The sequence below is a fragment of the Kogia breviceps genome, chromosome 6 (genome assembly GCF_026419965.1).
Source record: "Kogia breviceps isolate mKogBre1 chromosome 6, mKogBre1 haplotype 1, whole genome shotgun sequence".
NCBI classification, from domain to species: Eukaryota; Metazoa; Chordata; class Mammalia; order Artiodactyla; family Physeteridae; genus Kogia; species Kogia breviceps.
Window position 1 is genome coordinate 51719590 of NC_081315.1, and position 72089 is coordinate 51791678.

The following is a 72089-nucleotide window of genomic DNA, read 5'->3' on the forward strand; positions in this document are numbered from 1 at the left end:
TTCCTTAGGGGCTCTTACCACGTCCCACTTAGAACCGAGGGTACGCATTTCTTCACCACCCCGTCAGCATTTCTTGTTTGCAGTAGTTTTGCTGCTGGCCATGCTGAGTCGTGTGACATGATAGGTTTTTGTAACGTGTATTTTCGTGTCTAATAATTCCTAAGGTTCAGCATTTTTCCACGCCTTTTTTTATTCTGTTAAACAAAAACAGAAAAAAAAACCGTGAGTACAATAAACCTCTCGAAATTGTCTTCTTGGAAGGTTGCCCTCTTTCGACTTTTTTGGTCGATTTTCGGCCCCAGGATTTTGTTTTGGAGGGCAGGTGTCATTTACAAGCCTGCAATGGGTGTGAATATTGAGTGACCATTAGCACTGACTTTAAAGCTGCTGCTGTGGGAAACGGCCACAAGGCGTCAGCATTGCTACATTCCCACATCTGGTTACTAGGGCAGCAGAGCCTTTTGGAAGTCCTGTTCCCAGGTTGTCAATTAGAATGGAATGTGCCAGGAAAAAAACCCAGATGTGTATGTCACATTACTTCTTCTTCGCTCTTTTAATTTGTTTAAATCGGGGTAATGATTAGAATACTGTTGGTCCTATATGTACAGAATCTGGTTCATTTGTACGTTTTATATATATATATATATATATATATATATATATATATATATATTCTTGTACAGATCCTCTTCCCATGTAAATTATTGCAGAGTGTTCTGGTGACCTCCCTTGCTATATGGTCGGTCTGTTTGATATATATATTTAATACGTATTTGTACACATATGGTGACACTAATCTTAATTTATCCATTCCCCCCACCTTTCATTTTACTTAAGCTTAGTTTGTTTTCTAAGTCTGTGAGTGTCTTTCTTTGTGGAAATATGTTCATTTGTGTCAGCTGTTAGATAACGCCTATACGTGATGTCATACGGTATGCCTTTTGCTTTCCGACTTAACTCATGTTCTGTGATGATCTCTAGGCTCATCTCGGGTGCCTCAAAGAGCAGTGTTTCCTTGTTTTCCATGGCTAATAGTCCACTGTGTCCACGGACCAGCTCTTCTTATCCATTCATCTGTTGATGGACATTTGGGTTGCTTCGGTGTCTTGGCTACTGTGAAAACTCGTGGAGTGCAGCTCTTGCAGCCTGTCTTCTCAGGTGAGAGGCTCGGCTGTGGGTGTTCTGGATGGAAGGGTGGCTCAATTTTTAATTGAAAACGCAGCTCCTTTCTGTTCTCATTATTGGCTGTTACAACTAGACATGTCCTCCGCAGACAGAGGGAACAGAGTTCTCTAAAACCCCTTCAGCATTTATTGTTTGTAGTCTTTTGGCTGACGGTAGTTAACTTGGGTGAGTTGAAAGCTTTTTGTAGCTTAGAGGAGTCTGATCATTCCTGAGGTTGAGCTTTTCTCCATTTTGCTTTTTTTGATAAAGAGTGAGTAAAACTTACCTCTTCATACTATCTCTTTGACACATTTGCCTGCTTTGAATTTTTTTCACCACTGCCGAGCTCAGGACATTTTTTTTTTTTTTTGAGGGCAGGTGTCTTTTAGAGGCCTGAGTCCTTGTGAATGTTAAGTGACCCATAGCTATCCGTTTAAAGCCGCTCTTGCGGGAAACGGCCACAAGGCGGCAGCATTTCTCCATTTCCAACTCTGGGTTTTCCTGCAACAGAGGCTTCCTGGAAATTGTGTTAGTAGGCTGCAAATGAGAGTGCAGTGTGTCAGGGCAAACCCCCAAGAGCTTATATCTCCTTACTTCTTGTGTGTTTTTTAAAATTTAATTGTTATCTAGTATCACAGCCAATTGGATAAAAATGTGGTGTGTGTTCTAGGTGTACTGCATCTGGTTCATCATATGTATGTATCAATCTATTCATCTTTGGATCCTTTCCCGTGTAGGTTATTACAGAGTGTTGAGTCGACCTCTCTTGGTATTCCTTAGGTATTTTGTGATTATATATTTCATATGTATCAGTACATGTCTGTAAACCCCCATATCCAAATTCATACATTCCTTACACCTTTCCACTTGGTTAAGCATAGTTGGTTTTCTGCATCTATGCACGGCCTTCTCTTGGAAATGACTTCATGGGTATCAATGTTGAAGTAACAGCTATAAGTGATGTCATAGGATATTTCTATTTCGGTTTCTTTCGTACTTCCTTTTGGGTGGGTATCTCTAGATCCTTCTACGGTGGTGCCAGCGGCACTGTTGCATGCTCTTCCGTGGCTCATGTTCCATTGTGCGCATGGGCCCCCTTCTTCTTGGTGCATTGTTCTGTTGATGGACATTTGGGTTTCTTCCAAGTCTTGGCGATGGTACATGTTGCTGCAGCGCAGGATGGCCAGCCTGTGTCTTTTTGATTTTGGTCTACTCGGGAGATAGGCCCATCAGTGGGCCTACCCGATTACAGGTTAGCTCAATTTTTACCTTTCAACGCACCTCCACGGTGTCCTCACTACTAGCTGTTCCCAGGTTACGTCCCAGCGGCAGCTAGAGGGCACAGAGTTCTCTAAAACACCTTGAGCATTTATTCTTTGTAGACTCTGTGGCTGATGATCATTCTGATGACGGTGGGTGAACGTTTCTGTCGACCGGATTTGCATGGCTTTATTAATTCCTGATGTTGAGCATTTTTCCATGCCCTTTTATTTATCACAAGAGAAAGAAAGAAAGAGAAGACAAAATGTGCACAAAATATGCCTCTTGAAATTGTCGTTTTGAAATGTGCACGTCTTTTGAGTTTTTTTCCTCGATGGACGACCCAAGAATCGTTTTTGAGGGCAGGTGTCATTTATAGGCCTGCAATGATTTTGAATATCAAGTGACCATTAGCACTGGGTTTAAAGCTGCTGTTTTGAGAAACGGCCACAAGGCGGCAGCAGGTCTCCTTTACCAAAACTGGTTACTCGGGCAACAGAGCCTCCGTGGAAGTCGTATTCTCGGTTGTCAATTAGAATGGACTGTGCCAGGAAAAAGCCCCTTATGTTTGTGCCTCACGACTGACTTGTTCGTTTTTTAATTCAATGTTTATTGTTTCTCACAGCAAGTTTGATTACAATGTTTTGCTTGTTGTAGGTTTGAAAGATGTGGCTCTTTTACACATAAACATGTATCTAGTCTTCTTTGGATCCTTTTCCCATGTAGCTTATGACACAATGTTGAGTACTCTTCTCTTGGTATTCCGTAGGCCTTTGGTGATTTTGTATTTCACCTGTGTTGGTATCTCTCTCTTAAACCCAATTTCCTAATGTACACAATTCTCACACCTGTCCATGGGTGAACCATAAATCTGTTTATTGCATCTGTGATTGCCTTTCTCTGTGGAAATATCTTCAGTGATATCAATTTTTAGGGAACACCTATAACTGATATCGTAGGCTATGTATCTTTCGCTCTGTGACTTACTGCAAGGTGCGTGATGAACTCTAGCCTCACCGATGGTGCTGTTGATGGCATTGTTTCCTTTTGTTCCTTGGCTAATATTCCATCTGTTCAGGTCCCTGTTCTTCTTTGTCCACTCATCTGTTGATGGACTTTCTGCTTGCTTCCATGTCCTGGCTATTGTAATACTCCTGCAATGCAGATTTGCCTGCCTGTGTCTTTCCACTTCTGTCTTCTTTCTTAGGTTATAGGCCCACGAGTGTGCCTGCTGGATCATATCGTAACTCAGTGTTTACCATGTAAAGGCACCTCCATTCTGTTCCCATTAGTGCCTCTTACCTGGTGAAGTCCTGTGGCGAGCATTGCCCTCTGAGGAAGGCGCCACTAAGACCCTCCTAAGCCTCAGGGCCCGACTGTACTCTCCTTGGTATGCATCCTGGACTTTATGGTATGAACATACAAAAGGAGATGGTCTTTGGCCAAATCGCTCCAGGGACCTGCTCAGTTACTGGGAGTCCCTGGTTGTTCCCTAAAGCTAGGAAAAGCAACCCTGGAGGGGAAATTGGTGCCTTTGAGGGAGAAGCCGAGCAGCCAACCAACCAGCTGATGCTGATAAGGTGTGACTAAGCCGAGAAGCCAACCAACCAGCTGATGCCGATAAGGCGTGACGAAGCAAATTCCCTGCTTTAGGGGTATATATACGGCTAGGCTTTGTTATTAAACTTGCCTTGCAAGCGTCAGTTGCTTGTGCCCTTCTGATCCCATACCTTGGTGCGTTCAGTTCCCTACCCCCTCTCGTCGGTTGTTGCTACACTTTGAGGACCCGCCGCGGCTGGCGGCAAAGTCCCACTTAACCTAGAGGGTATGCACTTCTCCACAACCCCTTCAGCATGAATTGTTGGTAGTTTTGTTGCTGATGGTTCTTCTGACTGGTGTGAGCTCATACCTCTGTGGTTGGATTTGCATGCGTCTCATAAAGCCTTGAAATTGAGCTTTCAGGGATGTCCTTTTTTCTTCAAACTGTGTGTGTAGCTTACCTCATCACATTCTTTTCTTGAAGGATGTGCCACCTTTTGAAATATTTTGGCCACTACCTCCCTCAAGACATTTTGAGGGCAGGTTTCATTGACAGCCCTCCAGGACTTGTGCACATGAAGTGACCATTAGCACGGGTTTTCAAGCTGCCGTTGCACGTAACGGCCAGAGGGCTGCAGCATTTCTGCGTTTCCCACTCTGGTAACTGGTGAAGCAGACCTTCCTGCCAGTGGTGTTCCTCGGTTATCAATGACGGTGGGATGTGTCTGGAGAAACCCCCCAAAGCTGATGTCTCCTTACTTATATCTGTTTTTAAAATGGAATTTCTACTTTTCACTGGAGCACTCTTCCATTGTGTCCATGGACCACTGCTCCTTTCTGCATTCCTCTGCGGCTGGGCATTTTCATTGCTTCCAAGTGTTGGCTACGGTAAACATTGCTGGATTGCAGGATTGCCAGCCCGTGTCTTTTTTGATTCTCATCCTCTCAGGTGATAGACCCAGCAGTGGGTATGCTTGATTGAACGGTCGCTCAATGTTGACCCTTTCCAGGCAACTCCACTGTGTTTTCCTTAGGGGCTCTTACCACGTCCCACTTAGAACCGAGGGTACGCATTTCTTCACCACCCCGTCAGCATTTCTTGTTTGCAGTAGTTTTGCTGCTGGCCATGCTGAGTCGTGTGACATGATAGGTTTTTGTAACGTGTATTTTCGTGTCTAATAATTCCTAAGGTTCAGCATTTTTCCACGCCTTTTTTTATTCTGTTAAACAAAAACAGAAAAAAAAACCGTGAGTACAATAAACCTCTCGAAATTGTCTTCTTGGAAGGTTGCCCTCTTTCGACTTTTTTGGTCGATTTTCGGCCCCAGGATTTTGTTTTGGAGGGCAGGTGTCATTTACAAGCCTGCAATGGGTGTGAATATTGAGTGACCATTAGCACTGACTTTAAAGCTGCTGCTGTGGGAAACGGCCACAAGGCGTCAGCATTGCTACATTCCCACATCTGGTTACTAGGGCAGCAGAGCCTTTTGGAAGTCCTGTTCCCAGGTTGTCAATTAGAATGGAATGTGCCAGGAAAAAAACCCAGATGTGTATGTCACATTACTTCTTCTTCGCTCTTTTAATTTGTTTAAATCGGGGTAATGATTAGAATACTGTTGGTCCTATATGTACAGAATCTGGTTCATTTGTACGTTTTATATATATATATATATATATATATATATATATTCTTGTACAGATCCTCTTCCCATGTAAATTATTGCAGAGTGTTCTGGTGACCTCCCTTGCTATATGGTCGGTCTGTTTGATATATATATTTAATACGTATTTGTACACATATGGTGACACTAATCTTAATTTATCCATTCCCCCCACCTTTCATTTTACTTAAGCTTAGTTTGTTTTCTAAGTCTGTGAGTGTCTTTCTTTGTGGAAATATGTTCATTTGTGTCAGCTGTTAGATAACGCCTATACGTGATGTCATACGGTATGCCTTTTGCTTTCCGACTTAACTCATGTTCTGTGATGATCTCTAGGCTCATCTCGGGTGCCTCAAAGAGCAGTGTTTCCTTGTTTTCCATGGCTAATAGTCCACTGTGTCCACGGACCAGCTCTTCTTATCCATTCATCTGTTGATGGACATTTGGGTTGCTTCGGTGTCTTGGCTACTGTGAAAACTCGTGGAGTGCAGCTCTTGCAGCCTGTCTTCTCAGGTGAGAGGCTCGGCTGTGGGTGTTCTGGATGGAAGGGTGGCTCAATTTTTAATTGAAAACGCAGCTCCTTTCTGTTCTCATTATTGGCTGTTACAACTAGACATGTCCTCCGCAGACAGAGGGAACAGAGTTCTCTAAAACCCCTTCAGCATTTATTGTTTGTAGTCTTTTGGCTGACGGTAGTTAACTTGGGTGAGTTGAAAGCTTTTTGTAGCTTAGAGGAGTCTGATCATTCCTGAGGTTGAGCTTTTCTCCATTTTGCTTTTTTTGATAAAGAGTGAGTAAAACTTACCTCTTCATACTATCTCTTTGACACATTTGCCTGCTTTGAATTTTTTTCACCACTGCCGAGCTCAGGACATTTTTTTTTTTTTTTGAGGGCAGGTGTCTTTTAGAGGCCTGAGTCCTTGTGAATGTTAAGTGACCCATAGCTATCCGTTTAAAGCCGCTCTTGCGGGAAACGGCCACAAGGCGGCAGCATTTCTCCATTTCCAACTCTGGGTTTTCCTGCAACAGAGGCTTCCTGGAAATTGTGTTAGTAGGCTGCAAATGAGAGTGCAGTGTGTCAGGGCAAACCCCCAAGAGCTTATATCTCCTTACTTCTTGTGTGTTTTTTAAAATTTAATTGTTATCTCGTATCACAGCCAATTGGATAAAAATGTGGTGTGTGTTCTAGGTGTACTGCATCTGGTTCATCATATGTATGTATCAATCTATTCATCTTTGGATCCTTTCCCGTGTAGGTTATTACAGAGTGTTGAGTCGACCTCTCTTGGTATTCCTTAGGTATTTTGTGATTATATATTTCATATGTATCAGTACATGTCTGTAAACCCCCATATCCAAATTCATACATTCCTTACACCTTTCCACTTGGTTAAGCATAGTTGGTTTTCTGCATCTATGCACGGCCTTCTCTTGGAAATGACTTCATGGGTATCAATGTTGAAGTAACAGCTATAAGTGATGTCATAGGATATTTCTATTTCGGTTTCTTTCGTACTTCCTTTTGGGTGGGTATCTCTAGATCCTTCTACGGTGGTGCCAGCGGCACTGTTGCATGCTCTTCCGTGGCTCATGTTCCATTGTGCGCATGGGCCCCCTTCTTCTTGGTGCATTGTTCTGTTGATGGACATTTGGGTTTCTTCCAAGTCTTGGCGATGGTACATGTTGCTGCAGCGCAGGATGGCCAGCCTGTGTCTTTTTGATTTTGGTCTACTCGGGAGATAGGCCCATCAGTGGGCCTACCCGATTACAGGTTAGCTCAATTTTTACCTTTCAACGCACCTCCACGGTGTCCTCACTACTAGCTGTTCCCAGGTTACGTCCCAGCGGCAGCTAGAGGGCACAGAGTTCTCTAAAACACCTTGAGCATTTATTCTTTGTAGACTCTGTGGCTGATGATCATTCTGATGACGGTGGGTGAACGTTTCTGTCGACCGGATTTGCATGGCTTTATTAATTCCTGATGTTGAGCATTTTTCCATGCCCTTTTATTTATCACAAGAGAAAGAAAGAAAGAGAAGACAAAATGTGCACAAAATATGCCTCTTGAAATTGTCGTTTTGAAATGTGCACGTCTTTTGAGTTTTTTTCCTCGATGGACGACCCAAGAATCGTTTTTGAGGGCAGGTGTCATTTATAGGCCTGCAATGATTTTGAATATCAAGTGACCATTAGCACTGGGTTTAAAGCTGCTGTTTTGAGAAACGGCCACAAGGCGGCAGCAGGTCTCCTTTACCAAAACTGGTTACTCGGGCAACAGAGCCTCCGTGGAAGTCGTATTCTCGGTTGTCAATTAGAATGGACTGTGCCAGGAAAAAGCCCCTTATGTTTGTGCCTCACGACTGACTTGTTCGTTTTTTAATTCAATGTTTATTGTTTCTCACAGCAAGTTTGATTACAATGTTTTGCTTGTTGTAGGTTTGAAAGATGTGGCTCTTTTACACATAAACATGTATCTAGTCTTCTTTGGATCCTTTTCCCATGTAGCTTATGACACAATGTTGAGTACTCTTCTCTTGGTATTCCGTAGGCCTTTGGTGATTTTGTATTTCACCTGTGTTGGTATCTCTCTCTTAAACCCAATTTCCTAATGTACACAATTCTCACACCTGTCCATGGGTGAACCATAAATCTGTTTATTGCATCTGTGATTGCCTTTCTCTGTGGAAATATCTTCAGTGATATCAATTTTTAGGGAACACCTATAACTGATATCGTAGGCTATGTATCTTTCGCTCTGTGACTTACTGCAAGGTGCGTGATGAACTCTAGCCTCACCGATGGTGCTGTTGATGGCATTGTTTCCTTTTGTTCCTTGGCTAATATTCCATCTGTTCAGGTCCCTGTTCTTCTTTGTCCACTCATCTGTTGATGGACTTTCTGCTTGCTTCCATGTCCTGGCTATTGTAATACTCCTGCAATGCAGATTTGCCTGCCTGTGTCTTTCCACTTCTGTCTTCTTTCTTAGGTTATAGGCCCACGAGTGTGCCTGCTGGATCATATCGTAACTCAGTGTTTACCATGTAAAGGCACCTCCATTCTGTTCCCATTAGTGCCTCTTACCTGGTGAAGTCCTGTGGCGAGCATTGCCCTCTGAGGAAGGCGCCACTAAGACCCTCCTAAGCCTCAGGGCCCGACTGTACTCTCCTTGGTATGCATCCTGGACTTTATGGTATGAACATACAAAAGGAGATGGTCTTTGGCCAAATCGCTCCAGGGACCTGCTCAGTTACTGGGAGTCCCTGGTTGTTCCCTAAAGCTAGGAAAAGCAACCCTGGAGGGGAAATTGGTGCCTTTGAGGGAGAAGCCGAGCAGCCAACCAACCAGCTGATGCTGATAAGGTGTGACTAAGCCGAGAAGCCAACCAACCAGCTGATGCCGATAAGGCGTGACGAAGCAAATTCCCTGCTTTAGGGGTATATATACGGCTAGGCTTTGTTATTAAACTTGCCTTGCAAGCGTCAGTTGCTTGTGCCCTTCTGATCCCATACCTTGGTGCGTTCAGTTCCCTACCCCCTCTCGTCGGTTGTTGCTACACTTTGAGGACCCGCCGCGGCTGGCGGCAAAGTCCCACTTAACCTAGAGGGTATGCACTTCTCCACAACCCCTTCAGCATGAATTGTTGGTAGTTTTGTTGCTGATGGTTCTTCTGACTGGTGTGAGCTCATACCTCTGTGGTTGGATTTGCATGCGTCTCATAAAGCCTTGAAATTGAGCTTTCAGGGATGTCCTTTTTTCTTCAAACTGTGTGTGTAGCTTACCTCATCACATTCTTTTCTTGAAGGATGTGCCACCTTTTGAAATATTTTGGCCACTACCTCCCTCAAGACATTTTGAGGGCAGGTTTCATTGACAGCCCTCCAGGACTTGTGCACATGAAGTGACCATTAGCACGGGTTTTCAAGCTGCCGTTGCACGTAACGGCCAGAGGGCTGCAGCATTTCTGCGTTTCCCACTCTGGTAACTGGTGAAGCAGACCTTCCTGCCAGTGGTGTTCCTCGGTTATCAATGACGGTGGGATGTGTCTGGAGAAACCCCCCAAAGCTGATGTCTCCTTACTTATATCTGTTTTTAAAATGGAATTTCTACTTTTCACTGGAGCACTCTTCCATTGTGTCCATGGACCACTGCTCCTTTCTGCATTCCTCTGCGGCTGGGCATTTTCATTGCTTCCAAGTGTTGGCTACGGTAAACATTGCTGGATTGCAGGATTGCCAGCCCGTGTCTTTTTTGATTCTCATCCTCTCAGGTGATAGACCCAGCAGTGGGTATGCTTGATTGAACGGTCGCTCAATGTTGACCCTTTCCAGGCAACTCCACTGTGTTTTCCTTAGGGGCTCTTACCACGTCCCACTTAGAACCGAGGGTACGCATTTCTTCACCACCCCGTCAGCATTTCTTGTTTGCAGTAGTTTTGCTGCTGGCCATGCTGAGTCGTGTGACATGATAGGTTTTTGTAACGTGTATTTTCGTGTCTAATAATTCCTAAGGTTCAGCATTTTTCCACGCCTTTTTTTATTCTGTTAAACAAAAACAGAAAAAAAAACCGTGAGTACAATAAACCTCTCGAAATTGTCTTCTTGGAAGGTTGCCCTCTTTCGACTTTTTTGGTCGATTTTCGGCCCCAGGATTTTGTTTTGGAGGGCAGGTGTCATTTACAAGCCTGCAATGGGTGTGAATATTGAGTGACCATTAGCACTGACTTTAAAGCTGCTGCTGTGGGAAACGGCCACAAGGCGTCAGCATTGCTACATTCCCACATCTGGTTACTAGGGCAGCAGAGCCTTTTGGAAGTCCTGTTCCCAGGTTGTCAATTAGAATGGAATGTGCCAGGAAAAAAACCCAGATGTGTATGTCACATTACTTCTTCTTCGCTCTTTTAATTTGTTTAAATCGGGGTAATGATTAGAATACTGTTGGTCCTATATGTACAGAATCTGGTTCATTTGTACGTTTTATATATATATATATATATATATATATATATATTCTTGTACAGATCCTCTTCCCATGTAAATTATTGCAGAGTGTTCTGGTGACCTCCCTTGCTATATGGTCGGTCTGTTTGATATATATATTTAATACGTATTTGTACACATATGGTGACACTAATCTTAATTTATCCATTCCCCCCACCTTTCATTTTACTTAAGCTTAGTTTGTTTTCTAAGTCTGTGAGTGTCTTTCTTTGTGGAAATATGTTCATTTGTGTCAGCTGTTAGATAACGCCTATACGTGATGTCATACGGTATGCCTTTTGCTTTCCGACTTAACTCATGTTCTGTGATGATCTCTAGGCTCATCTCGGGTGCCTCAAAGAGCAGTGTTTCCTTGTTTTCCATGGCTAATAGTCCACTGTGTCCACGGACCAGCTCTTCTTATCCATTCATCTGTTGATGGACATTTGGGTTGCTTCGGTGTCTTGGCTACTGTGAAAACTCGTGGAGTGCAGCTCTTGCAGCCTGTCTTCTCAGGTGAGAGGCTCGGCTGTGGGTGTTCTGGATGGAAGGGTGGCTCAATTTTTAATTGAAAACGCAGCTCCTTTCTGTTCTCATTATTGGCTGTTACAACTAGACATGTCCTCCGCAGACAGAGGGAACAGAGTTCTCTAAAACCCCTTCAGCATTTATTGTTTGTAGTCTTTTGGCTGACGGTAGTTAACTTGGGTGAGTTGAAAGCTTTTTGTAGCTTAGAGGAGTCTGATCATTCCTGAGGTTGAGCTTTTCTCCATTTTGCTTTTTTTGATAAAGAGTGAGTAAAACTTACCTCTTCATACTATCTCTTTGACACATTTGCCTGCTTTGAATTTTTTTCACCACTGCCGAGCTCAGGACATTTTTTTTTTTTTTTGAGGGCAGGTGTCTTTTAGAGGCCTGAGTCCTTGTGAATGTTAAGTGACCCATAGCTATCCGTTTAAAGCCGCTCTTGCGGGAAACGGCCACAAGGCGGCAGCATTTCTCCATTTCCAACTCTGGGTTTTCCTGCAACAGAGGCTTCCTGGAAATTGTGTTAGTAGGCTGCAAATGAGAGTGCAGTGTGTCAGGGCAAACCCCCAAGAGCTTATATCTCCTTACTTCTTGTGTGTTTTTTAAAATTTAATTGTTATCTCGTATCACAGCCAATTGGATAAAAATGTGGTGTGTGTTCTAGGTGTACTGCATCTGGTTCATCATATGTATGTATCAATCTATTCATCTTTGGATCCTTTCCCGTGTAGGTTATTACAGAGTGTTGAGTCGACCTCTCTTGGTATTCCTTAGGTATTTTGTGATTATATATTTCATATGTATCAGTACATGTCTGTAAACCCCCATATCCAAATTCATACATTCCTTACACCTTTCCACTTGGTTAAGCATAGTTGGTTTTCTGCATCTATGCACGGCCTTCTCTTGGAAATGACTTCATGGGTATCAATGTTGAAGTAACAGCTATAAGTGATGTCATAGGATATTTCTATTTCGGTTTCTTTCGTACTTCCTTTTGGGTGGGTATCTCTAGATCCTTCTACGGTGGTGCCAGCGGCACTGTTGCATGCTCTTCCGTGGCTCATGTTCCATTGTGCGCATGGGCCCCCTTCTTCTTGGTGCATTGTTCTGTTGATGGACATTTGGGTTTCTTCCAAGTCTTGGCGATGGTACATGTTGCTGCAGCGCAGGATGGCCAGCCTGTGTCTTTTTGATTTTGGTCTACTCGGGAGATAGGCCCATCAGTGGGCCTACCCGATTACAGGTTAGCTCAATTTTTACCTTTCAACGCACCTCCACGGTGTCCTCACTACTAGCTGTTCCCAGGTTACGTCCCAGCGGCAGCTAGAGGGCACAGAGTTCTCTAAAACACCTTGAGCATTTATTCTTTGTAGACTCTGTGGCTGATGATCATTCTGACGACGGTGGGTGAACGTTTCTGTCGACTGGATTTGCATGGCTTTATTAATTCCTGATGCTGAGCATTTTTCCATGCCCTTTTATTTATCACAAGAGAAAGAAAGAAAGAGAAGACAAAATGTGCACAAAATATGCCTCTTGAAATTGTCGTTTTGAAATGTGCACGTCTTTTGAGTTTTTTTCCTCGATGGACGACCCAAGAATCGTTTTTGAGGGCAGGTGTCATTTATAGGCCTGCAATGATTTTGAATATCAAGTGACCATTAGCACTGGGTTTAAAGCTGCTGTTTTGAGAAACGGCCACAAGGCGGCAGCAGGTCTCCTTTACCAAACCTGGTTACTCGGGCAACAGAGCCTCCGTGGAAGTCGTATTCTCGGTTGTCAATTAGAATGGACTGTGCCAGGAAAAAGCCCCTTATGTTTGTGCCTCACGACTGACTTGTTCGTTTTTTAATTCAATGTTTATTGTTTCTCACAGCAAGTTTGATTACAATGTTTTGCTTGTTGTAGGTGTGAAAGATGTGGCTCTTTTACACATAAACATGTATCTAGTCTTCTTTGGATCCTTTTCCCATGTAGCTTATGACACAATGTTGAGTACTCTTCTCTTGGTATTCCGTAGGCCTTTGGTGATTTTGTATTTCACCTGTGTTGGTATCTCTCTCTTAAACCCAATTTCCTAATGTACACAATTCTCACACCTGTCCATGGGTGAACCATAAATCTGTTTATTGCATCTGTGATTGCCTTTCTCTGTGGAAATATCTTCAGTGATATCAATTTTTAGGGAACACCTATAACTGATATCGTAGGCTATGTATCTTTCGCTCTGTGACTTACTGCAAGGTGCGTGATGAACTCTAGCCTCACCGATGGTGCTGTTGATGGCATTGTTTCCTTTTGTTCCTTGGCTAATATTCCATCTGTTCAGGTCCCTGTTCTTCTTTGTCCACTCATCTGTTGATGGACTTTCTGCTTGCTTCCATGTCCTGGCTATTGTAATACTCCTGCAATGCAGATTTGCCTGCCTGTGTCTTTCCACTTCTGTCTTCTTTCTTAGGTTATAGGCCCACGAGTGTGCCTGCTGGATCATATCGTAACTCAGTGTTTACCATGTAAAGGCACCTCCATTCTGTTCCCATTAGTGCCTCTTACCTGGTGAAGTCCTGTGGCGAGCATTGCCCTCTGAGGAAGGCGCCACTAAGACCCTCCTAAGCCTCAGGGCCCGACTGTACTCTCCTTGGTATGCATCCTGGACTTTATGGTATGAACATACAAAAGGAGATGGTCTTTGGCCAAATCGCTCCAGGGACCTGCTCAGTTACTGGGAGTCCCTGGTTGTTCCCTAAAGCTAGGAAAAGCAACCCTGGAGGGGAAATTGGTGCCTTTGAGGGAGAAGCCGAGCAGCCAACCAACCAGCTGATGCTGATAAGGTGTGACTAAGCCGAGAAGCCAACCAACCAGCTGATGCCGATAAGGCGTGACGAAGCAAATTCCCTGCTTTAGGGGTATATATACGGCTAGGCTTTGTTATTAAACTTGCCTTGCAAGCGTCAGTTGCTTGTGCCCTTCTGATCCCATACCTTGGTGCGTTCAGTTCCCTACCCCCTCTCGTCGGTTGTTGCTACACTTTGAGGACCCGCCGCGGCTGGCGGCAAAGTCCCACTTAACCTAGAGGGTATGCACTTCTCCACAACCCCTTCAGCATGAATTGTTGGTAGTTTTGTTGCTGATGGTTCTTCTGACTGGTGTGAGCTCATACCTCTGTGGTTGGATTTGCATGCGTCTCATAAAGCCTTGAAATTGAGCTTTCAGGGATGTCCTTTTTTCTTCAAACTGTGTGTGTAGCTTACCTCATCACATTCTTTTCTTGAAGTATGTGCCACCTTTTGAAATATTTTGGCCACTACCTCCCTCAAGACATTTTGAGGGCAGGTTTCATTGACAGCCCTCCAGGACTTGTGCACATGAAGTGACCATTAGCACGGGTTTTCAAGCTGCCGTTGCACGTAACGGCCAGAGGGCTGCAGCATTTCTGCGTTTCCCACTCTGGTAACTGGTGAAGCAGACCTTCCTGCCAGTGGTGTTCCTCGGTTATCAATGACGGTGGGATGTGTCTGGAGAAACCCCCCAAAGCTGATGTCTCCTTACTTATATCTGTTTTTAAAATGGAATTTCTACTTTTCACTGGAGCACTCTTCCATTGTGTCCATGGACCACTGCTCCTTTCTGCATTCCTCTGCGGCTGGGCATTTTCATTGCTTCCAAGTGTTGGCTACGGTAAACATTGCTGGATTGCAGGATTGCCAGCCCGTGTCTTTTTTGATTCTCATCCTCTCAGGTGATAGACCCAGCAGTGGGTATGCTTGATTGAACGGTCGCTCAATGTTGACCCTTTCCAGGCAACTCCACTGTGTTTTCCTTAGGGGCTCTTACCACGTCCCACTTAGAACCGAGGGTACGCATTTCTTCACCACCCCGTCAGCATTTCTTGTTTGCAGTAGTTTTGCTGCTGGCCATGCTGAGTCGTGTGACATGATAGGTTTTTGTAACGTGTATTTTCGTGTCTAATAATTCCTAAGGTTCAGCATTTTTCCACGCCTTTTTTTATTCTGTTAAACAAAAACAGAAAAAAAAACCGTGAGTACAATAAACCTCTCGAAATTGTCTTCTTGGAAGGTTGCCCTCTTTCGACTTTTTTGGTCGATTTTCGGCCCCAGGATTTTGTTTTGGAGGGCAGGTGTCATTTACAAGCCTGCAATGGGTGTGAATATTGAGTGACCATTAGCACTGACTTTAAAGCTGCTGCTGTGGGAAACGGCCACAAGGCGTCAGCATTGCTACATTCCCACATCTGGTTACTAGGGCAGCAGAGCCTTTTGGAAGTCCTGTTCCCAGGTTGTCAATTAGAATGGAATGTGCCAGGAAAAAAACCCAGATGTGTATGTCACATTACTTCTTCTTCGCTCTTTTAATTTGTTTAAATCGGGGTAATGATTAGAATACTGTTGGTCCTATATGTACAGAATCTGGTTCATTTGTACGTTTTATATATATATATATATATATATATATATATATATATATATATATATATATATATTCTTGTACAGATCCTCTTCCCATGTAAATTATTGCAGAGTGTTCTGGTGACCTCCCTTGCTATATGGTCGGTCTGTTTGATATATATATTTAATACGTATTTGTACACATATGGTGACACTAATCTTAATTTATCCATTCCCCCCACCTTTCATTTTACTTAAGCTTAGTTTGTTTTCTAAGTGTGTGAGTGTCTTTCTTTGTGGAAATATGTTCATTTGTGTCAGCTGTTAGATAACGCCTATACGTGATGTCATACGGTATGCCTTTTGCTTTCCGACTTAACTCATGTTCTGTGATGATCTCTAGGCTCATCTCGGGTGCCTCAAAGAGCAGTGTTTCCTTGTTTTCCATGGCTAATAGTCCACTGTGTCCACGGACCAGCTCTTCTTATCCATTCATCTGTTGATGGACATTTGGGTTGCTTCGGTGTCTTGGCTACTGTGAAAACTCGTGGAGTGCAGCTCTTGCAGCCTGTCTTCTCAGGTGAGAGGCTCGGCTGTGGGTGTTCTGGATGGAAGGGTGGCTCAATTTTTAATTGAAAATGCAGCTCCTTTCTGTTCTCATTATTGGCTGTTACAACTAGACATGTCCTCCGCAGACAGAGGGAACAGAGTTCTCTAAAACCCCTTCAGCATTTATTGTTTGTAGTCTTTTGGCTGACGGTAGTTAACTTGGGTGAGTTGAAAGCTTTTTGTAGCTTAGAGGAGTCTGATCATTCCTGAGGTTGAGCTTTTCTCCATTTTGCTTTTTTTGATAAAGAGTGAGTAAAACTTACCTCTTCATACTATCTCTTTGACACATTTGCCTGCTTTGAATTTTTTTCACCACTGCCGAGCTCAGGACTTTTTTTTTTTTTTTTGAGGGCAGGTGTCTTTTAGAGGCCTGAGTCCTTGTGAATGTTAAGTGACCCATAGCTATCCGTTTAAAGCCGCTCTTGCGGGAAACGGCCACAAGGCGGCAGCATTTCTCCATTTCCAACTCTGGGTTTTCCTGCAACAGAGGCTTCCTGGAAATTGTGTTAGTAGGCTGCAAATGAGAGTGCAGTGTGTCAGGGCAAACCCCCAAGAGCTTATATCTCCTTACTTCTTGTGTGTTTTTTAAAATTTAATTGTTATCTAGTATCACAGCCAATTGGATAAAAATGTGGTGTGTGTTCTAGGTGTACTGCATCTGGTTCATCATATGTATGTATCAATCTATTCATCTTTGGATCCTTTCCCGTGTAGGTTATTACAGAGTGTTGAGTCGACCTCTCTTGGTATTCCTTAGGTATTTTGTGATTATATATTTCATATGTATCAGTACATGTCTGTAAACCCCCATATCCAAATTCATACATTCCTTACACCTTTCCACTTGGTTAAGCATAGTTGGTTTTCTGCATCTATGCACGGCCTTCTCTTGGAAATGACTTCATGGGTATCAATGTTGAAGTAACAGCTATAAGTGATGTCATAGGATATTTCTATTTCGGTTTCTTTCGTACTTCCTTTTGGGTGGGTATCTCTAGATCCTTCTACGGTGGTGCCAGCGGCACTGTTGCATGCTCTTCCGTGGCTCATGTTCCATTGTGCGCATGGGCCCCCTTCTTCTTGGTGCATTGTTCTGTTGATGGACATTTGGGTTTCTTCCAAGTCTTGGCGATGGTACATGTTGCTGCAGCGCAGGATGGCCAGCCTGTGTCTTTTTGATTTTGGTCTACTCGGGAGATAGGCCCATCAGTGGGCCTACCCGATTACAGGTTAGCTCAATTTTTACCTTTCAACGCACCTCCACGGTGTCCTCACTACTAGCTGTTCCCAGGTTACGTCCCAGCGGCAGCTAGAGGGCACAGAGTTCTCTAAAACACCTTGAGCATTTATTCTTTGTAGACTCTGTGGCTGATGATCATTCTGACGACGGTGGGTGAACGTTTCTGTCGACTGGATTTGCATGGCTTTATTAATTCCTGATGTTGAGCATTTTTCCATGCCCTTTTATTTATCACAAGAGAAAGAAAGAAAGAGAAGACAAAATGTGCACAAAATATGCCTCTTGAAATTGTCGTTTTGAAATGTGCACGTCTTTTGAGTTTTTTTCCTCGATGGACGACCCAAGAATCGTTTTTGAGGGCAGGTGTCATTTATAGGCCTGCAATGATTTTGAATATCAAGTGACCATTAGCACTGGGTTTAAAGCTGCTGTTTTGAGAAACGGCCACAAGGCGGCAGCAGGTCTCCTTTACCAAACCTGGTTACTCGGGCAACAGAGCCTCCGTGGAAGTCGTATTCTCGGTTGTCAATTAGAATGGACTGTGCCAGGAAAAAGCCCCTTATGTTTGTGCCTCACGACTGACTTGTTCGTTTTTTAATTCAATGTTTATTGTTTCTCACAGCAAGTTTGATTACAATGTTTTGCTTGTTGTAGGTGTGAAAGATGTGGCTCTTTTACACATAAACATGTATCTAGTCTTCTTTGGATCCTTTTCCCATGTAGCTTATGACACAATGTTGAGTACTCTTCTCTTGGTATTCCGTAGGCCTTTGGTGATTTTGTATTTCACCTGTGTTGGTATCTCTCTCTTAAACCCAATTTCCTAATGTACACAATTCTCACACCTGTCCATGGGTGAACCATAAATCTGTTTATTGCATCTGTGATTGCCTTTCTCTGTGGAAATATCTTCAGTGATATCAATTTTTAGGGAACACCTATAACTGATATCGTAGGCTATGTATCTTTCGCTCTGTGACTTACTGCAAGGTGCGTGATGAACTCTAGCCTCACCGATGGTGCTGTTGATGGCATTGTTTCCTTTTGTTCCTTGGCTAATATTCCATCTGTTCAGGTCCCTGTTCTTCTTTGTCCACTCATCTGTTGATGGACTTTCTGCTTGCTTCCATGTCCTGGCTATTGTAATACTCCTGCAATGCAGATTTGCCTGCCTGTGTCTTTCCACTTCTGTCTTCTTTCTTAGGTTATAGGCCCACGAGTGTGCCTGCTGGATCATATCGTAACTCAGTGTTTACCATGTAAAGGCACCTCCATTCTGTTCCCATTAGTGCCTCTTACCTGGTGAAGTCCTGTGGCGAGCATTGCCCTCTGAGGAAGGCGCCACTAAGACCCTCCTAAGCCTCAGGGCCCGACTGTACTCTCCTTGGTATGCATCCTGGACTTTATGGTATGAACATACAAAAGGAGATGGTCTTTGGCCAAATCGCTCCAGGGACCTGCTCAGTTACTGGGAGTCCCTGGTTGTTCCCTAAAGCTAGGAAAAGCAACCCTGGAGGGGAAATTGGTGCCTTTGAGGGAGAAGCCGAGCAGCCAACCAACCAGCTGATGCTGATAAGGTGTGACTAAGCCGAGAAGCCAACCAACCAGCTGATGCCGATAAGGCGTGACGAAGCAAATTCCCTGCTTTAGGGGTATATATACGGCTAGGCTTTGTTATTAAACTTGCCTTGCAAGCGTCAGTTGCTTGTGCCCTTCTGATCCCATACCTTGGTGCGTTCAGTTCCCTACCCCCTCTCGTCGGTTGTTGCTACACTTTGAGGACCCGCCGCGGCTGGCGGCAAAGTCCCACTTAACCTAGAGGGTATGCACTTCTCCACAACCCCTTCAGCATGAATTGTTGGTAGTTTTGTTGCTGATGGTTCTTCTGACTGGTGTGAGCTCATACCTCTGTGGTTGGATTTGCATGCGTCTCATAAAGCCTTGAAATTGAGCTTTCAGGGATGTCCTTTTTTCTTCAAACTGTGTGTGTAGCTTACCTCATCACATTCTTTTCTTGAAGTATGTGCCACCTTTTGAAATATTTTGGCCACTACCTCCCTCAAGACATTTTGAGGGCAGGTTTCATTGACAGCCCTCCAGGACTTGTGCACATGAAGTGACCATTAGCACGGGTTTTCAAGCTGCCGTTGCACGTAACGGCCAGAGGGCTGCAGCATTTCTGCGTTTCCCACTCTGGTAACTGGTGAAGCAGACCTTCCTGCCAGTGGTGTTCCTCGGTTATCAATGACGGTGGGATGTGTCTGGAGAAACCCCCCAAAGCTGATGTCTCCTTACTTATATCTGTTTTTAAAATGGAATTTCTACTTTTCACTGGAGCACTCTTCCATTGTGTCCATGGACCACTGCTCCTTTCTGCATTCCTCTGCGGCTGGGCATTTTCATTGCTTCCAAGTGTTGGCTACGGTAAACATTGCTGGATTGCAGGATTGCCAGCCCGTGTCTTTTTTGATTCTCATCCTCTCAGGTGATAGACCCAGCAGTGGGTATGCTTGATTGAACGGTCGCTCAATGTTGACCCTTTCCAGGCAACTCCACTGTGTTTTCCTTAGGGGCTCTTACCACGTCCCACTTAGAACCGAGGGTACGCATTTCTTCACCACCCCGTCAGCATTTCTTGTTTGCAGTAGTTTTGCTGCTGGCCATGCTGAGTCGTGTGACATGATAGGTTTTTGTAACGTGTATTTTCGTGTCTAATAATTCCTAAGGTTCAGCATTTTTCCACGCCTTTTTTTATTCTGTTAAACAAAAACAGAAAAAAAAACCGTGAGTACAATAAACCTCTCGAAATTGTCTTCTTGGAAGGTTGCCCTCTTTCGACTTTTTTGGTCGATTTTCGGCCCCAGGATTTTGTTTTGGAGGGCAGGTGTCATTTACAAGCCTGCAATGGGTGTGAATATTGAGTGACCATTAGCACTGACTTTAAAGCTGCTGCTGTGGGAAACGGCCACAAGGCGTCAGCATTGCTACATTCCCACATCTGGTTACTAGGGCAGCAGAGCCTTTTGGAAGTCCTGTTCCCAGGTTGTCAATTAGAATGGAATGTGCCAGGAAAAAAACCCAGATGTGTATGTCACATTACTTCTTCTTCGCTCTTTTAATTTGTTTAAATCGGGGTAATGATTAGAATACTGTTGGTCCTATATGTACAGAATCTGGTTCATTTGTACGTTATATATATATATATATATATATATATATATATATATATATATATATATATTCTTGTACAGATCCTCTTCCCATGTAAATTATTGCAGAGTGTTCTGGTGACCTCCCTTGCTATATGGTCGGTCTGTTTGATATATATATTTAATACGTATTTGTACACATATGGTGACACTAATCTTAATTTATCCATTCCCCCCACCTTTCATTTTACTTAAGCTTAGTTTGTTTTCTAAGTCTGTGAGTGTCTTTCTTTGTGGAAATATGTTCATTTGTGTCAGCTGTTAGATAACGCCTATACGTGATGTCATACGGTATGCCTTTTGCTTTCCGACTTAACTCATGTTCTGTGATGATCTCTAGGCTCATCTCGGGTGCCTCAAAGAGCAGTGTTTCCTTGTTTTCCATGGCTAATAGTCCACTGTGTCCACGGACCAGCTCTTCTTATCCATTCATCTGTTGATGGACATTTGGGTTGCTTCGGTGTCTTGGCTACTGTGAAAACTCGTGGAGTGCAGCTCTTGCAGCCTGTCTTCTCAGGTGAGAGGCTCGGCTGTGGGTGTTCTGGATGGAAGGGTGGCTCAATTTTTAATTGAAAACGCAGCTCCTTTCTGTTCTCATTATTGGCTGTTACAACTAGACATGTCCTCCGCAGACAGAGGGAACAGAGTTCTCTAAAACCCCTTCAGCATTTATTGTTTGTAGTCTTTTGGCTGACGGTAGTTAACTTGGGTGAGTTGAAAGCTTTTTGTAGCTTAGAGGAGTCTGATCATTCCTGAGGTTGAGCTTTTCTCCATTTTGCTTTTTTTGATAAAGAGTGAGTAAAACTTACCTCTTCATACTATCTCTTTGACACATTTGCCTGCTTTGAATTTTTTTCACCACTGCCGAGCTCAGGACATTTTTTTTTTTTTTTGAGGGCAGGTGTCTTTTAGAGGCCTGAGTCCTTGTGAATGTTAAGTGACCCATAGCTATCCGTTTAAAGCCGCTCTTGCGGGAAACGGCCACAAGGCGGCAGCATTTCTCCATTTCCAACTCTGGGTTTTCCTGCAACAGAGGCTTCCTGGAAATTGTGTTAGTAGGCTGCAAATGAGAGTGCAGTGTGTCAGGGCAAACCCCCAAGAGCTTATATCTCCTTACTTCTTGTGTGTTTTTTAAAATTTAATTGTTATCTAGTATCACAGCCAATTGGATAAAAATGTGGTGTGTGTTCTAGGTGTACTGCATCTGGTTCATCATATGTATGTATCAATCTATTCATCTTTGGATCCTTTCCCGTGTAGGTTATTACAGAGTGTTGAGTCGACCTCTCTTGGTATTCCTTAGGTATTTTGTGATTATATATTTCATATGTATCAGTACATGTCTGTAAACCCCCATATCCAAATTCATACATTCCTTACACCTTTCCACTTGGTTAAGCATAGTTGGTTTTCTGCATCTATGCACGGCCTTCTCTTGGAAATGACTTCATGGGTATCAATGTTGAAGTAACAGCTATAAGTGATGTCATAGGATATTTCTATTTCGGTTTCTTTCGTACTTCCTTTTGGGTGGGTATCTCTAGATCCTTCTACGGTGGTGCCAGCAGCACTGTTGCATGCTCTTCCGTGGCTCATGTTCCATTGTGCGCATGGGCCCCCTTCTTCTTGGTGCATTGTTCTGTTGATGGACATTTGGGTTTCTTCCAAGTCTTGGCGATGGTACATGTTGCTGCAGCGCAGGATGGCCAGCCTGTGTCTTTTTGATTTTGGTCTACTCGGGAGATAGGCCCATCAGTGGGCCTACCCGATTACAGGTTAGCTCAATTTTTACCTTTCAACGCACCTCCACGGTGTCCTCACTACTAGCTGTTCCCAGGTTACGTCCCAGCGGCAGCTAGAGGGCACAGAGTTCTCTAAAACACCTTGAGCATTTATTCTTTGTAGACTCTGTGGCTGATGATCATTCTGATGACGGTGGGTGAACGTTTCTGTCGACCGGATTTGCATGGCTTTATTAATTCCTGATGTTGAGCATTTTTCCATGCCCTTTTATTTATCACAAGAGAAAGAAAGAAAGAGAAGACAAAATGTGCACAAAATATGCCTCTTGAAATTGTCGTTTTGAAATGTGCACGTCTTTTGAGTTTTTTTCCTCGATGGACGACCCAAGAATCGTTTTTGAGGGCAGGTGTCATTTATAGGCCTGCAATGATTTTGAATATCAAGTGACCATTAGCACTGGGTTTAAAGCTGCTGTTTTGAGAAACGGCCACAAGGCGGCAGCAGGTCTCCTTTACCAAACCTGGTTACTCGGGCAACAGAGCCTCCGTGGAAGTCGTATTCTCGGTTGTCAATTAGAATGGACTGTGCCAGGAAAAAGCCCCTTATGTTTGTGCCTCACGACTGACTTGTTCGTTTTTTAATTCAATGTTTATTGTTTCTCACAGCAAGTTTGATTACAATGTTTTGCTTGTTGTAGGTTTGAAAGATGTGGCTCTTTTACACATAAACATGTATCTAGTCTTCTTTGGATCCTTTTCCCATGTAGCTTATGACACAATGTTGAGTACTCTTCTCTTGGTATTCCGTAGGCCTTTGGTGATTTTGTATTTCACCTGTGTTGGTATCTCTCTCTTAAACCCAATTTCCTAATGTACACAATTCTCACACCTGTCCATGGGTGAACCATAAATCTGTTTATTGCATCTGTGATTGCCTTTCTCTGTGGAAATATCTTCAGTGATATCAATTTTTAGGGAACACCTATAACTGATATCGTAGGCTATGTATCTTTCGCTCTGTGACTTACTGCAAGGTGCGTGATGAACTCTAGCCTCACCGATGGTGCTGTTGATGGCATTGTTTCCTTTTGTTCCTTGGCTAATATTCCATCTGTTCAGGTCCCTGTTCTTCTTTGTCCACTCATCTGTTGATGGACTTTCTGCTTGCTTCCATGTCCTGGCTATTGTAATACTCCTGCAATGCAGATTTGCCTGCCTGTGTCTTTCCACTTCTGTCTTCTTTCTTAGGTTATAGGCCCACGAGTGTGCCTGCTGGATCATATCGTAACTCAGTGTTTACCATGTAAAGGCACCTCCATTCTGTTCCCATTAGTGCCTCTTACCTGGTGAAGTCCTGTGGCGAGCATTGCCCTCTGAGGAAGGCGCCACTAAGACCCTCCTAAGCCTCAGGGCCCGACTGTACTCTCCTTGGTATGCATCCTGGACTTTATGGTATGAACATACAAAAGGAGATGGTCTTTGGCCAAATCGCTCCAGGGACCTGCTCAGTTACTGGGAGTCCCTGGTTGTTCCCTAAAGCTAGGAAAAGCAACCCTGGAGGGGAAATTGGTGCCTTTGAGGGAGAAGCCGAGCAGCCAACCAACCAGCTGATGCTGATAAGGTGTGACTAAGCCGAGAAGCCAACCAACCAGCTGATGCCGATAAGGCGTGACGAAGCAAATTCCCTGCTTTAGGGGTATATATACGGCTAGGCTTTGTTATTAAACTTGCCTTGCAAGCGTCAGTTGCTTGTGCCCTTCTGATCCCATACCTTGGTGCGTTCAGTTCCCTACCCCCTCTCGTCGGTTGTTGCTACACTTTGAGGACCCGCCGCGGCTGGCGGCAAAGTCCCACTTAACCTAGAGGGTATGCACTTCTCCACAACCCCTTCAGCATGAATTGTTGGTAGTTTTGTTGCTGATGGTTCTTCTGACTGGTGTGAGCTCATACCTCTGTGGTTGGATTTGCATGCGTCTCATAAAGCCTTGAAATTGAGCTTTCAGGGATGTCCTTTTTTCTTCAAACTGTGTGTGTAGCTTACCTCATCACATTCTTTTCTTGAAGGATGTGCCACCTTTTGAAATATTTTGGCCACTACCTCCCTCAAGACATTTTGAGGGCAGGTTTCATTGACAGCCCTCCAGGACTTGTGCACATGAAGTGACCATTAGCACGGGTTTTCAAGCTGCCGTTGCACGTAACGGCCAGAGGGCTGCAGCATTTCTGCGTTTCCCACTCTGGTAACTGGTGAAGCAGACCTTCCTGCCAGTGGTGTTCCTCGGTTATCAATGACGGTGGGATGTGTCTGGAGAAACCCCCCAAAGCTGATGTCTCCTTACTTATATCTGTTTTTAAAATGGAATTTCTACTTTTCACTGGAGCACTCTTCCATTGTGTCCATGGACCACTGCTCCTTTCTGCATTCCTCTGCGGCTGGGCATTTTCATTGCTTCCAAGTGTTGGCTACGGTAAACATTGCTGGATTGCAGGATTGCCAGCCCGTGTCTTTTTTGATTCTCATCCTCTCAGGTGATAGACCCAGCAGTGGGTATGCTTGATTGAACGGTCGCTCAATGTTGACCCTTTCCAGGCAACTCCACTGTGTTTTCCTTAGGGGCTCTTACCACGTCCCACTTAGAACCGAGGGTACGCATTTCTTCACCACCCCGTCAGCATTTCTTGTTTGCAGTAGTTTTGCTGCTGGCCATGCTGAGTCGTGTGACATGATAGGTTTTTGTAACGTGTATTTTCGTGTCTAATAATTCCTAAGGTTCAGCATTTTTCCACGCCTTTTTTTATTCTGTTAAACAAAAACAGAAAAAAAAACCGTGAGTACAATAAACCTCTCGAAATTGTCTTCTTGGAAGGTTGCCCTCTTTCGACTTTTTTGGTCGATTTTCGGCCCCAGGATTTTGTTTTGGAGGGCAGGTGTCATTTACAAGCCTGCAATGGGTGTGAATATTGAGTGACCATTAGCACTGACTTTAAAGCTGCTGCTGTGGGAAACGGCCACAAGGCGTCAGCATTGCTACATTCCCACATCTGGTTACTAGGGCAGCAGAGCCTTTTGGAAGTCCTGTTCCCAGGTTGTCAATTAGAATGGAATGTGCCAGGAAAAAAACCCAGATGTGTATGTCACATTACTTCTTCTTCGCTCTTTTAATTTGTTTAAATCGGGGTAATGATTAGAATACTGTTGGTCCTATATGTACAGAATCTGGTTCATTTGTACGTTTTATATATATATATATATATATATATATATATATATATATATATTCTTGTACAGATCCTCTTCCCATGTAAATTATTGCAGAGTGTTCTGGTGACCTCCCTTGCTATATGGTCGGTCTGTTTGATATATATATTTAATACGTATTTGTACACATATGGTGACACTAATCTTAATTTATCCATTCCCCCCACCTTTCATTTTACTTAAGCTTAGTTTGTTTTCTAAGTGTGTGAGTGTCTTTCTTTGTGGAAATATGTTCATTTGTGTCAGCTGTTAGATAACGCCTATACGTGATGTCATACGGTATGCCTTTTGCTTTCCGACTTAACTCATGTTCTGTGATGATCTCTAGGCTCATCTCGGGTGCCTCAAAGAGCAGTGTTTCCTTGTTTTCCATGGCTAATAGTCCACTGTGTCCACGGACCAGCTCTTCTTATCCATTCATCTGTTGATGGACATTTGGGTTGCTTCGGTGTCTTGGCTACTGTGAAAACTCGTGGAGTGCAGCTCTTGCAGCCTGTCTTCTCAGGTGAGAGGCTCGGCTGTGGGTGTTCTGGATGGAAGGGTGGCTCAATTTTTAATTGAAAACGCAGCTCCTTTCTGTTCTCATTATTGGCTGTTACAACTAGACATGTCCTCCGCAGACAGAGGGAACAGAGTTCTCTAAAACCCCTTCAGCATTTATTGTTTGTAGTCTTTTGGCTGACGGTAGTTAACTTGGGTGAGTTGAAAGCTTTTTGTAGCTTAGAGGAGTCTGATCATTCCTGAGGTTGAGCTTTTCTCCATTTTGCTTTTTTTGATAAAGAGTGAGTAAAACTTACCTCTTCATACTATCTCTTTGACACATTTGCCTGCTTTGAATTTTTTTCACCACTGCCGAGCTCAGGACTTTTTTTTTTTTTTTTGAGGGCAGGTGTCTTTTAGAGGCCTGAGTCCTTGTGAATGTTAAGTGACCCATAGCTATCCGTTTAAAGCCGCTCTTGCGGGAAACGGCCACAAGGCGGCAGCATTTCTCCATTTCCAACTCTGGGTTTTCCTGCAACAGAGGCTTCCTGGAAATTGTGTTAGTAGGCTGCAAATGAGAGTGCAGTGTGTCAGGGCAAACCCCCAAGAGCTTATATCTCCTTACTTCTTGTGTGTTTTTTAAAATTTAATTGTTATCTAGTATCACAGCCAATTGGATAAAAATGTGGTGTGTGTTCTAGGTGTACTGCATCTGGTTCATCAAATGTATGTATCAATCTATTCATCTTTGGATCCTTTCCCGTGTAGGTTATTACAGAGTGTTGAGTCGACCTCTCTTGGTATTCCTTAGGTATTTTGTGATTATATATTTCATATGTATCAGTACATGTCTGTAAACCCCCATATCCAAATTCATACATTCCTTACACCTTTCCACTTGGTTAAGCATAGTTGGTTTTCTGCATCTATGCACGGCCTTCTCTTGGAAATGACTTCATGGGTATCAATGTTGAAGTAACAGCTATAAGTGATGTCATAGGATATTTCTATTTCGGTTTCTTTCGTACTTCCTTTTGGGTGGGTATCTCTAGATCCTTCTACGGTGGTGCCAGCGGCACTGTTGCATGCTCTTCCGTGGCTCATGTTCCATTGTGCGCATGGGCCCCCTTCTTCTTGGTGCATTGTTCTGTTGATGGACATTTGGGTTTCTTCCAAGTCTTGGCGATGGTACATGTTGCTGCAGCGCAGGATGGCCAGCCTGTGTCTTTTTGATTTTGGTCTACTCGGGAGATAGGCCCATCAGTGGGCCTACCCGATTACAGGTTAGCTCAATTTTTACCTTTCAACGCACCTCCACGGTGTCCTCACTACTAGCTGTTCCCAGGTTACGTCCCAGCGGCAGCTAGAGGGCACAGAGTTCTCTAAAACACCTTGAGCATTTATTCTTTGTAGACTCTGTGGCTGATGATCATTCTGATGACGGTGGGTGAACGTTTCTGTCGACCGGATTTGCATGGCTTTATTAATTCCTGATGTTGAGCATTTTTCCATGCCCTTTTATTTATCACAAGAGAAAGAAAGAAAGAGAAGACAAAATGTGCACAAAATATGCCTCTTGAAATTGTCGTTTTGAAATGTGCACGTCTTTTGAGTTTTTTTCCTCGATGGACGACCCAAGAATCGTTTTTGAGGGCAGGTGTCATTTATAGGCCTGCAATGATTTTGAATATCAAGTGACCATTAGCACTGGGTTTAAAGCTGCTGTTTTGAGAAACGGCCACAAGGCGGCAGCAGGTCTCCTTTACCAAACCTGGTTACTCGGGCAACAGAGCCTCCGTGGAAGTCGTATTCTCGGTTGTCAATTAGAATGGACTGTGCCAGGAAAAAGCCCCTTATGTTTGTGCCTCACGACTGACTTGTTCGTTTTTTAATTCAATGTTTATTGTTTCTCACAGCAAGTTTGATTACAATGTTTTGCTTGTTGTAGGTTTGAAAGATGTGGCTCTTTTACACATAAACATGTATCTAGTCTTCTTTGGATCCTTTTCCCATGTAGCTTATGACACAATGTTGAGTACTCTTCTCTTGGTATTCCGTAGGCCTTTGGTGATTTTGTATTTCACCTGTGTTGGTATCTCTCTCTTAAACCCAATTTCCTAATGTACACAATTCTCACACCTGTCCATGGGTGAACCATAAATCTGTTTATTGCATCTGTGATTGCCTTTCTCTGTGGAAATATCTTCAGTGATATCAATTTTTAGGGAACACCTATAACTGATATCGTAGGCTATGTATCTTTCGCTCTGTGACTTACTGCAAGGTGCGTGATGAACTCTAGCCTCACCGATGGTGCTGTTGATGGCATTGTTTCCTTTTGTTCCTTGGCTAATATTCCATCTGTTCAGGTCCCTGTTCTTCTTTGTCCACTCATCTGTTGATGGACTTTCTGCTTGCTTCCATGTCCTGGCTATTGTAATACTCCTGCAATGCAGATTTGCCTGCCTGTGTCTTTCCACTTCTGTCTTCTTTCTTAGGTTATAGGCCCACGAGTGTGCCTGCTGGATCATATCGTAACTCAGTGTTTACCATGTAAAGGCACCTCCATTCTGTTCCCATTAGTGCCTCTTACCTGGTGAAGTCCTGTGGCGAGCATTGCCCTCTGAGGAAGGCGCCACTAAGACCCTCCTAAGCCTCAGGGCCCGACTGTACTCTCCTTGGTATGCATCCTGGACTTTATGGTATGAACATACAAAAGGAGATGGTCTTTGGCCAAATCGCTCCAGGGACCTGCTCAGTTACTGGGAGTCCCTGGTTGTTCCCTAAAGCTAGGAAAAGCAACCCTGGAGGGGAAATTGGTGCCTTTGAGGGAGAAGCCGAGCAGCCAACCAACCAGCTGATGCTGATAAGGTGTGACTAAGCCGAGAAGCCAACCACCCAGCTGATGCCGATAAGGCGTGACGAAGCAAATTCCCTGCTTTAGGGGTATATATACGGCTAGGCTTTGTTATTAAACTTGCCTTGCAAGCGTCAGTTGCTTGTGCCCTTCTGATCCCATACCTTGGTGCGTTCAGTTCCCTACCCCCTCTCGTCGGTTGTTGCTACACTTTGAGGACCCGCCGCGGCTGGCGGCAAAGTCCCACTTAACCTAGAGGGTATGCACTTCTCCACAACCCCTTCAGCATGAATTGTTGGTAGTTTTGTTGCTGATGGTTCTTCTGACTGGTGTGAGCTCATACCTCTGTGGTTGGATTTGCATGCGTCTCATAAAGCCTTGAAATTGAGCTTTCAGGGATGTCCTTTTTTCTTCAAACTGTGTGTGTAGCTTACCTCATCACATTCTTTTCTTGAAGGATGTGCCACCTTTTGAAATATTTTGGCCACTACCTCCCTCAAGACATTTTGAGGGCAGGTTTCATTGACAGCCCTCCAGGACTTGTGCACATGAAGTGACCATTAGCACGGGTTTTCAAGCTGCCGTTGCACGTAACGGCCAGAGGGCTGCAGCATTTCTGCGTTTCCCACTCTGGTAACTGGTGAAGCAGACCTTCCTGCCAGTGGTGTTCCTCGGTTATCAATGACGGTGGGATGTGTCTGGAGAAACCCCCCAAAGCTGATGTCTCCTTACTTATATCTGTTTTTAAAATGGAATTTCTACTTTTCACTGGAGCACTCTTCCATTGTGTCCATGGACCACTGCTCCTTTCTGCATTCCTCTGCGGCTGGGCATTTTCATTGCTTCCAAGTGTTGGCTACGGTAAACATTGCTGGATTGCAGGATTGCCAGCCCGTGTCTTTTTTGATTCTCATCCTCTCAGGTGATAGACCCAGCAGTGGGTATGCTTGATTGAACGGTCGCTCAATGTTGACCCTTTCCAGGCAACTCCACTGTGTTTTCCTTAGGGGCTCTTACCACGTCCCACTTAGAACCGAGGGTACGCATTTCTTCACCACCCCGTCAGCATTTCTTGTTTGCAGTAGTTTTGCTGCTGGCCATGCTGAGTCGTGTGACATGATAGGTTTTTGTAACGTGTATTTTCGTGTCTAATAATTCCTAAGGTTCAGCATTTTTCCACGCCTTTTTTTATTCTGTTAAACAAAAACAGAAAAAAAAACCGTGAGTACAATAAACCTCTCGAAATTGTCTTCTTGGAAGGTTGCCCTCTTTCGACTTTTTTGGTCGATTTTCGGCCCCAGGATTTTGTTTTGGAGGGCAGGTGTCATTTACAAGCCTGCAATGGGTGTGAATATTGAGTGACCATTAGCACTGACTTTAAAGCTGCTGCTGTGGGAAACGGCCACAAGGCGTCAGCATTGCTACATTCCCACATCTGGTTACTAGGGCAGCAGAGCCTTTTGGAAGTCCTGTTCCCAGGTTGTCAATTAGAATGGAATGTGCCAGGAAAAAAACCCAGATGTGTATGTCACATTACTTCTTCTTCGCTCTTTTAATTTGTTTAAATCGGGGTAATGATTAGAATACTGTTGGTCCTATATGTACAGAATCTGGTTCATTTGTACGTTTTATATATATATATATATATATATATATATATATATATATATATATATTCTTGTACAGATCCTCTTCCCATGTAAATTATTGCAGAGTGTTCTGGTGACCTCCCTTGCTATATGGTCGGTCTGTTTGATATATATATTTAATACGTATTTGTACACATATGGTGACACTAATCTTAATTTATCCATTCCCCCCACCTTTCATTTTACTTAAGCTTAGTTTGTTTTCTAAGTGTGTGAGTGTCTTTCTTTGTGGAAATATGTTCATTTGTGTCAGCTGTTAGATAACGCCTATACGTGATGTCATACGGTATGCCTTTTGCTTTCCGACTTAACTCATGTTCTGTGATGATCTCTAGGCTCATCTCGGGTGCCTCAAAGAGCAGTGTTTCCTTGTTTTCCATGGCTAATAGTCCACTGTGTCCACGGACCAGCTCTTCTTATCCATTCATCTGTTGATGGACATTTGGGTTGCTTCGGTGTCTTGGCTACTGTGAAAACTCGTGGAGTGCAGCTCTTGCAGCCTGTCTTCTCAGGTGAGAGGCTCGGCTGTGGGTGTTCTGGATGGAAGGGTGGCTCAATTTTTAATTGAAAACGCAGCTCCTTTCTGTTCTCATTATTGGCTGTTACAACTAGACATGTCCTCCGCAGACAGAGGGAACAGAGTTCTCTAAAACCCCTTCAGCATTTATTGTTTGTAGTCTTTTGGCTGACGGTAGTTAACTTGGGTGAGTTGAAAGCTTTTTGTAGCTTAGAGGAGTCTGATCATTCCTGAGGTTGAGCTTTTCTCCATTTTGCTTTTTTTGATAAAGAGTGAGTAAAACTTACCTCTTCATACTATCTCTTTGACACATTTGCCTGCTTTGAATTTTTTTCACCACTGCCGAGCTCAGGACTTTTTTTTTTTTTTTTGAGGGCAGGTGTCTTTTAGAGGCCTGAGTCCTTGTGAATGTTAAGTGACCCATAGCTATCCGTTTAAAGCCGCTCTTGCGGGAAACGGCCACAAGGCGGCAGCATTTCTCCATTTCCAACTCTGGGTTTTCCTGCAACAGAGGCTTCCTGGAAATTGTGTTAGTAGGCTGCAAATGAGAGTGCAGTGTGTCAGGGCAAACCCCCAAGAGCTTATATCTCCTTACTTCTTGTGTGTTTTTTAAAATTTAATTGTTATCTAGTATCACAGCCAATTGGATAAAAATGTGGTGTGTGTTCTAGGTGTACTGCATCTGGTTCATCAAATGTATGTATCAATCTATTCATCTTTGGATCCTTTCCCGTGTAGGTTATTACAGAGTGTTGAGTCGACCTCTCTTGGTATTCCTTAGGTATTTTGTGATTATATATTTCATATGTATCAGTACATGTCTGTAAACCCCCATATCCAAATTCATACATTCCTTACACCTTTCCACTTGGTTAAGCATAGTTGGTTTTCTGCATCTATGCACGGCCTTCTCTTGGAAATGACTTCATGGGTATCAATGTTGAAGTAACAGCTATAAGTGATGTCATAGGATATTTCTATTTCGGTTTCTTTCGTACTTCCTTTTGGGTGGGTATCTCTAGATCCTTCTACGGTGGTGCCAGCGGCACTGTTGCATGCTCTTCCGTGGCTCATGTTCCATTGTGCGCATGGGCCCCCTTCTTCTTGGTGCATTGTTCTGTTGATGGACATTTGGGTTTCCCAAGTCTTGGCGATGGTACATGTTGCTGCAGCGCAGGATGGCCAGCCTGTGTCTTTTTGATTTTGGTCTACTCGGGAGATAGGCCCATCAGTGGGCCTACCCGATTACAGGTTAGCTCAATTTTTACCTTTCAACGCACCTCCACGGTGTCCTCACTACTAGCTGTTCCCAGGTTACGTCCCAGCGGCAGCTAGAGGGCACAGAGTTCTCTAAAACACCTTGAGCATTTATTCTTTGTAGACTCTGTGGCTGATGATCATTCTGACGACGGTGGGTGAACGTTTCTGTCGACTGGATTTGCATGGCTTTATTAATTCCTGATGTTGAGCATTTTTCCATGCCCTTTTATTTATCACAAGAGAAAGAAAGAAAGAGAAGACAAAATGTGCACAAAATATGCCTCTTGAAATTGTCGTTTTGAAATGTGCACGTCTTTTGAGTTTTTTTCCTCGATGGACGACCCAAGAATCGTTTTTGAGGGCAGGTGTCATTTATAGGCCTGCAATGATTTTGAATATCAAGTGACCATTAGCACTGGGTTTAAAGCTGCTGTTTTGAGAAACGGCCACAAGGCGGCAGCAGGTCTCCTTTACCAAACCTGGTTACTCGGGCAACAGAGCCTCCGTGGAAGTCGTATTCTCGGTTGTCAATTAGAATGGACTGTGCCAGGAAAAAGCCCCTTATGTTTGTGCCTCACGACTGACTTGTTCGTTTTTTAATTCAATGTTTATTGTTTCTCACAGCAAGTTTGATTACAATGTTTTGCTTGTTGTAGGTGTGAAAGATGTGGCTCTTTTACACATAAACATGTATCTAGTCTTCTTTGGATCCTTTTCCCATGTAGCTTATGACACAATGTTGAGTACTCTTCTCTTGGTATTCCGTAGGCCTTTGGTGATTTTGTATTTCACCTGTGTTGGTATCTCTCTCTTAAACCCAATTTCCTAATGTACACAATTCTCACACCTGTCCATGGGTGAACCATAAATCTGTTTATTGCATCTGTGATTGCCTTTCTCTGTGGAAATATCTTCAGTGATATCAATTTTTAGGGAACACCTATAACTGATATCGTAGGCTATGTATCTTTCGCTCTGTGACTTACTGCAAGGTGCGTGATGAACTCTAGCCTCACCGATGGTGCTGTTGATGGCATTGTTTCCTTTTGTTCCTTGGCTAATATTCCATCTGTTCAGGTCCCTGTTCTTCTTTGTCCACTCATCTGTTGATGGACTTTCTGCTTGCTTCCATGTCCTGGCTATTGTAATACTCCTGCAATGCAGATTTGCCTGCCTGTGTCTTTCCACTTCTGTCTTCTTTCTTAGGTTATAGGCCCACGAGTGTGCCTGCTGGATCATATCGTAACTCAGTGTTTACCATGTAAAGGCACCTCCATTCTGTTCCCATTAGTGCCTCTTACCTGGTGAAGTCCTGTGGCGAGCATTGCCCTCTGAGGAAGGCGCCACTAAGACCCTCCTAAGCCTCAGGGCCCGACTGTACTCTCCTTGGTATGCATCCTGGACTTTATGGTATGAACATACAAAAGGAGATGGTCTTTGGCCAAATCGCTCCAGGGACCTGCTCAGTTACTGGGAGTCCCTGGTTGTTCCCTAAAGCTAGGAAAAGCAACCCTGGAGGGGAAATTGGTGCCTTTGAGGGAGAAGCCGAGCAGCCAACCAACCAGCTGATGCTGATAAGGTGTGACTAAGCCGAGAAGCCAACCAACCAGCTGATGCCGATAAGGCGTGACGAAGCAAATTCCCTGCTTTAGGGGTATATATACGGCTAGGCTTTGTTATTAAACTTGCCTTGCAAGCGTCAGTTGCTTGTGCCCTTCTGATCCCATACCTTGGTGCGTTCAGTTCCCTACCCCCTCTCGTCGGTTGTTGCTACACTTTGAGGACCCGCCGCGGCTGGCGGCAAAGTCCCACTTAACCTAGAGGGTATGCACTTCTCCACAACCCCTTCAGCATGAATTGTTGGTAGTTTTGTTGCTGATGGTTCTTCTGACTGGTGTGAGCTCATACCTCTGTGGTTGGATTTGCATGCGTCTCATAAAGCCTTGAAATTGAGCTTTCAGGGATGTCCTTTTTTCTTCAAACTGTGTGTGTAGCTTACCTCATCACATTCTTTTCTTGAAGTATGTGCCACCTTTTGAAATATTTTGGCCACTACCTCCCTCAAGACATTTTGAGGGCAGGTTTCATTGACAGCCCTCCAGGACTTGTGCACATGAAGTGACCATTAGCACGGGTTTTCAAGCTGCCGTTGCACGTAACGGCCAGAGGGCTGCAGCATTTCTGCGTTTCCCACTCTGGTAACTGGTGAAGCAGACCTTCCTGCCAGTGGTGTTCCTCGGTTATCAATGACGGTGGGATGTGTCTGGAGAAACCCCCCAAAGCTGATGTCTCCTTACTTATATCTGTTTTTAAAATGGAATTTCTACTTTTCACTGGAGCACTCTTCCATTGTGTCCATGGACCACTGCTCCTTTCTGCATTCCTCTGCGGCTGGGCATTTTCATTGCTTCCAAGTGTTGGCTACGGTAAACATTGCTGGATTGCAGGATTGCCAGCCCGTGTCTTTTTTGATTCTCATCCTCTCAGGTGATAGACCCAGCAGTGGGTATGCTTGATTGAACGGTCGCTCAATGTTGACCCTTTCCAGGCAACTCCACTGTGTTTTCCTTAGGGGCTCTTACCACGTCCCACTTAGAACCGAGGGTACGCATTTCTTCACCACCCCGTCAGCATTTCTTGTTTGCAGTAGTTTTGCTGCTGGCCATGCTGAGTCGTGTGACATGATAGGTTTTTGTAACGTGTATTTTCGTGTCTAATAATTCCTAAGGTTCAGCATTTTTCCACGCCTTTTTTTATTCTGTTAAACAAAAACAGAAAAAAAAACCGTGAGTACAATAAACCTCTCGAAATTGTCTTCTTGGAAGGTTGCCCTCTTTCGACTTTTTTGGTCGATTTTCGGCCCCAGGATTTTGTTTTGGAGGGCAGGTGTCATTTACAAGCCTGCAATGGGTGTGAATATTGAGTGACCATTAGCACTGACTTTAAAGCTGCTGCTGTGGGAAACGGCCACAAGGCGTCAGCATTGCTACATTCCCACATCTGGTTACTAGGGCAGCAGAGCCTTTTGGAAGTCCTGTTCCCAGGTTGTCAATTAGAATGGAATGTGCCAGGAAAAAAACCCAGATGTGTATGTCACATTACTTCTTCTTCGCTCTTTTAATTTGTTTAAATCGGGGTAATGATTAGAATACTGTTGGTCCTATATGTACAGAATCTGGTTCATTTGTACGTTTTATATATATATATATATATATATATATATATATATATATATATATATATATATATATTCTTGTACAGATCCTCTTCCCATGTAAATTATTGCAGAGTGTTCTGGTGACCTCCCTTGCTATATGGTCGGTCTGTTTGATATATATATTTAATACGTATTTGTACACATATGGTGACACTAATCTTAATTTATCCATTCCCCCCACCTTTCATTTTACTTAAGCTTAGTTTGTTTTCTAAGTGTGTGAGTGTCTTTCTTTGTGGAAATATGTTCATTTGTGTCAGCTGTTAGATAACGCCTATACGTGATGTCATACGGTATGCCTTTTGCTTTCCGACTTAACTCATGTTCTGTGATGATCTCTAGGCTCATCTCGGGTGCCTCAAAGAGCAGTGTTTCCTTGTTTTCCATGGCTAATAGTCCACTGTGTCCACGGACCAGCTCTTCTTATCCATTCATCTGTTGATGGACATTTGGGTTGCTTCGGTGTCTTGGCTACTGTGAAAACTCGTGGAGTGCAGCTCTTGCAGCCTGTCTTCTCAGGTGAGAGGCTCGGCTGTGGGTGTTCTGGATGGAAGGGTGGCTCAATTTTTAATTGAAAATGCAGCTCCTTTCTGTTCTCATTATTGGCTGTTACAACTAGACATGTCCTCCGCAGACAGAGGGAACAGAGTTCTCTAAAACCCCTTCAGCATTTATTGTTTGTAGTCTTTTGGCTGACGGTAGTTAACTTGGGTGAGTTGAAAGCTTTTTGTAGCTTAGAGGAGTCTGATCATTCCTGAGGTTGAGCTTTTCTCCATTTTGCTTTTTTTGATAAAGAGTGAGTAAAACTTACCTCTTCATACTATCTCTTTGACACATTTGCCTGCTTTGAATTTTTTTCACCACTGCCGAGCTCAGGACTTTTTTTTTTTTTTTTGAGGGCAGGTGTCTTTTAGAGGCCTGAGTCCTTGTGAATGTTAAGTGACCCATAGCTATCCGTTTAAAGCCGCTCTTGCGGGAAACGGCCACAAGGCGGCAGCATTTCTCCATTTCCAACTCTGGGTTTTCCTGCAACAGAGGCTTCCTGGAAATTGTGTTAGTAGGCTGCAAATGAGAGTGCAGTGTGTCAGGGCAAACCCCCAAGAGCTTATATCTCCTTACTTCTTGTGTGTTTTTTAAAATTTAATTGTTATCTAGTATCACAGCCAATTGGATAAAAATGTGGTGTGTGTTCTAGGTGTACTGCATCTGGTTCATCATATGTATGTATCAATCTATTCATCTTTGGATCCTTTCCCGTGTAGGTTATTACAGAGTGTTGAGTCGACCTCTCTTGGTATTCCTTAGGTATTTTGTGATTATATATTTCATATGTATCAGTACATGTCTGTAAACCCCCATATCCAAATTCATACATTCCTTACACCTTTCCACTTGGTTAAGCATAGTTGGTTTTCTGCATCTATGCACGGCCTTCTCTTGGAAATGACTTCATGGGTATCAATGTTGAAGTAACAGCTATAAGTGATGTCATAGGATATTTCTATTTCGGTTTCTTTCGTACTTCCTTTTGGGTGGGTATCTCTAGATCCTTCTACGGTGGTGCCAGCGGCACTGTTGCATGCTCTTCCGTGGCTCATGTTCCATTGTGCGCATGGGCCCCCTTCTTCTTGGTGCATTGTTCTGTTGATGGACATTTGGGTTTCTTCCAAGTCTTGGCGATGGTACATGTTGCTGCAGCGCAGGATGGCCAGCCTGTGTCTTTTTGATTTTGGTCTACTCGGTAGATAGGCCCATCAGTGGGCCTACCCGATTACAGGTTAGCTCAATTTTTACCTTTCAACGCACCTCCACGGTGTCCTCACTACTAGCTGTTCCCAGGTTACGTCCCAGCGGCAGCTAGAGGGCACAGAGTTCTCTAAAACACCTTGAGCATTTATTCTTTGTAGACTCTGTGGCTGATGATCATTCTGACGACGGTGGGTGAACGTTTCTGTCGACTGGATTTGCATGGCTTTATTAATTCCTGATGTTGAGCATTTTTCCATGCCCTTTTATTTATCACAAGAGAAAGAAAGAAAGAGAAGACAAAATGTGCACAAAATATGCCTCTTGAAATTGTCGTTTTGAAATGTGCACGTCTTTTGAGTTTTTTTCCTCGATGGACGACCCAAGAATCGTTTTTGAGGGCAGGTGTCATTTATAGGCCTGCAATGATTTTGAATATCAAGTGACCATTAGCACTGGGTTTAAAGCTGCTGTTTTGAGAAACGGCCACAAGGCGGCAGCAGGTCTCCTTTACCAAACCTGGTTACTCGGGCAACAGAGCCTCCGTGGAAGTCGTATTCTCGGTTGTCAATTAGAATGGACTGTGCCAGGAAAAAGCCCCTTATGTTTGTGCCTCAGGACTGACTTGTTCGTTTTTTAATTCAATGTTTATTGTTTCTCACAGCAAGTTTGATTACAATGTTTTGCTTGTTGTAGGTGTGAAAGATGTGGCTCTTTTACACATAAACATGTATCTAGTCTTCTTTGGATCCTTTTCCCATGTAGCTTATGACACAATGTTGAGTACTCTTCTCTTGGTATTCCGTAGGCCTTTGGTGATTTTGTATTTCACCTGTGTTGGTATCTCTCTCTTAAACCCAATTTCCTAATGTACACAATTCTCACACCTGTCCATGGGTGAACCATAAATCTGTTTATTGCATCTGTGATTGCCTTTCTCTGTGGAAATATCTTCAGTGATATCAATTTTTAGGGAACACCTATAACTGATATCGTAGGCTATGTATCTTTCACTCTGTGACTTACTGCAAGGTGCGTGATGAACTCTAGCCTCACCGATGGTGCTGTTGATGGCATTGTTTCCTTTTGTTCCTTGGCTAATATTCCATCTGTTCAGGTCCCTGTTCTTCTTTGTCCACTCATCTGTTGATGGACTTTCTGCTTGCTTCCATGTCCTGGCTATTGTAATACTCCTGCAATGCAGATTTGCCTGCCTGTGTCTTTCCACTTCTGTCTTCTTTCTTAGGTTATAGGCCCACGAGTGTGCCTGCTGGATCATATCGTAACTCAGTGTTTACCATGTAAAGGCACCTCCATTCTGTTGCCATTAGTGCCTCTTACCTGGTGAAGTCCTGTGGCGAGCATTGCCCTCTGAGGAAGGCGCCACTAAGACCCTCCTAAGCCTCAGGGCCCGACTGTACTCTCCTTGGTATGCATCCTGGACTTTATGGTATGAGCATACAAAAGGAGATGGTCTTTGGCCAAATCGCTCCAGGGACCTGCTCAGTTACTGGGAGTCCCTGGTTGTTCCCTAAAGCTAGGAAAAGCAACCCTGGAGGGGAAATTGGTGCCTTTGAGGGAGAAGCCGAGCAGCCAACCAACCAGCTGATGCTGATAAGGTGTGACTAAGCCGAGAAGCCAACCAACCAGCTGATGCCGATAAGGCGTGACGAAGCAAATTCCCTGCTTTAGGGGTATATATACGGCTAGGCTTTGTTATTAAACTTGCCTTGCAAGCGTCAGTTGCTTGTGCCCTTCTGATCCCATACCTTGGTGCGTTCAGTTCCCTACCCCCTCTCGTCGGTTGTTGCTACACTTTGAGGACCCGCCGCGGCTGGCGGCAAAGTCCCACTTAACCTAGAGGGTATGCACTTCTCCACAACCCCTTCAGCATGAATTGTTGGTAGTTTTGTTGCTGATGGTTCTTCTGACTGGTGTGAGCTCATACCTCTGTGGTTGGATTTGCATGCGTCTCATAAAGCCTTGAAATTGAGCTTTCAGGGATGTCCTTTTTTCTTCAAACTGTGTGTGTAGCTTACCTCATCACATTCTTTTCTTGAAGTATGTGCCACCTTTTGAAATATTTTGGCCACTACCTCCCTCAAGACATTTTGAGGGCAGGTTTCATTGACAGCCCTCCAGGACTTGTGCACATGAAGTGACCATTAGCACGGGTTTTCAAGCTGCCGTTGCACGTAACGGCCAGAGGGCTGCAGCATTTCTGCGTTTCCCACTCTGGTAACTGGTGAAGCAGACCTTCCTGCCAGTGGTGTTCCTCGGTTATCAATGACGGTGGGATGTGTCTGGAGAAACCCCCCAAAGCTGATGTCTCCTTACTTATATCTGTTTTTAAAATGGAATTTCTACTTTTCACTGGAGCACTCTTCCATTGTGTCCATGGACCACTGCTCCTTTCTGCATTCCTCTGCGGCTGGGCATTTTCATTGCTTCCAAGTGTTGGCTACGGTAAACATTGCTGGATTGCAGGATTGCCAGCCCGTGTCTTTTTTGATTCTCATCCTCTCAGGTGATAGACCCAGCAGTGGGTATGCTTGATTGAACGGTCGCTCAATGTTGACCCTTTCCAGGCAACTCCACTGTGTTTTCCTTAGGGGCTCTTACCACGTCCCACTTAGAACCGAGGGTACGCATTTCTTCACCACCCCGTCAGCATTTCTTGTTTGCAGTAGTTTTGCTGCTGGCCATGCTGAGTCGTGTGACATGATAGGTTTTTGTAACGTGTATTTTCGTGTCTAATAATTCCTAAGGTTCAGCATTTTTCCACGCCTTTTTTTATTCTGTTAAACAAAAACAGAAAAAAAAACCGTGAGTACAATAAACCTCTCGAAATTGTCTTCTTGGAAGGTTGCCCTCTTTCGACTTTTTTGGTCGATTTTCGGCCCCAGGATTTTGTTTTGGAGGGCAGGTGTCATTTACAAGCCTGCAATGGGTGTGAATATTGAGTGACCATTAGCACTGACTTTAAAGCTGCTGCTGTGGGAAACGGCCACAAGGCGTCAGCATTGCTACATTCCCACATCTGGTTACTAGGGCAGCAGAGCCTTTTGGAAGTCCTGTTCCCAGGTTGTCAATTAGAATGGAATGTGCCAGGAAAAAAACCCAGATGTGTATGTCACATTACTTCTTCTTCGCTCTTTTAATTTGTTTAAATCGGGGTAATGATTAGAATACTGTTGGTCCTATATGTACAGAATCTGGTTCATTTGTACGTTTTTTATATATATATATATATATATATATATATATATATATATATATATATATATATATATATATATATATTCTTGTACAGATCCTCTTCCCATGTAAATTATTGCAGAGTGTTCTGGTGACCTCCCTTGCTATATGGTCGGTCTGTTTGATATATATATTTAATACGTATTTGTACACATATGGTGACACTAATCTTAATTTATCCATTCCCCCCACCTTTCATTTTACTTAAGCTTAGTTTGTTTTCTAAGTCTGTGAGTGTCTTTCTTTGTGGAAATATGTTCATTTGTGTCAGCTGTTAGATAACGCCTATACGTGATGTCATACGGTATGCCTTTTGCTTTCCGACTTAACTCATGTTCTGTGATGATCTCTAGGCTCATCTCGGGTGCCTCAAAGAGCAGTGTTTCCTTGTTTTCCATGGCTAATAGTCCACTGTGTCCACGGACCAGCTCTTCTTATCCATTCATCTGTTGATGGACATTTGGGTTGCTTCGGTGTCTTGGCTACTGTGAAAACTCGTGGAGTGCAGCTCTTGCAGCCTGTCTTCTCAGGTGAGAGGCTCGGCTGTGGGTGTTCTGGATGGAAGGGTGGCTCAATTTTTAATTGAAAATGCAGCTCCTTTCTGTTCTCATTATTGGCTGTTACAACTAGACATGTCCTCCGCAGACAGAGGGAACAGAGTTCTCTAAAACCCCTTCAGCATTTATTGTTTGTAGTCTTTTGGCTGACGGTAGTTAACTTGGGTGAGTTGAAAGCTTTTTGTAGCTTAGAGGAGTCTGATCATTCCTGAGGTTGAGCTTTTCTCCATTTTGCTTTTTTTGATAAAGAGTGAGTAAAACTTACCTCTTCATACTATCTCTTTGACACATTTGCCTGCTTTGAATTTTTTTCACCACTGCCGAGCTCAGGACATTTTTTTTTTTTTTTGAGGGCAGGTGTCTTTTAGAGGCCTGAGTCCTTGTGAATGTTAAGTGACCCATAGCTATCCGTTTAAAGCCGCTCTTGCGGGAAACGGCCACAAGGCGGCAGCATTTCTCCATTTCCAACTCTGGGTTTTCCTGCAACAGAGGCTTCCTGGAAATTGTGTTAGTAGGCTGCAAATGAGAGTGCAGTGTGTCAGGGCAAACCCCCAAGAGCTTATATCTCCTTACTTCTTGTGTGTTTTTTAAAATTTAATTGTTATCTAGTATCACAGCCAATTGGATAAAAATGTGGTGTGTGTTCTAGGTGTACTGCATCTGGTTCATCATATGTATGTATCAATCTATTCATCTTTGGATCCTTTCCCGTGTAGGTTATTACAGAGTGTTGAGTCGACCTCTCTTGGTATTCCTTAGGTATTTTGTGATTATATATTTCATATGTATCAGTACATGTCTGTAAACCCCCATATCCAAATTCATACATTCCTTACACCTTTCCACTTGGTTAAGCATAGTTGGTTTTCTGCATCTATGCACGGCCTTCTCTTGGAAATGACTTCATGGGTATCAATGTTGAAGTAACAGCTATAAGTGATGTCATAGGATATTTCTATTTCGGTTTCTTTCGTACTTCCTTTTGGGTGGGTATCTCTAGATCCTTCTACGGTGGTGCCAGCGGCACTGTTGCATGCTCTTCCGTGGCTCATGTTCCATTGTGCGCATGGGCCCCCTTCTTCTTGGTGCATTGTTCTGTTGATGGACATTTGGGTTTCTTCCAAGTCTTGGCGATGGTACATGTTGCTGCAGCGCAGGATGGCCAGCCTGTGTCTTTTTGATTTTGGTCTACTCGGGAGATAGGCCCATCAGTGGGCCTACCCGATTACAGGTTAGCTCAATTTTTACCTTTCAACGCACCTCCACGGTGTCCTCACTACTAGCTGTTCCCAGGTTACGTCCCAGCGGCAGCTAGAGGGCACAGAGTTCTCTAAAACACCTTGAGCATTTATTCTTTGTAGACTCTGTGGCTGATGATCATTCTGACGACGGTGGGTGAACGTTTCTGTCGACTGGATTTGCATGGCTTTATTAATTCCTGATGTTGAGCATTTTTCCATGCCCTTTTATTTATCACAAGAGAAAGAAAGAAAGAGAAGACAAAATGTGCACAAAATATGCCTCTTGAAATTGTCGTTTTGAAATGTGCACGTCTTTTGAGTTTTTTTCCTCGATGGACGACCCAAGAATCGTTTTTGAGGGCAGGTGTCATTTATAGGCCTGCAATGATTTTGAATATCAAGTGACCATTAGCACTGGGTTTAAAGCTGCTGTTTTGAGAAACGGCCACAAGGCGGCAGCAGGTCTCCTTTACCAAACCTGGTTACTCGGGCAACAGAGCCTCCGTGGAAGTCGTATTCTCGGTTGTCAATTAGAATGGACTGTGCCAGGAAAAAGCCCCTTATGTTTGTGCCTCACGACTGACTTGTTCGTTTTTTAATTCAATGTTTATTGTTTCTCACAGCAAGTTTGATTACAATGTTTTGCTTGTTGTAGGTGTGAAAGATGTGGCTCTTTTACACATAAACATGTATCTAGTCTTCTTTGGATCCTTTTCCCATGTAGCTTATGACACAATGTTGAGTACTCTTCTCTTGGTATTCCGTAGGCCTTTGGTGATTTTGTATTTCACCTGTGTTGGTATCTCTCTCTTAAACCCAATTTCCTAATGTACACAATTCTCACACCTGTCCATGGGTGAACCATAAATCTGTTTATTGCATCTGTGATTGCCTTTCTCTGTGGAAATATCTTCAGTGATATCAATTTTCAGGGAACACCTATAAGTGATATCGTAGGCTATGTATCTTTCGCTCTGTGACTTACTGCAAGGTGCGTGATGAACTCTAGCCTCACCGATGGTGCTGTTGATGGCATTGTTTCCTTTTGTTCCTTGGCTAATATTCCATCTGTTCAGGTCCCTGTTCTTCTTTGTCCACTCATCTGTTGATGGACTTTCTGCTTGCTTCCATGTCCTGGCTATTGTAATACTCCTGCAATGCAGATTTGCCTGCCTGTGTCTTTCCACTTCTGTCTTCTTTCTTAGGTTATAGGCCCACGAGTGTGCCTGCTGGATCATATCGTAACTCAGTGTTTACCTTGTAAAGCCACCTCCATTCTGTTCCCATTAGTGCCTCTTACCAGGTGAAGTCCTGTGGCGAGCATTGCCCTCTGAGGAAGGCGCCACTAAGACCCTCCTAAGCCTCAGGGCCCGACTGTACTCTCCTTGGTATGCATCCTGGACTTTATGGTATGAACATACAAAAGGAGATGGTCTTTGGCCAAATCGCTCCAGGGACCTGCTCAGTTACTGGGAGTCCCTGGTTGTTCCCTAAAGCTAGGAAAAGCAACCCTGGAGGGGAAATTGGTGCCTTTGAGGGAGAAGCCGAGCAGCCAACCAACCAGCTGATGCTGATAAGGTGTGACTAAGCCGAGAAGCCAACCAACCAGCTGATGCCGATAAGGCGTGACGAAGCAAATTCCCTGCTTTAGGGGTATATATACGGCTAGGCTTTGTTATTAAACTTGCCTTGCAAGCGTCAGTTGCTTGTGCCCTTCTGATCCCATACCTTGGTGCGTTCAGTTCCCTACCCCCTCTCGTCGGTTGTTGCTACACTTTGAGGACCCGCCGCGGCTGGCGGCAAAGTCCCACTTAACCTAGAGGGTATGCACTTCTCCACAACCCCTTCAGCATGAATTGTTGGTAGTTTTGTTGCTGATGGTTCTTCTGACTGGTGTGAGCTCATACCTCTGTGGTTGGATTTGCATGCGTCTCATAAAGCCTTGAAATTGAGCTTTCAGGGATGTCCTTTTTTCTTCAAACTGTGTGTGTAGCTTACCTCATCACATTCTTTTCTTGAAGTATGTGCCACCTTTTGAAATATTTTGGCCACTACCTCCCTCAAGACATTTTGAGGGCAGGTTTCATTGACAGCCCTCCAGGACTTGTGCACATGAAGTGACCATTAGCACGGGTTTTCAAGCTGCCGTTGCACGTAACGGCCAGAGGGCTGCAGCATTTCTGCGTTTCCCACTCTGGTAACTGGTGAAGCAGACCTTCCTGCCAGTGGTGTTCCTCGGTTATCAATGACGGTGGGATGTGTCTGGAGAAACCCCCCAAAGCTGATGTCTCCTTACTTATATCTGTTTTTAAAATGGAATTTCTACTTTTCACTGGAGCACTCTTCCATTGTGTCCATGGACCACTGCTCCTTTCTGCATTCCTCTGCGGCTGGGCATTTTCATTGCTTCCAAGTGTTGGCTACGGTAAACATTGCTGGATTGCAGGATTGCCAGCCCGTGTCTTTTTTGATTCTCATCCTCTCAGGTGATAGACCCAGCAGTGGGTATGCTTGATTGAACGGTCGCTCAATGTTGACCCTTTCCAGGCAACTCCACTGTGTTTTCCTTAGGGGCTCTTACCACGTCCCACTTAGAACCGAGGGTACGTATTTCTTCACCACCCCGTCAGCATTTCTTGTTTGCAGTAGTTTTGCTGCTGGCCATGCTGAGTCGTGTGACATGATAGGTTTTTGTAACGTGTATTTTCGTGTCTAATAATTCCTAAGGTTCAGCATTTTTCCACGCCGTTTTTTATTCTGTTAAACAAAAACAGAAAAAAAACCCGTGAGTACAATAAACCTCTCGAAATTGTCTTCTTGGAAGGTTGCCCTCTTTCGACTTTTTTGGTCGATTTTCGGCCCCAGGATTTTGTTTTGGAGGGCAGGTGTCATTTACAAGCCTGCAATGGGTGTGAATATTGAGTGACCATTAGCACTGACTTTAAAGCTGCTGCTGTGGGAAACGGCCACAAGGCGTCAGCATTGCTACATTCCCACATCTGGTTACTAGGGCAGCAGAGCCTTTTGGAAGTCCTGTTCCCAGGTTGTCAATTAGAATGGAATGTGCCAGGAAAAAAACCCAGATGTGTATGTCACATTACTTCTTCTTCGCTCTTTTAATTTGTTTAAATCGGGGTAATGATTAGAATACTGTTGGTCCTATATGTACAGAATCTGGTTCATTTGTACGTTTTATATATATATATATATATATATATATATATATATATATATATATATATTCTTGTACAGATCCTCTTCCCATGTAAATTATTGCAGAGTGTTCTGGTGACCTCCCTTGCTATATGGTCGGTCTGTTTGATATATATATTTAATACGTATTTGTACACATATGGTGACACTAATCTTAATTTATCCATTCCCCCCACCTTTCATTTTACTTAAGCTTAGTTTGTTTTCTAAGTCTGTGAGTGTCTTTCTTTGTGGAAATATGTTCATTTGTGTCAGCTGTTAGATAACGCCTATACGTGATGTCATACGGTATGCCTTTTGCTTTCCGACTTAACTCATGTTCTGTGATGATCTCTAGGCTCATCTCGGGTGCCTCAAAGAGCAGTGTTTCCTTGTTTTCCATGGCTAATAGTCCACTGTGTCCACGGACCAGCTCTTCTTATCCATTCATCTGTTGATGGACATTTGGGTTGCTTCGGTGTCTTGGCTACTGTGAAAACTCGTGGAGTGCAGCTCTTGCAGCCTGTCTTCTCAGGTGAGAGGCTCGGCTGTGGGTGTTCTGGATGGAAGGGTGGCTCAATTTTTAATTGAAAACGCAGCTCCTTTCTGTTCTCATTATTGGCTGTTACAACTAGACATGTCCTCCGCAGACAGAGGGAACAGAGTTCTCTAAAACCCCTTCAGCATTTATTGTTTGTAGTCTTTTGGCTGACGGTAGTTAACTTGGGTGAGTTGAAAGCTTTTTGTAGCTTAGAGGAGTCTGATCATTCCTGAGGTTGAGCTTTTCTCCATTTTGCTTTTTTTGATAAAGAGTGAGTAAAACTTACCTCTTCATACTATCTCTTTGACACATTTGCCTGCTTTGAATTTTTTTCACCACTGCCGAGCTCAGGACATTTTTTTTTTTTTTTGAGGGCAGGTGTCTTTTAGAGGCCTGAGTCCTTGTGAATGTTAAGTGACCCATAGCTATCCGTTTAAAGCCGCTCTTGCGGGAAACGGCCACAAGGCGGCAGCATTTCTCCATTTCCAACTCTGGGTTTTCCTGCAACAGAGGCTTCCTGGAAATTGTGTTAGTAGGCTGCAAATGAGAGTGCAGTGTGTCAGGGCAAACCCCCAAGAGCTTATATCTCCTTACTTCTTGTGTGTTTTTTAAAATTTAATTGTTATCTAGTATCACAGCCAATTGGATAAAAATGTGGTGTGTGTTCTAGGTGTACTGCATCTGGTTCATCATATGTATGTATCAATCTATTCATCTTTGGATCCTTTCCCGTGTAGGTTATTACAGAGTGTTGAGTCGACCTCTCTTGGTATTCCTTAGGTATTTTGTGATTATATATTTCATATGTATCAGTACATGTCTGTAAACCCCCATATCCAAATTCATACATTCCTTACACCTTTCCACTTGGTTAAGCATAGTTGGTTTTCTGCATCTATGCACGGCCTTCTCTTGGAAATGACTTCATGGGTATCAATGTTGAAGTAACAGCTATAAGTGATGTCATAGGATATTTCTATTTCGGTTTCTTTCGTACTTCCTTTTGGGTGGGTATCTCTAGATCCTTCTACGGTGGTGCCAGCGGCACTGTTGCATGCTCTTCCGTGGCTCATGTTCCATTGTGCGCATGGGCCCCCTTCTTCTTGGTGCATTGTTCTGTTGATGGACATTTGGGTTTCTTCCAAGTCTTGGCGATGGTACATGTTGCTGCAGCGCAGGATGGCCAGCCTGTGTCTTTTTGATTTTGGTCTACTCGGGAGATAGGCCCATCAGTGGGCCTACCCGATTACAGGTTAGCTCAATTTTTACCTTTCAACGCACCTCCACGGTGTCCTCACTACTAGCTGTTCCCAGGTTACGTCCCAGCGGCAGCTAGAGGGCACAGAGTTCTCTAAAACACCTTGAGCATTTATTCTTTGTAGACTCTGTGGCTGATGATCATTCTGACGACGGTGGGTGAACGTTTCTGTCGACCGGATTTGCATGGCTTTATTAATTCCTGATGTTGAGCATTTTTCCATGCCCTTTTATTTATCACAAGAGAAAGAAAGAAAGAGAAGACAAAATGTGCACAAAATATGCCTCTTGAAATTGTCGTTTTGAAATGTGCACGTCTTTTGAGTTTTTTTCCTCGATGGACGACCCAAGAATCGTTTTTGAGGGCAGGTGTCATTTATAGGCCTGCAATGATTTTGAATATCAAGTGACCATTAGCCCTGGGTTTAAAGCTGCTGTTTTGAGAAACGGCCACAAGGCGGCAGCAGGTCTCCTTTACCAAACCTGGTTACTCGGGCAACAGAGCCTCCGTGGAAGTCGTATTCTCGGTTGTCAATTAGAATGGACTGTGCCAGGAAAAAGCCCCTTATGTTTGTGCCTCACGACTGACTTGTTCGTTTTTTAATTCAATGTTTATTGTTTCTCACAGCAAGTTTGATTACAATGTTTTGCTTGTTGTAGGTGTGAAAGATGTGGCTCTTTTACACATAAACATGTATCTAGTCTTCTTTGGATCCTTTTCCCATGTAGCTTATGACACAATGTTGAGTACTCTTCTCTTGGTATTCCGTAGGCCTTTGGTGATTTTGTATTTCACCTGTGTTGGTATCTCTCTCTTAAACCCAATTTCCTAATGTACACAATTCTCACACCTGTCCATGGGTGAACCATAAATCTGTTTATTGCATCTGTGATTGCCTTTCTCTGTGGAAATATCTTCAGTGATATCAATTTTCAGGGAACACCTATAAGTGATATCGTAGGCTATGTATCTTTCGCTCTGTGACTTACTGCAAGGTGCGTGATGAACTCTAGCCTCACCGATGGTGCTGTTGATGGCATTGTTTCCTTTTGTTCCTTGGCTAATATTCCATCTGTTCAGGTCCCTGTTCTTCTTTGTCCACTCATCTGTTGATGGACTTTCTGCTTGCTTCCATGTCCTGGCTATTGTAATACTCCTGCAATGCAGATTTGCCTGCCTGTGTCTTTCCACTTCTGTCTTCTTTCTTAGGTTATAGGCCCACGAGTGTGCCTGCTGGATCATATCGTAACTCAGTGTTTACCTTGTAAAGCCACCTCCATTCTGTTCCCATTAGTGCCTCTTACCAGGTGAAGTCCTGTGGCGAGCATTGCCCTCTGAGGAAGGCGCCACTAAGACCCTCCTAAGCCTCAGGGCCCGACTGTACTCTCCTTGGTATGCATCCTGGACTTTATGGTATGAACATACAAAAGGAGATGGCCTTTGGCCAAATCGCTCCAGGGACCTGCTCAGTTACTGGGAGTCCCTGGTTGTTCCCTAAAGCTAGGAAAAGCAACCCTGGAGGGGAAATTGGTGCCTTTGAGGGAGAAGCCGAGCAGCCAACCAACCAGCTGATGCTGATAAGGTGTGAAGAAGCAAATTCCCTGCTTTAGGGGTATATATACGGCTAGGCTTTGTTATTAAACTTGCCTTGCAACCGTCAGTTGCTTGTGCCCTTCTGATCCCATACCTTGGTGCGTTCAGTTCCCTACCCCCTCTCGTCGGTTGTTGCTACACTTTGAGGACCCGCCGCGGCTGGCGGCAAAGTCCCACTTAACCTAGAGGGTATGCACTTCTCCACAACCCCTTCAGCATGAATTGTTGGTAGTTTTGTTGCTGATGGTTCTTCTGACTGGTGTGAGCTCATACCTCTGTGGTTGGATTTGCATGCGTCTCATAAAGCCTTGAAATTGAGCTTTCAGGGATGTCCTTTTTTCTTCAAACTGTGTGCGTAGCTTACCTCATCACATTCTTTTCTTGAAGTATGTGCCGCCTTTTGAAATATTTTGGCCACTACCTCCCTCAAGACATTTTGAGGGCAGGTTTCATTGACAGCCCTCCAGGACTTGTGCACATGAAGTGACCATTAGCACGGGTTTTCAAGCTGCCGTTGCACGTAACGGCCAGAGGGCTGCAGCATTTCTGCGTTTCCCACTCTGGTAACTAGTGAAGCAGACCTTCCTGCCAGTGGTGTTCCTCGGTTATCAATGACGGTGGGATGTGTCTGGAGAAACCCCCAAAGCTGATGTCTCCTTACTTATATCTGTTTTTAAAATGGAATTTCTACTTTTCACTGGAGCACTCTTCCATTGTGTCCATGGACCACTTCTCCTTTCTGCATTCCTCTGTGGCTGGGCATTTTCATTGCTTCCAAGTGTTGGCTATGGTAAACATTGCTGGATTGCAGGATTGCCAGCCCGTGTCTTTTTGATTCTCATCCTCTCAGGTGATAGACCCAGCAGTGGCTATGCTTGATTGAACGGTCGCTCAATGTTGACCCTTTCCAGGCAACTCCACTGTGTTTTCCTTAGGGGCTCTTACCATGTCCCACTTAGAACCGAGGGTACGCATTTCTTCACCACCCCGTCAGCATTTCTTGTTTGCAGAAGTTTTGCTGCTGGCCATGCTGAGTCGTGTGACATGATAGGTTTTTGTAACGTGTATTTTCGTGTCTAATAATTCCTAAGGTTCAGCATTTTTCCACGCCTTTTTTTATTCTGTTAAACAAAAACAGAAAAAAAAAAAACCGTGAGTACAATAAACCTCTCGAAATTGTCTTCTTGGAAGGTTGCCCTCTTTCGACTTTTTTGGTCGATTTTCGACCCCAGGATTTTGTTTTGGAGGGCAGGTGTCATTTACAAGCCTGCAATGGGTGTGAATATTGAGTGACCATTAGCACTGACTTTAAAGCTGCTGCTGTGGGAAACGGCCACAAGGCGTCAGCATTGCTACATTCCCACATCTGGTTACTAGGGCAGCAGAGCCTTCTGGAAGTCCTGTTCCCAGGTTGTCAATTAGAATGCAATGTGCCAGGAGAAAACCCCAGAAGTGTATGTCACATTACTTCTTGTTCGCTCTTTTAATTTGTTTAAATCGGGGTAATGATTAGAATACTGTTGGTCCTATATGTACAGAATCTGGTTCATTTGTACGTTTTATATATATATATATATATATATATATTCTTGTACAGATCCTCTTCCCATGTAAATTATTGCAGAGTGTTCTGGTGACCTCCCTTGCTATATGGTCGGTCTGTTTGATATATATATTTAATACGTATTTGTACACATATGGTGACACTAATCTTAATTTATCCATTCCCCCCACCTTTCATTTTACTTAAGCTTAGTTTGTTTTCTAAGTGTGTGAGTGTCTTTCTTTGTGGAAATATGTTCATTTGTGTCAGCTGTTAGATAACGCCTATACGTGATGTCATACGGTATGCCTTTTGCTTTCCGAATAACTCATGTTCTGTGATGATCTCTAGGCTCATCTCGGGTGCCTCAAAGAGCAGTGTTTCCTTGTTTTCCATGGCTAATAGTCCACTGTGTCCACGGACCAGCTCTTCTTATCCATTCATCTGTTGATGGACATTTGGGTTGCTTCGGTGTCTTGGCTACTGTGAAAACTCGTGGAGTGCAGCTCTTGCAGCCTGTCTTCTCAGGTGAGAGGCTCGGCTGTGGGTGTTCTGGATGGAAGGGTGGCTCAATTTTTAATTGAAAACGCAGCTCCTTTCTGTTCTCATTATTGGCTGTTACAACTAGACATGTCCTCCGCAGACAGAGGGAACAGAGTTCTCTAAAACCCCTTCAGCATTTATTGTTTGTAGTCTTTTGGCTGACGGTAGTTAACTTGGGTGAGCTGAAAGACTTTTTGAGCTTAGAGGAGTCTGATCATTCCTGAGGTTGAGCTTTTCTCCATTTTGCTTTTTTTGATAAAGAGTGAGTAAAACTTACCTCTTCATACTATCTCTTTGACACATTTGCCTGCTTTGAATTTTTTTTGCCATTGCCGAGCTCAGGACATTTTTTTTTTTGAGGGCAGGTGTCTTTTAGAGGCCTGAGTCCTTGTGAATGTTAAGTGACCCATAGCTATCCGTTTAAAGCCGCTCTTGCGGGAAACGGCCACAAGGCGGCAGCATTTCTCCATTTCCAACTCTGGGTTTTCCTGCAACAGAGGCTTCCTGGAAATTGTGTTAGTAGGCTGCAAATGAGAGTGCAGTGTGTCAGGGCAAACCCCCAAGAGCTTATATCTCCTTACTTCTTGTGTGTTTTTTAAAATTTAATTGTTATCTAGTATCACAGCCAATTGGATAAAAATGTGGTGTGTGTTCTAGGTGTACTGCATCTGGTTCATCATATGTATGTATCAATCTATTCATCTTTGGATCCTTTCCCGTGTAGGTTATTACAGAGTGTTGAGTCGACCTCTCTTGGTATTCCTTAGGTATTTTGTGATTATATATTTCATATGTATCAGTACATGTCTGTAAACCCCCATATCCAAATTCATACATTCCTTACACCTTTCCACTTGGTTAAGCATAGTTGGTTTTCTGCATCTATGCACGGCCTTCTCTTGGAAATGACTTCATGGGTATCAATGTTGAAGTAACAGCTATAAGTGATGTCATAGGATATTTCTATTTCGGTTTCTTTCGTACTTCCTTTTGGGTGGGTATCTCTAGATCCTTCTACGGTGGTGCCAGCGGCACTGTTGCATGCTCTTCCGTGGCTCATGTTCCATTGTGCGCATGGGCCCCCTTCTTCTTGGTGCATTGTTCTGTTGATGGACATTTGGGTTTCTTCCAAGTCTTGGCGATGGTACATGTTGCTGCAGCGCAGGATGGCCAGCCTGTGTCTTTTTGATTTTGGTCTACTCGGGAGATAGGCCCATCAGTGGGCCTACCCGATTACAGGTTAGCTCAATTTTTACCTTTCAACGCACCTCCACGGTGTCCTCACTACTAGCTGTTCCCAGGTTACGTCCCAGCGGCAGCTAGAGGGCACAGAGTTCTCTAAAACACCTTGAGCATTTATTCTTTGTAGACTCTGTGGCTGATGATCATTCTGACGACGGTGGGTGAACGTTTCTGTCGACTGGATTTGCATGGCTTTATTAATTCCTGATGTTGAGCATTTTTCCATGCCCTTTTATTTATCACAAGAGAAAGAAAGAAAGAGAAGACAAAATGTGCACAAAATATGCCTCTTGAAATTGTCGTTTTGAAATGTGCACGTCTTTTGAGTTTTTTTCCTCGATGGACGACCCAAGAATCGTTTTTGAGGGCAGGTGTCATTTATAGGCCTGCAATGATTTTGAATATCAAGTGACCATTAGCACTGGGTTTAAAGCTGCTGTTTTGAGAAACGGCCACAAGGCGGCAGCAGGTCTCCTTTACCAAACCTGGTTACTCGGGCAACAGAGCCTCCGTGGAAGTCGTATTCTCGGTTGTCAATTAGAATGGACTGTGCCAGGAAAAAGCCCCTTATGTTTGTGCCTCACGACTGACTTGTTCGTTTTTTAATTCAATGTTTATTGTTTCTCACAGCAAGTTTGATTACAATGTTTTGCTTGTTGTAGGTGTGAAAGATGTGGCTCTTTTACACATAAACATGTATCTAGTCTTCTTTGGATCCTTTTCCCATGTAGCTTATGACACAATGTTGAGTACTCTTCTCTTGGTATTCCGTAGGCCTTTGGTGATTTTGTATTTCACCTGTGTTGGTATCTCTCTCTTAAACCCAATTTCCTAATGTACACAATTCTCACACCTGTCCATGGGTGAACCATAAATCTGTTTATTGCATCTGTGATTGCCTTTCTCTGTGGAAATATCTTCAGTGATATCAATTTTTAGGGAACACCTATAACTGATATCGTAGGCTATGTATCTTTCGCTCTGTGACTTACTGCAAGGTGCGTGATGAACTCTAGCCTCACCGATGGTGCTGTTGATGGCATTGTTTCCTTTTGTTCCTTGGCTAATATTCCATCTGTTCAGGTCCCTGTTCTTCTTTGTCCACTCATCTGTTGATGGACTTTCTGCTTGCTTCCATGTCCTGGCTATTGTAATACTCCTGCAATGCAGATTTGCCTGCCTGTGTCTTTCCACTTCTGTCTTCTTTCTTAGGTTATAGGCCCACGAGTGTGCCTGCTGGATCATATCGTAACTCAGTGTTTACCATGTAAAGGCACCTCCATTCTGTTGCCATTAGTGCCTCTTACCTGGTGAAGTCCTGTGGCGAGCATTGCCCTCTGAGGAAGGCGCCACTAAGACCCTCCTAAGCCTCAGGGCCCGACTGTACTCTCCTTGGTATGCATCCTGGACTTTATGGTATGAACATACAAAAGGAGATGGTCTTTGGCCAAATCGCTCCAGGGACCTGCTCAGTTACTGGGAGTCCCTGGTTGTTCCCTAAAGCTAGGAAAAGCAACCCTGGAGGGGAAATTGGTGCCTTTGAGGGAGAAGCCGAGCAGCCAACCAACCAGCTGATGCTGATAAGGTGTGACTAAGCCGAGAAGCCAACCAACCAGCTGATGCCGATAAGGCGTGACGAAGCAAATTCCCTGCTTTAGGGGTATATATACGGCTAGGCTTTGTTATTAAACTTGCCTTGCAAGCGTCAGTTGCTTGTGCCCTTCTGATCCCATACCTTGGTGCGTTCAGTTCCCTACCCCCTCTCGTCGGTTGTTGCTACACTTTGAGGACCCGCCGCGGCTGGCGGCAAAGTCCCACTTAACCTAGAGGGTATGCACTTCTCCACAACCCCTTCAGCATGAATTGTTGGTAGTTTTGTTGCTGATGGTTCTTCTGACTGGTGTGAGCTCATACCTCTGTGGTTGGATTTGCATGCGTCTCATAAAGCCTTGAAATTGAGCTTTCAGGGATGTCCTTTTTTCTTCAAACTGTGTGTGTAGCTTACCTCATCACATTCTTTTCTTGAAGTATGTGCCACCTTTTGAAATATTTTGGCCACTACCTCCCTCAAGACATTTTGAGGGCAGGTTTCATTGACAGCCCTCCAGGACTTGTGCACATGAAGTGACCATTAGCACGGGTTTTCAAGCTGCCGTTGCACGTAACGGCCAGAGGGCTGCAGCATTTCTGCGTTTCCCACTCTGGTAACTGGTGAAGCAGACCTTCCTGCCAGTGGTGTTCCTCGGTTATCAATGACGGTGGGATGTGTCTGGAGAAACCCCCCAAAGCTGATGTCTCCTTACTTATATCTGTTTTTAAAATGGAATTTCTACTTTTCACTGGAGCACTCTTCCATTGTGTCCATGGACCACTGCTCCTTTCTGCATTCCTCTGCGGCTGGGCATTTTCATTGCTTCCAAGTGTTGGCTACGGTAAACATTGCTGGATTGCAGGATTGCCAGCCCGTGTCTTTTTTGATTCTCATCCTCTCAGGTGATAGACCCAGCAGTGGGTATGCTTGATTGAACGGTCGCTCAATGTTGACCCTTTCCAGGCAACTCCACTGTGTTTTCCTTAGGGGCTCTTACCACGTCCCACTTAGAACCGAGGGTACGCATTTCTTCACCACCCCGTCAGCATTTCTTGTTTGCAGTAGTTTTGCTGCTGGCCATGCTGAGTCGTGTGACATGATAGGTTTTTGTAACGTGTATTTTCGTGTCTAATAATTCCTAAGGTTCAGCATTTTTCCACGCCTTTTTTTATTCTGTTAAACAAAAACAGAAAAAAAAACCGTGAGTACAATAAACCTCTCGAAATTGTCTTCTTGGAAGGTTGCCCTCTTTCGACTTTTTTGGTCGATTTTCGGCCCCAGGATTTTGTTTTGGAGGGCAGGTGTCATTTACAAGCCTGCAATGGGTGTGAATATTGAGTGACCATTAGCACTGACTTTAAAGCTGCTGCTGTGGGAAACGGCCACAAGGCGTCAGCATTGCTACATTCCCACATCTGGTTACTAGGGCAGCAGAGCCTTTTGGAAGTCCTGTTCCCAGGTTGTCAATTAGAATGGAATGTGCCAGGAAAAAAACCCAGATGTGTATGTCACATTACTTCTTCTTCGCTCTTTTAATTTGTTTAAATCGGGGTAATGATTAGAATACTGTTGGTCCTATATGTACAGAATCTGGTTCATTTGTACGTTTATATATATATATATATATATATATATATATATATATATATATATATATATATTCTTGTACAGATCCTCTTCCCATGTAAATTATTGCAGAGTGTTCTGGTGACCTCCCTTGCTATATGGTCGGTCTGTTTGATATATATATTTAATACGTATTTGTACACATATGGTGACACTAATCTTAATTTATCCATTCCCCCCACCTTTCATTTTACTTAAGCTTAGTTTGTTTTCTAAGTGTGTGAGTGTCTTTCTTTGTGGAAATATGTTCATTTGTGTCAGCTGTTAGATAACGCCTATACGTGATGTCATACGGTATGCCTTTTGCTTTCCGACTTAACTCATGTTCTGTGATGATCTCTAGGCTCATCTCGGGTGCCTCAAAGAGCAGTGTTTCCTTGTTTTCCATGGCTAATAGTCCACTGTGTCCACGGACCAGCTCTTCTTATCCATTCATCTGTTGATGGACATTTGGGTTGCTTCGGTGTCTTGGCTACTGTGAAAACTCGTGGAGTGCAGCTCTTGCAGCCTGTCTTCTCAGGTGAGAGGCTCGGCTGTGGGTGTTCTGGATGGAAGGGTGGCTCAATTTTTAATTGAAAATGCAGCTCCTTTCTGTTCTCATTATTGGCTGTTACAACTAGACATGTCCTCCGCAGACAGAGGGAACAGAGTTCTCTAAAACCCCTTCAGCATTTATTGTTTGTAGTCTTTTGGCTGACGGTAGTTAACTTGGGTGAGTTGAAAGCTTTTTGTAGCTTAGAGGAGTCTGATCATTCCTGAGGTTGAGCTTTTCTCCATTTTGCTTTTTTTGATAAAGAGTGAGTAAAACTTACCTCTTCATACTATCTCTTTGACACATTTGCCTGCTTTGAATTTTTTTCACCACTGCCGAGCTCAGGACTTTTTTTTTTTTTTTTGAGGGCAGGTGTCTTTTAGAGGCCTGAGTCCTTGTGAATGTTAAGTGACCCATAGCTATCCGTTTAAAGCCGCTCTTGCGGGAAACGGCCACAAGGCGGCAGCATTTCTCCATTTCCAACTCTGGGTTTTCCTGCAACAGAGGCTTCCTGGAAATTGTGTTAGTAGGCTGCAAATGAGAGTGCAGTGTGTCAGGGCAAACCCCCAAGAGCTTATATCTCCTTACTTCTTGTGTGTTTTTTAAAATTTAATTGTTATCTAGTATCACAGCCAATTGGATAAAAATGTGGTGTGTGTTCTAGGTGTACTGCATCTGGTTCATCATATGTATGTATCAATCTATTCATCTTTGGATCCTTTCCCGTGTAGGTTATTACAGAGTGTTGAGTCGACCTCTCTTGGTATTCCTTAGGTATTTTGTGATTATATATTTCATATGTATCAGTACATGTCTGTAAACCCCCATATCCAAATTCATACATTCCTTACACCTTTCCACTTGGTTAAGCATAGTTGGTTTTCTGCATCTATGCACGGCCTTCTCTTGGAAATGACTTCATGGGTATCAATGTTGAAGTAACAGCTATAAGTGATGTCATAGGATATTTCTATTTCGGTTTCTTTCGTACTTCCTTTTGGGTGGGTATCTCTAGATCCTTCTACGGTGGTGCCAGCGGCACTGTTGCATGCTCTTCCGTGGCTCATGTTCCATTGTGCGCATGGGCCCCCTTCTTCTTGGTGCATTGTTCTGTTGATGGACATTTGGGTTTCTTCCAAGTCTTGGCGATGGTACATGTTGCTGCAGCGCAGGATGGCCAGCCTGTGTCTTTTTGATTTTGGTCTACTCGGTAGATAGGCCCATCAGTGGGCCTACCCGATTACAGGTTAGCTCAATTTTTACCTTTCAACGCACCTCCACGGTGTCCTCACTACTAGCTGTTCCCAGGTTACGTCCCAGCGGCAGCTAGAGGGCACAGAGTTCTCTAAAACACCTTGAGCATTTATTCTTTGTAGACTCTGTGGCTGATGATCATTCTGACGACGGTGGGTGAACGTTTCTGTCGACTGGATTTGCATGGCTTTATTAATTCCTGATGTTGAGCATTTTTCCATGCCCTTTTATTTATCACAAGAGAAAGAAAGAAAGAGAAGACAAAATGTGCACAAAATATGCCTCTTGAAATTGTCGTTTTGAAATGTGCACGTCTTTTGAGTTTTTTTCCTCGATGGACGACCCAAGAATCGTTTTTGAGGGCAGGTGTCATTTATAGGCCTGCAATGATTTTGAATATCAAGTGACCATTAGCACTGGGTTTAAAGCTGCTGTTTTGAGAAACGGCCACAAGGCGGCAGCAGGTCTCCTTTACCAAACCTGGTTACTCGGGCAACAGAGCCTCCGTGGAAGTCGTATTCTCGGTTGTCAATTAGAATGGACTGTGCCAGGAAAAAGCCCCTTATGTTTGTGCCTCAGGACTGACTTGTTCGTTTTTTAATTCAATGTTTATTGTTTCTCACAGCAAGTTTGATTACAATGTTTTGCTTGTTGTAGGTGTGAAAGATGTGGCTCTTTTACACATAAACATGTATCTAGTCTTCTTTGGATCCTTTTCCCATGTAGCTTATGACACAATGTTGAGTACTCTTCTCTTGGTATTCCGTAGGCCTTTGGTGATTTTGTATTTCACCTGTGTTGGTATCTCTCTCTTAAACCCAATTTCCTAATGTACACAATTCTCACACCTGTCCATGGGTGAACCATAAATCTGTTTATTGCATCTGTGATTGCCTTTCTCTGTGGAAATATCTTCAGTGATATCAATTTTTAGGGAACACCTATAACTGATATCGTAGGCTATGTATCTTTCACTCTGTGACTTACTGCAAGGTGCGTGATGAACTCTAGCCTCACCGATGGTGCTGTTGATGGCATTGTTTCCTTTTGTTCCTTGGCTAATATTCCATCTGTTCAGGTCCCTGTTCTTCTTTGTCCACTCATCTGTTGATGGACTTTCTGCTTGCTTCCATGTCCTGGCTATTGTAATACTCCTGCAATGCAGATTTGCCTGCCTGTGTCTTTCCACTTCTGTCTTCTTTCTTAGGTTATAGGCCCACGAGTGTGCCTGCTGGATCATATCGTAACTCAGTGTTTACCATGTAAAGGCACCTCCATTCTGTTGCCATTAGTGCCTCTTACCTGGTGAAGTCCTGTGGCGAGCATTGCCCTCTGAGGAAGGCGCCACTAAGACCCTCCTAAGCCTCAGGGCCCGACTGTACTCTCCTTGGTATGCATCCTGGACTTTATGGTATGAGCATACAAAAGGAGATGGTCTTTGGCCAAATCGCTCCAGGGACCTGCTCAGTTACTGGGAGTCCCTGGTTGTTCCCTAAAGCTAGGAAAAGCAACCCTGGAGGGGAAATTGGTGCCTTTGAGGGAGAAGCCGAGCAGCCAACCAACCAGCTGATGCTGATAAGGTGTGACTAAGCCGAGAAGCCAACCAACCAGCTGATGCCGATAAGGCGTGACGAAGCAAATTCCCTGCTTTAGGGGTATATATACGGCTAGGCTTTGTTATTAAACTTGCCTTGCAAGCGTCAGTTGCTTGTGCCCTTCTGATCCCATACCTTGGTGCGTTCAGTTCCCTACCCCCTCTCGTCGGTTGTTGCTACACTTTGAGGACCCGCCGCGGCTGGCGGCAAAGTCCCACTTAACCTAGAGGGTATGCACTTCTCCACAACCCCTTCAGCATGAATTGTTGGTAGTTTTGTTGCTGATGGTTCTTCTGACTGGTGTGAGCTCATACCTCTGTGGTTGGATTTGCATGCGTCTCATAAAGCCTTGAAATTGAGCTTTCAGGGATGTCCTTTTTTCTTCAAACTGTGTGTGTAGCTTACCTCATCACATTCTTTTCTTGAAGTATGTGCCACCTTTTGAAATATTTTGGCCACTACCTCCCTCAAGACATTTTGAGGGCAGGTTTCATTGACAGCCCTCCAGGACTTGTGCACATGAAGTGACCATTAGCACGGGTTTTCAAGCTGCCGTTGCACGTAACGGCCAGAGGGCTGCAGCATTTCTGCGTTTCCCACTCTGGTAACTGGTGAAGCAGACCTTCCTGCCAGTGGTGTTCCTCGGTTATCAATGACGGTGGGATGTGTCTGGAGAAACCCCCCAAAGCTGATGTCTCCTTACTTATATCTGTTTTTAAAATGGAATTTCTACTTTTCACTGGAGCACTCTTCCATTGTGTCCATGGACCACTGCTCCTTTCTGCATTCCTCTGCGGCTGGGCATTTTCATTGCTTCCAAGTGTTGGCTACGGTAAACATTGCTGGATTGCAGGATTGCCAGCCCGTGTCTTTTTTGATTCTCATCCTCTCAGGTGATAGACCCAGCAGTGGGTATGCTTGATTGAACGGTCGCTCAATGTTGACCCTTTCCAGGCAACTCCACTGTGTTTTCCTTAGGGGCTCTTACCACGTCCCACTTAGAACCGAGGGTACGCATTTCTTCACCACCCCGTCAGCATTTCTTGTTTGCAGTAGTTTTGCTGCTGGCCATGCTGAGTCGTGTGACATGATAGGTTTTTGTAACGTGTATTTTCGTGTCTAATAATTCCTAAGGTTCAGCATTTTTCCACGCCTTTTTTTATTCTGTTAAACAAAAACAGAAAAAAAAACCGTGAGTACAATAAACCTCTCGAAATTGTCTTCTTGGAAGGTTGCCCTCTTTCGACTTTTTTGGTCGATTTTCGGCCCCAGGATTTTGTTTTGGAGGGCAGGTGTCATTTACAAGCCTGCAATGGGTGTGAATATTGAGTGACCATTAGCACTGACTTTAAAGCTGCTGCTGTGGGAAACGGCCACAAGGCGTCAGCATTGCTACATTCCCACATCTGGTTACTAGGGCAGCAGAGCCTTTTGGAAGTCCTGTTCCCAGGTTGTCAATTAGAATGGAATGTGCCAGGAAAAAAACCCAGATGTGTATGTCACATTACTTCTTCTTCGCTCTTTTAATTTGTTTAAATCGGGGTAATGATTAGAATACTGTTGGTCCTATATGTACAGAATCTGGTTCATTTGTACGTTTTTTATATATATATATATATATATATATATATATATATATATATATATATATATATATATATATATATATTCTTGTACAGATCCTCTTCCCATGTAAATTATTGCAGAGTGTTCTGGTGACCTCCCTTGCTATATGGTCGGTCTGTTTGATATATATATTTAATACGTATTTGTACACATATGGTGACACTAATCTTAATTTATCCATTCCCCCCACCTTTCATTTTACTTAAGCTTAGTTTGTTTTCTAAGTCTGTGAGTGTCTTTCTTTGTGGAAATATGTTCATTTGTGTCAGCTGTTAGATAACGCCTATACGTGATGTCATACGGTATGCCTTTTGCTTTCCGACTTAACTCATGTTCTGTGATGATCTCTAGGCTCATCTCGGGTGCCTCAAAGAGCAGTGTTTCCTTGTTTTCCATGGCTAATAGTCCACTGTGTCCACGGACCAGCTCTTCTTATCCATTCATCTGTTGATGGACATTTGGGTTGCTTCGGTGTCTTGGCTACTGTGAAAACTCGTGGAGTGCAGCTCTTGCAGCCTGTCTTCTCAGGTGAGAGGCTCGGCTGTGGGTGTTCTGGATGGAAGGGTGGCTCAATTTTTAATTGAAAATGCAGCTCCTTTCTGTTCTCATTATTGGCTGTTACAACTAGACATGTCCTCCGCAGACAGAGGGAACAGAGTTCTCTAAAACCCCTTCAGCATTTATTGTTTGTAGTCTTTTGGCTGACGGTAGTTAACTTGGGTGAGTTGAAAGCTTTTTGTAGCTTAGAGGAGTCTGATCATTCCTGAGGTTGAGCTTTTCTCCATTTTGCTTTTTTTGATAAAGAGTGAGTAAAACTTACCTCTTCATACTATCTCTTTGACACATTTGCCTGCTTTGAATTTTTTTCACCACTGCCGAGCTCAGGACATTTTTTTTTTTTTTTGAGGGCAGGTGTCTTTTAGAGGCCTGAGTCCTTGTGAATGTTAAGTGACCCATAGCTATCCGTTTAAAGCCGCTCTTGCGGGAAACGGCCACAAGGCGGCAGCATTTCTCCATTTCCAACTCTGGGTTTTCCTGCAACAGAGGCTTCCTGGAAATTGTGTTAGTAGGCTGCAAATGAGAGTGCAGTGTGTCAGGGCAAACCCCCAAGAGCTTATATCTCCTTACTTCTTGTGTGTTTTTTAAAATTTAATTGTTATCTAGTATCACAGCCAATTGGATAAAAATGTGGTGTGTGTTCTAGGTGTACTGCATCTGGTTCATCATATGTATGTATCAATCTATTCATCTTTGGATCCTTTCCCGTGTAGGTTATTACAGAGTGTTGAGTCGACCTCTCTTGGTATTCCTTAGGTATTTTGTGATTATATATTTCATATGTATCAGTACATGTCTGTAAACCCCCATATCCAAATTCATACATTCCTTACACCTTTCCACTTGGTTAAGCATAGTTGGTTTTCTGCATCTATGCACGGCCTTCTCTTGGAAATGACTTCATGGGTATCAATGTTGAAGTAACAGCTATAAGTGATGTCATAGGATATTTCTATTTCGGTTTCTTTCGTACTTCCTTTTGGGTGGGTATCTCTAGATCCTTCTACGGTGGTGCCAGCGGCACTGTTGCATGCTCTTCCGTGGCTCATGTTCCATTGTGCGCATGGGCCCCCTTCTTCTTGGTGCATTGTTCTGTTGATGGACATTTGGGTTTCTTCCAAGTCTTGGCGATGGTACATGTTGCTGCAGCGCAGGATGGCCAGCCTGTGTCTTTTTGATTTTGGTCTACTCGGGAGATAGGCCCATCAGTGGGCCTACCCGATTACAGGTTAGCTCAATTTTTACCTTTCAACGCACCTCCACGGTGTCCTCACTACTAGCTGTTCCCAGGTTACGTCCCAGCGGCAGCTAGAGGGCACAGAGTTCTCTAAAACACCTTGAGCATTTATTCTTTGTAGACTCTGTGGCTGATGATCATTCTGACGACGGTGGGTGAACGTTTCTGTCGACTGGATTTGCATGGCTTTATTAATTCCTGATGTTGAGCATTTTTCCATGCCCTTTTATTTATCACAAGAGAAAGAAAGAAAGAGAAGACAAAATGTGCACAAAATATGCCTCTTGAAATTGTCGTTTTGAAATGTGCACGTCTTTTGAGTTTTTTTCCTCGATGGACGACCCAAGAATCGTTTTTGAGGGCAGGTGTCATTTATAGGCCTGCAATGATTTTGAATATCAAGTGACCATTAGCACTGGGTTTAAAGCTGCTGTTTTGAGAAACGGCCACAAGGCGGCAGCAGGTCTCCTTTACCAAACCTGGTTACTCGGGCAACAGAGCCTCCGTGGAAGTCGTATTCTCGGTTGTCAATTAGAATGGACTGTGCCAGGAAAAAGCCCCTTATGTTTGTGCCTCACGACTGACTTGTTCGTTTTTTAATTCAATGTTTATTGTTTCTCACAGCAAGTTTGATTACAATGTTTTGCTTGTTGTAGGTGTGAAAGATGTGGCTCTTTTACACATAAACATGTATCTAGTCTTCTTTGGATCCTTTTCCCATGTAGCTTATGACACAATGTTGAGTACTCTTCTCTTGGTATTCCGTAGGCCTTTGGTGATTTTGTATTTCACCTGTGTTGGTATCTCTCTCTTAAACCCAATTTCCTAATGTACACAATTCTCACACCTGTCCATGGGTGAACCATAAATCTGTTTATTGCATCTGTGATTGCCTTTCTCTGTGGAAATATCTTCAGTGATATCAATTTTCAGGGAACACCTATAAGTGATATCGTAGGCTATGTATCTTTCGCTCTGTGACTTACTGCAAGGTGCGTGATGAACTCTAGCCTCACCGATGGTGCTGTTGATGGCATTGTTTCCTTTTGTTCCTTGGCTAATATTCCATCTGTTCAGGTCCCTGTTCTTCTTTGTCCACTCATCTGTTGATGGACTTTCTGCTTGCTTCCATGTCCTGGCTATTGTAATACTCCTGCAATGCAGATTTGCCTGCCTGTGTCTTTCCACTTCTGTCTTCTTTCTTAGGTTATAGGCCCACGAGTGTGCCTGCTGGATCATATCGTAACTCAGTGTTTACCTTGTAAAGCCACCTCCATTCTGTTCCCATTAGTGCCTCTTACCAGGTGAAGTCCTGTGGCGAGCATTGCCCTCTGAGGAAGGCGCCACTAAGACCCTCCTAAGCCTCAGGGCCCGACTGTACTCTCCTTGGTATGCATCCTGGACTTTATGGTATGAACATACAAAAGGAGATGGTCTTTGGCCAAATCGCTCCAGGGACCTGCTCAGTTACTGGGAGTCCCTGGTTGTTCCCTAAAGCTAGGAAAAGCAACCCTGGAGGGGAAATTGGTGCCTTTGAGGGAGAAGCCGAGCAGCCAACCAACCAGCTGATGCTGATAAGGTGTGACTAAGCCGAGAAGCCAACCAACCAGCTGATGCCGATAAGGCGTGACGAAGCAAATTCCCTGCTTTAGGGGTATATATACGGCTAGGCTTTGTTATTAAACTTGCCTTGCAAGCGTCAGTTGCTTGTGCCCTTCTGATCCCATACCTTGGTGCGTTCAGTTCCCTACCCCCTCTCGTCGGTTGTTGCTACACTTTGAGGACCCGCCGCGGCTGGCGGCAAAGTCCCACTTAACCTAGAGGGTATGCACTTCTCCACAACCCCTTCAGCATGAATTGTTGGTAGTTTTGTTGCTGATGGTTCTTCTGACTGGTGTGAGCTCATACCTCTGTGGTTGGATTTGCATGCGTCTCATAAAGCCTTGAAATTGAGCTTTCAGGGATGTCCTTTTTTCTTCAAACTGTGTGTGTAGCTTACCTCATCACATTCTTTTCTTGAAGTATGTGCCACCTTTTGAAATATTTTGGCCACTACCTCCCTCAAGACATTTTGAGGGCAGGTTTCATTGACAGCCCTCCAGGACTTGTGCACATGAAGTGACCATTAGCACGGGTTTTCAAGCTGCCGTTGCACGTAACGGCCAGAGGGCTGCAGCATTTCTGCGTTTCCCACTCTGGTAACTGGTGAAGCAGACCTTCCTGCCAGTGGTGTTCCTCGGTTATCAATGACGGTGGGATGTGTCTGGAGAAACCCCCCAAAGCTGATGTCTCCTTACTTATATCTGTTTTTAAAATGGAATTTCTACTTTTCACTGGAGCACTCTTCCATTGTGTCCATGGACCACTGCTCCTTTCTGCATTCCTCTGCGGCTGGGCATTTTCATTGCTTCCAAGTGTTGGCTACGGTAAACATTGCTGGATTGCAGGATTGCCAGCCCGTGTCTTTTTTGATTCTCATCCTCTCAGGTGATAGACCCAGCAGTGGGTATGCTTGATTGAACGGTCGCTCAATGTTGACCCTTTCCAGGCAACTCCACTGTGTTTTCCTTAGGGGCTCTTACCACGTCCCACTTAGAACCGAGGGTACGTATTTCTTCACCACCCCGTCAGCATTTCTTGTTTGCAGTAGTTTTGCTGCTGGCCATGCTGAGTCGTGTGACATGATAGGTTTTTGTAACGTGTATTTTCGTGTCTAATAATTCCTAAGGTTCAGCATTTTTCCACGCCGTTTTTTATTCTGTTAAACAAAAACAGAAAAAAAACCCGTGAGTACAATAAACCTCTCGAAATTGTCTTCTTGGAAGGTTGCCCTCTTTCGACTTTTTTGGTCGATTTTCGGCCCCAGGATTTTGTTTTGGAGGGCAGGTGTCATTTACAAGCCTGCAATGGGTGTGAATATTGAGTGACCATTAGCACTGACTTTAAAGCTGCTGCTGTGGGAAACGGCCACAAGGCGTCAGCATTGCTACATTCCCACATCTGGTTACTAGGGCAGCAGAGCCTTTTGGAAGTCCTGTTCCCAGGTTGTCAATTAGAATGGAATGTGCCAGGAAAAAAACCCAGATGTGTATGTCACATTACTTCTTCTTCGCTCTTTTAATTTGTTTAAATCGGGGTAATGATTAGAATACTGTTGGTCCTATATGTACAGAATCTGGTTCATTTGTACGTTTTATATATATATATATATATATATATATATATATATATATATATATATATATTCTTGTACAGATCCTCTTCCCATGTAAATTATTGCAGAGTGTTCTGGTGACCTCCCTTGCTATATGGTCGGTCTGTTTGATATATATATTTAATACGTATTTGTACACATATGGTGACACTAATCTTAATTTATCCATTCCCCCCACCTTTCATTTTACTTAAGCTTAGTTTGTTTTCTAAGTCTGTGAGTGTCTTTCTTTGTGGAAATATGTTCATTTGTGTCAGCTGTTAGATAACGCCTATACGTGATGTCATACGGTATGCCTTTTGCTTTCCGACTTAACTCATGTTCTGTGATGATCTCTAGGCTCATCTCGGGTGCCTCAAAGAGCAGTGTTTCCTTGTTTTCCATGGCTAATAGTCCACTGTGTCCACGGACCAGCTCTTCTTATCCATTCATCTGTTGATGGACATTTGGGTTGCTTCGGTGTCTTGGCTACTGTGAAAACTCGTGGAGTGCAGCTCTTGCAGCCTGTCTTCTCAGGTGAGAGGCTCGGCTGTGGGTGTTCTGGATGGAAGGGTGGCTCAATTTTTAATTGAAAACGCAGCTCCTTTCTGTTCTCATTATTGGCTGTTACAACTAGACATGTCCTCCGCAGACAGAGGGAACAGAGTTCTCTAAAACCCCTTCAGCATTTATTGTTTGTAGTCTTTTGGCTGACGGTAGTTAACTTGGGTGAGTTGAAAGCTTTTTGTAGCTTAGAGGAGTCTGATCATTCCTGAGGTTGAGCTTTTCTCCATTTTGCTTTTTTTGATAAAGAGTGAGTAAAACTTACCTCTTCATACTATCTCTTTGACACATTTGCCTGCTTTGAATTTTTTTCACCACTGCCGAGCTCAGGACATTTTTTTTTTTTTTTGAGGGCAGGTGTCTTTTAGAGGCCTGAGTCCTTGTGAATGTTAAGTGACCCATAGCTATCCGTTTAAAGCCGCTCTTGCGGGAAACGGCCACAAGGCGGCAGCATTTCTCCATTTCCAACTCTGGGTTTTCCTGCAACAGAGGCTTCCTGGAAATTGTGTTAGTAGGCTGCAAATGAGAGTGCAGTGTGTCAGGGCAAACCCCCAAGAGCTTATATCTCCTTACTTCTTGTGTGTTTTTTAAAATTTAATTGTTATCTAGTATCACAGCCAATTGGATAAAAATGTGGTGTGTGTTCTAGGTGTACTGCATCTGGTTCATCATATGTATGTATCAATCTATTCATCTTTGGATCCTTTCCCGTGTAGGTTATTACAGAGTGTTGAGTCGACCTCTCTTGGTATTCCTTAGGTATTTTGTGATTATATATTTCATATGTATCAGTACATGTCTGTAAACCCCCATATCCAAATTCATACATTCCTTACACCTTTCCACTTGGTTAAGCATAGTTGGTTTTCTGCATCTATGCACGGCCTTCTCTTGGAAATGACTTCATGGGTATCAATGTTGAAGTAACAGCTATAAGTGATGTCATAGGATATTTCTATTTCGGTTTCTTTCGTACTTCCTTTTGGGTGGGTATCTCTAGATCCTTCTACGGTGGTGCCAGCGGCACTGTTGCATGCTCTTCCGTGGCTCATGTTCCATTGTGCGCATGGGCCCCCTTCTTCTTGGTGCATTGTTCTGTTGATGGACATTTGGGTTTCTTCCAAGTCTTGGCGATGGTACATGTTGCTGCAGCGCAGGATGGCCAGCCTGTGTCTTTTTGATTTTGGTCTACTCGGGAGATAGGCCCATCAGTGGGCCTACCCGATTACAGGTTAGCTCAATTTTTACCTTTCAACGCACCTCCACGGTGTCCTCACTACTAGCTGTTCCCAGGTTACGTCCCAGCGGCAGCTAGAGGGCACAGAGTTCTCTAAAACACCTTGAGCATTTATTCTTTGTAGACTCTGTGGCTGATGATCATTCTGACGACGGTGGGTGAACGTTTCTGTCGACCGGATTTGCATGGCTTTATTAATTCCTGATGTTGAGCATTTTTCCATGCCCTTTTATTTATCACAAGAGAAAGAAAGAAAGAGAAGACAAAATGTGCACAAAATATGCCTCTTGAAATTGTCGTTTTGAAATGTGCACGTCTTTTGAGTTTTTTTCCTCGATGGACGACCCAAGAATCGTTTTTGAGGGCAGGTGTCATTTATAGGCCTGCAATGATTTTGAATATCAAGTGACCATTAGCCCTGGGTTTAAAGCTGCTGTTTTGAGAAACGGCCACAAGGCGGCAGCAGGTCTCCTTTACCAAACCTGGTTACTCGGGCAACAGAGCCTCCGTGGAAGTCGTATTCTCGGTTGTCAATTAGAATGGACTGTGCCAGGAAAAAGCCCCTTAGGTTTGTGCCTCACGACTGACTTGTTCGTTTTTTAATTCAATGTTTATTGTTTCTCACAGCAAGTTTGATTACAATGTTTTGCTTGTTGTAGGTGTGAAAGATGTGGCTCTTTTACACATAAACATGTATCTAGTCTTCTTTGGATCCTTTTCCCATGTAGCTTATGACACAATGTTGAGTACTCTTCTCTTGGTATTCCGTAGGCCTTTGGTGATTTTGTATTTCACCTGTGTTGGTATCTCTCTCTTAAACCCAATTTCCTAATGTACACAATTCTCACACCTGTCCATGGGTGAACCATAAATCTGTTTATTGCATCTGTGATTGCCTTTCTCTGTGGAAATATCTTCAGTGATATCAATTTTCAGGGAACACCTATAAGTGATATCGTAGGCTATGTATCTTTCGCTCTGTGACTTACTGCAAGGTGCGTGATGAACTCTAGCCTCACCGATGGTGCTGTTGATGGCATTGTTTCCTTTTGTTCCTTGGCTAATATTCCATCTGTTCAGGTCCCTGTTCTTCTTTGTCCACTCATCTGTTGATGGACTTTCTGCTTGCTTCCATGTCCTGGCTATTGTAATACTCCTGCAATGCAGATTTGCCTGCCTGTGTCTTTCCACTTCTGTCTTCTTTCTTAGGTTATAGGCCCACGAGTGTGCCTGCTGGATCATATCGTAACTCAGTGTTTACCTTGTAAAGCCACCTCCATTCTGTTGCCATTAGTGCCTCTTACCAGGTGAAGTCCTGTGGCGAGCATTGCCCTCTGAGGAAGGCGCCACTAAGACCCTCCTAAGCCTCAGGGCCCGACTGTACTCTCCTTGGTATGCATCCTGGACTTTATGGTATGAACATACAAAAGGAGATGGCCTTTGGCCAAATCGCTCCAGGGACCTGCTCAGTTACTGGGAGTCCCTGGTTGTTCCCTAAAGCTAGGAAAAGCAACCCTGGAGGGGAAATTGGTGCCTTTGAGGGAGAAGCCGAGCAGCCAACCAACCAGCTGATGCTGATAAGGTGTGAAGAAGCAAATTCCCTGCTTTAGGGGTATATATACGGCTAGGCTTTGTTATTAAACTTGCCTTGCAACCGTCAGTTGCTTGTGCCCTTCTGATCCCATACCTTGGTGCGTTCAGTTCCCTACCCCCTCTCGTCGGTTGTTGCTACACTTTGAGGACCCGCCGCGGCTGGCGGCAAAGTCCCACTTAACCTAGAGGGTATGCACTTCTCCACAACCCCTTCAGCATGAATTGTTGGTAGTTTTGTTGCTGATGGTTCTTCTGACTGGTGTGAGCTCATACCTCTGTGGTTGGATTTGCATGCGTCTCATAAAGCCTTGAAATTGAGCTTTCAGGGATGTCCTTTTTTCTTCAAACTGTGTGCGTAGCTTACCTCATCACATTCTTTTCTTGAAGTATGTGCCGCCTTTTGAAATATTTTGGCCACTACCTCCCTCAAGACATTTTGAGGGCAGGTTTCATTGACAGCCCTCCAGGACTTGTGCACATGAAGTGACCATTAGCACGGGTTTTCAAGCTGCCGTTGCACGTAACGGCCAGAGGGCTGCAGCATTTCTGCGTTTCCCACTCTGGTAACTAGTGAAGCAGACCTTCCTGCCAGTGGTGTTCCTCGGTTATCAATGACGGTGGGATGTGTCTGGAGAAACCCCCAAAGCTGATGTCTCCTTACTTATATCTGTTTTTAAAATGGAATTTCTACTTTTCACTGGAGCACTCTTCCATTGTGTCCATGGACCACTTCTCCTTTCTGCATTCCTCTGTGGCTGGGCATTTTCATTGCTTCCAAGTGTTGGCTATGGTAAACATTGCTGGATTGCAGGATTGCCAGCCCGTGTCTTTTTGATTCTCATCCTCTCAGGTGATAGACCCAGCAGTGGCTATGCTTGATTGAACGGTCGCTCAATGTTGACCCTTTCCAGGCAACTCCACTGTGTTTTCCTTAGGGGCTCTTACCATGTCCCACTTAGAACCGAGGGTACGCATTTCTTCACCACCCCGTCAGCATTTCTTGTTTGCAGAAGTTTTGCTGCTGGCCATGCTGAGTCGTGTGACATGATAGGTTTTTGTAACGTGTATTTTCGTGTCTAATAATTCCTAAGGTTCAGCATTTTTCCACGCCTTTTTTTATTCTGTTAAACAAAAACAGAAAAAAAAAAAACCGTGAGTACAATAAACCTCTCGAAATTGTCTTCTTGGAAGGTTGCCCTCTTTCGACTTTTTTGGTCGATTTTCGACCCCAGGATTTTGTTTTGGAGGGCAGGTGTCATTTACAAGCCTGCAATGGGTGTGAATATTGAGTGACCATTAGCACTGACTTTAAAGCTGCTGCTGTGGGAAACGGCCACAAGGCGTCAGCATTGCTACATTCCCACATCTGGTTACTAGGGCAGCAGAGCCTTCTGGAAGTCCTGTTCCCAGGTTGTCAATTAGAATGCAATGTGCCAGGAGAAAACCCCAGAAGTGTATGTCACATTACTTCTTGTTCGCTCTTTTAATTTGTTTAAATCGGGGTAATGATTAGAATACTGTTGGTCCTATATGTACAGAATCTGGTTCATTTGTACGTTTTATATATATATATATATATATATATATTCTTGTACAGATCCTCTTCCCATGTAAATTATTGCAGAGTGTTCTGGTGACCTCCCTTGCTATATGGTCGGTCTGTTTGATATATATATTTAATACGTATTTGTACACATATGGTGACACTAATCTTAATTTATCCATTCCCCCCACCTTTCATTTTACTTAAGCTTAGTTTGTTTTCTAAGTGTGTGAGTGTCTTTCTTTGTGGAAATATGTTCATTTGTGTCAGCTGTTAGATAACGCCTATACGTGATGTCATACGGTATGCCTTTTGCTTTCCGAATAACTCATGTTCTGTGATGATCTCTAGGCTCATCTCGGGTGCCTCAAAGAGCAGTGTTTCCTTGTTTTCCATGGCTAATAGTCCACTGTGTCCACGGACCAGCTCTTCTTATCCATTCATCTGTTGATGGACATTTGGGTTGCTTCGGTGTCTTGGCTACTGTGAAAACTCGTGGAGTGCAGCTCTTGCAGCCTGTCTTCTCAGGTGAGAGGCTCGGCTGTGGGTGTTCTGGATGGAAGGGTGGCTCAATTTTTAATTGAAAACGCAGCTCCTTTCTGTTCTCATTATTGGCTGTTACAACTAGACATGTCCTCCGCAGACAGAGGGAACAGAGTTCTCTAAAACCCCTTCAGCATTTATTGTTTGTAGTCTTTTGGCTGACGGTAGTTAACTTGGGTGAGCTGAAAGACTTTTTGAGCTTAGAGGAGTCTGATCATTCCTGAGGTTGAGCTTTTCTCCATTTTGCTTTTTTTGATAAAGAGTGAGTAAAACTTACCTCTTCATACTATCTCTTTGACACATTTGCCTGCTTTGAATTTTTTTTGCCATTGCCGAGCTCAGGACATTTTTTTTTTTGAGGGCAGGTGTCTTTTAGAGGCCTGAGTCCTTGTGAATGTTAAGTGACCCATAGCTATCCGTTTAAAGCCGCTCTTGCGGGAAACGGCCACAAGGCGGCAGCATTTCTCCATTTCCAACTCTGGGTTTTCCTGCAACAGAGGCTTCCTGGAAATTGTGTTAGTAGGCTGCAAATGAGAGTGCAGTGTGTCAGGGCAAACCCCCAAGAGCTTATATCTCCTTACTTCTTGTGTGTTTTTTAAAATTTAATTGTTATCTAGTATCACAGCCAATTGGATAAAAATGTGGTGTGTGTTCTAGGTGTACTGCATCTGGTTCATCATATGTATGTATCAATCTATTCATCTTTGGATCCTTTCCCGTGTAGGTTATTACAGAGTGTTGAGTCGACCTCTCTTGGTATTCCTTAGGTATTTTGTGATTATATATTTCATATGTATCAGTACATGTCTGTAAACCCCCATATCCAAATTCATACATTCCTTACACCTTTCCACTTGGTTAAGCATAGTTGGTTTTCTGCATCTATGCACGGCCTTCTCTTGGAAATGACTTCATGGGTATCAATGTTGAAGTAACAGCTATAAGTGATGTCATAGGATATTTCTATTTCGGTTTCTTTCGTACTTCCTTTTGGGTGGGTATCTCTAGATCCTTCTACGGTGGTGCCAGCGGCACTGTTGCATGCTCTTCCGTGGCTCATGTTCCATTGTGCGCATGGGCCCCCTTCTTCTTGGTGCATTGTTCTGT